The sequence below is a fragment of the Myxocyprinus asiaticus genome, chromosome 35, assembly GCF_019703515.2.
Source record: "Myxocyprinus asiaticus isolate MX2 ecotype Aquarium Trade chromosome 35, UBuf_Myxa_2, whole genome shotgun sequence".
NCBI lineage: Eukaryota > Metazoa > Chordata > Actinopteri > Cypriniformes > Catostomidae > Myxocyprinus > Myxocyprinus asiaticus.
This window is the reverse complement of record NC_059378.1, coordinates 29,165,923-29,238,011: the sequence shown is the minus strand read 5'-3', so window position 1 is coordinate 29,238,011 and position 72,089 is coordinate 29,165,923. Positions and strand designations below refer to the sequence as shown.

At 40.9% G+C, this 72,089-nt stretch overlaps 1 protein-coding gene across 1 annotated transcript; it reads left to right on the top strand.

The window, feature by feature from the left end:
• The first annotated feature begins 56,757 nt into the window (after positions 1-56,757).
• LOC127425987 (phosphatase and actin regulator 3-like) lies at positions 56,758-67,437 on the top strand. The gene is made up of 6 exons (XM_051672398.1): positions 56,758-57,182; positions 60,148-60,203; positions 62,686-62,747; positions 63,228-63,368; positions 65,516-65,592; positions 66,039-67,437. The coding sequence occupies exons 1-6, from the start codon at positions 57,100-57,102 to the stop codon at positions 66,052-66,054; spliced, it is 435 nt and encodes a 144-aa protein (XP_051528358.1). The 5' UTR covers positions 56,758-57,099; the 3' UTR covers positions 66,055-67,437.
• The last annotated feature ends 4,652 nt before the right edge of the window (positions 67,438-72,089 follow it).

Genomic DNA, 72,089 nt, shown 5'->3' with positions numbered 1-72,089 from the left:
ATTAAATAAATAAAATACTTAGTCCTCAACAGTGCAACATTATACTCAAAGAAAAGTGTGATACAGCAAATCCGTGTCCATTCGTGAGGCTGCATATGCTGTTTAGTGCCAAGTCTGAGAGCAAACCTTTTCGGTGACGAACTTTAGTAAAATCCCAATAGATCTTATCATAATTCACACACGGAGGGGACACACGAGCAAAACCAAGTGAGAGGAATGTGTTTGTTCTTTGTGTTATTTGTGAAATTCTGACGTCCCTCACACCTGTATGCGAATGTTACTCTGGCTGTAATCATTTATCAGTGTAATGCGTGATTTATTCAGTTGTGTAGTAGGCTATTCAGCTCTGAATATGTTTATTAGTTTTAATTCTGCTAGAAGCTGGCGCGACCTGTGTTGACGGTGTTTGTGTAATGGCATAGTCCTATATATTAGCTAATATTCAAAATATTTCTTTGAAATTTCAGACGGTGCATATTTATTTATATGAGCCTGTTATTATCCAGTTTGTTTCCTAATTTCAAACATCATTCAAATAGAACATACATATTACACAGGAGGAAAGGCTCCTCATTACTATGGTTAGGTCAATGTAGCTAGTCTAATAGTAATAATAATAATAAATTATAGTATTTATGAAGTACTAGCCAAAACACATTTTGAAACTTTAACTACAACTGCCACTGTTGAAATAAAAATGAGGTCTAATAGATTTTACCTATAGATTATTTCATATGAAACTATAACATTTTGTCGAAATATAACAGTTACTTTTACTCAGGTAAAATCGTGAAACAATTATGTAAAGGTGATGAGGTGTAATTTTTTTGTTTTTTAGCACATAGCACAGTGTTGCTCTTTCTTCCTCAGTGCTGTTTGGCATGTCTGGGCTGCCTACTGTTTGAAAGGTTTGACTTGACATCCTCCGTAACGCTTTAAACTAGAAAAGTCTCACTATAATTGAAATGGGTCTCATCAGTTTTGAGGTCTGCGCAGTGTGCACCACAATATCAAGGGAAGCCCGGTTGTTGAGCATGTGCGCCAGAGAGCAGAGCAGATCATGAGCGCGAGCTGGTTCCATTACACTCACGCAAAAGCTTTAATGGGACCACAAAAAATATTGCAGTACGGATGAGAAGCCTTCAGCTGAATGTGAGATTTTCATTAAATTTGCCTCGGTAGTCCTTAATGGGCTATCACTTGGACAGTCGCCCTAAAAATCTTCAGTGGGAGAACCATGGCATTGTTCTTTCCCTGCTGTCCGACACAGTCTAAATAGATATGTGACCCACTTTTGGGTCGCGACCCACCAGTTGAGAAACACTGCACTAGACCAATCAGTCATGTTCTTGATTAAATTGCTGATCTATGTGTTCATCTATTGACTAACAAAATCCCAAGACTGATAGTGGCAGATGTAGAGATAAACTTACCATATTATGTGAAATATTATTTGAGTGATTGAATAGGTCATTAAGAATGACTGTTTATCAAAATAGGTGATTGAAAATAATGTCTTATTGTGCATAAAATAATTAATATTCATGAGTTTCACAGCACTGCCACCCAAGGTACAGTTTTCCTAGAGTTTATTTTTATTTAGAACTAACTTTGTTCCCTTTCAAATGGCTTATTCCAGCTGTTAAAAAGTTGATAGGCCTACAGGATTTTATTAGCAGAATAACACTGGATATGTATGCACTCTCCATCCATGGGCACATTTTTTTGCCACATATACCCACCGCCCGACTCAGGCCGGAGAAGCATCTGGCCTGCCTTCCACTCCCCCCCCCATTTCTTGAGAGGAAGTCGGCGACAGCCATCTGTGCCCCCGGTCTGTGGACCACCTTGAACTTAAATGGCTGAAGAGCCAGATACCAACAGGTGATTCGCGCATTGGTATCTTTCATGCGGTGGAGCCATTGGAGTGGGGTGTGATCCGAGCAGAGGGTGAAGGCCCGCCCCAACAGATAGTACCAGAGAGTGAGGACTGCCCACTTGATGGCGAGCACTCCTTTTCCACGGTGCTGTACATAGTCTCCCTCAGTGAGAGCTTGCGGCTAATGTACAGCACCGGGTGCTCCTCCCCCTCCACCACCTGCAAGAGTACGGCCCCCAGCCCTCTGTCTGAAGCGTCCATCTGTATCACAAAAGGGAGAGAGAAATCGGGTGAATGTAAAAGCGGCCCCTTGCAAAGTGCAGCTTTAACCTGCATGAACGCCTGTTGACACTGCTCTGTCCACTGGACCAGGTCTGGAGCTCCCTTTTTAGTGAGATCAGTCAGCGGGCTGGTGACATCCGAATAATTAGGTACAAACCTCCTATAATAGCCAGCTAGCCCCAGGAACTGTCTCACCCCCTTTTTGGTCTTGTGCCTCAGGCAGGTCGCAATCACCACAGTCTTGTCAATTTGGGGATGCACCTGCCCGTGGCCCAAGTGGAACCCCAGATACCATACCTCCGCCCGCCCAATCGCGCACTTCTTCGGGTTTGCTGTGAGTCCCGCTTGTCTCAGCAATCTCAGAACCGCCCTCAGATGCTACATGTGCCGCTGCCAATCCAGTAACAAATACATGGAAAGGCTCTGGCTTTTTACCTCTAAATTTCTCTAAGCACCACTGTCTTACTTGATAGAAAATATATTTTTGTTTGGAGTTCAGAGACCTAAGTAGATTGAGAGCATCTGATCTACACAGGACATTCAAACTAGATTCAAATCGATTGCTTCTTTCATTTTGAATGGATAGATCAGGAATTATATCAACATGCTCATCAAGTTCTTTTGATGAATCTCTAATTTCTTGTTGGCATTCCAAGCACTCTGACTCCTGCTCAGGACACATCTCAAATGTTTGCCAGTTTGCTCTGGCTACATTTTGCGAGGGCCTTACATCCCCCTGACAAGGGGACCCCTCGTTATTATTCTTTTCAAGGTTTTTGGTACTTTTGGGGTACATAACATGCGTGAAAACTTTTTTGTACACACATCAGAGTAGTTGGCCATTAGGGCTTGGCAGAGTTGCGGGGGGGGGGGGGGGGGTGCATGCAGGGGAGGCTCTGTAGCACCACCCAGAAGATAGGCAGCACATCCCTTTTAAGCTACAGTCACCAAACTTTGTACACATATAGATCTCATCAAGCCGAACAACTTTCTTGTTGACAGTCATAAGCTCTGCCCAACATGAAGTTGGGTATTTTGTATTGTTTGAAAAATGCATGCTCTGGAATTTGAAATACTCCTCCTAGGGATTTCATGTTATAGGTACCAAATGTGGGAAACATCATGCCAAGACATTGACGATGCTAAACTGCAAAAGGATTTTTGATATATCGAATGGTGTTGCCATGGCGACAAGATAAAATAATTTCAAAAAATTGGAAAAAGGAAATGTCTCATATCTTCTACATAGCGTGCATGGTGTGATTTACATCAAAATTGAGCCAAATTGGTTGAGTTTGTCCATGAGGGCTGATCACATTTATGTGGCTATTGTGGGTCAAGGTCGTAGTGCCACTAACTGGCGGAAGGAAGTGTGTCACTTTTAACAGACTTTGAAATATACCTCTTAAGCTTAACTGAATTGCTTCTAAAAAAAAAAAAAAAAAATGAGAATAATGCCAAGACAGCACAGATTTAAAATTCTGAAGGGATTCTTGATATCTTAAATTCTGTTGCAATGGTAACACATTAAATGTCATCATTCCTTTTTGTATATATTCACATGTTTTGAGATACTTTGCAAGCTTGAATTTTCAAGTTTATTGCAATGAAAATGTACTGCACAAACTTTTTATTTTTTATATAAATAAAATATAATAAAAACATCAACTGAAATGTAAAAATACTAGAAAATCAAAGCCATAAGTCTAACCCAGTTCTGAATGGCAATAACCAGAAATGTCCAATAGAGGGCAGCCAAGCTCCATTGTTGAATGATTCCAATATTCTCAATCCTTAGGATTTTGTGGATCCCTAGAAGGGATCCGTCTTTCATCAACTTCTCGCACATGCGCAGTCTGTTATGTATAGTCTACATATGTGTAACTACATTCTTCAGTTAAATATGTTTATCAAAAGAATGACAGATAAAGTTAAAGATCCGTTTAAGATGGCTAGCAAAATAATGACATCATGCTCATAAACTGCTTTTAATTTTAAACAACATAAATATTACAGTATTAAGAAGATAGCAACATATATGCTGCAGTGATGTACTTGAGGAATCGAGAATGAGCGGCAAGCGCTCCTCATTGCTACAAGTTCATGAATTTACACTCTTGTCCAATCAAATCCCATAGAAAAATGCAAATAAATATGTCCCCATTCAAGATATACATCCACTGAGGTGTGGATGCAATCTTTTTTAATTAAAATATATCATTTTATATGGACGGATTAGAACATTTAAGCTCTTATGCAATGAGCAGATTAATTACCACTAGACCACACAGTCAGACTTCTTTTACCAGCACTGATTGATGTACTTCTCCACTGACTTACAATATCTCATGACCGACAATAGCACACATAGAGATGAGGTTATCAAATTTATTATGTTAAATATTTATTTTAGAGTTTGAATTGATCATCAAGAATGAATTTTATCAAAGCAGACCATTTAAAATAATCTTTTACTAGCGCTCATCGTTGCTGTGCGACTTCAAACGCTGTGTTTCATGAGCATGACGTTGTTATTTTGCTAGCCATCTTAAACTGATCTTTAACTTTATATGTCATTCTTTTGATAAACACAGTTAACTGAAGAACACATATACAGATACTTAGACATACATAACAGACTGCGCATATGCAAGAAGTTGAAGAAAGAGGGATCCCTTCTAGCCACGGCCGATTTTGCGATCTTGCCAATTCAACCAATCTCTTAAATTGCGGTAGCTTGCCATTTTTATAATTCCCACAAATTTCCGCAAATAAAAAAAATAAAATAAAAAAACACAAATATGAGGGATTCCCATCGCTTACCTTTATGTTTGACAGCGGCCAAACAAATGCTTGAAAAGCCTGAAGCAGTCACAACATATACAAATGCACAGCTGCCGTTTGTATCATCACCATAGAAACAGTGTAGGGTCTCCTCCACCTTGTGCGTTCACTATCAAAATCCTTCTAAACTTTCACGGGACCGCAGACAGCACACATACATCACAGCTCGCATTTAATCTTCACCCTGCGTGCTGAGAATGAGACACAAAAACCTGCGTTCATCCAAAAAATCCCTAACATTCACTTAAAATCTCCATTAGATGTGTAATAAAATGTGATAAGAATTTGAAGTGTTATTAATACAGTAGGCTACGAATCTGAAAATGGCAATAAATGCTGAACACTTGCATGCTGAAAGTGTTCATAAATGTTTTTCTTGATATATAAATTTCAATTATATACAGTAGATATATGCAGTATACAGAATATGACAATATGACAAAAATTACAATTTTCATATATGTAACATGCTATTTTAAACACTTGTGGAATTTAAATGTGTACATAAATGCTCAAATATATGAACTATATTTGTATTTGTTCATATATGGGCCATATATGTACACATTTAAATTCATACAGTGGCGATTTCTCAGGGCCAGCAAAGCCTTCTCTGCTGGCGTAACATGCCAAATAAATAAATATTTTTTCAACTTTTCATTCTCATTGACATTTTTGCATATGTATTTTCAATTGCTATCCACTCCTAATGAATCTACAAACGAATAGCAAAAAACAATCCAATCAGAATTTATTCCTTGATGCTTACAAGCAAAGTGTGACAACTGTTTCACAAATCGCATGCCCGAAGCCATGCTCCTTAGCCGAAGCAGCATATGAGTCTGAGCTCCACCCTGTCAGGCCTTCAGAATTCCACAGAATCCCTCAAAACTGCAGTGAATAGGCATCTGAAGTCAGATTGTCAGATTCATCAGCCAATCAGATTGATGTATTTGTTCTTGTGGGAGTGGTCTTAAGGACCTGGCCTTCTAGCTGGCCTTGAGTGACGCATTAAGTGACGTACGTAATTCCAAAGCGAAGAGCACGAGATCTTGCTGACAAGTCGGCTGTCATCACTGCTGGTATTACCGTTGAGAAAGAGATCCTTATGGATTTACAAACCTGAGATGTTCTTCATGATCGTGCGACTGATTAATTAAAGGAGGACTGATTTCACTTCAAGCAAATTGGTAAGTGCTTTTTGCATTGTGATAGCAACATCAGGAGTTTTCTACGTGTAAATTAGGCTTGAGCATTCAGTGTCAGATCAAGTTTTGAAAAGTAACCGTGTACCCTGACGAAACAAAATTTATTATTAGAGAGCTTTTTCTTGGTATTAGACCTCCTTGGTTCTGGCTTTCGTGCGTGGATGTGTTTTTATACTTTCAATTGTTATTATTAGTTGACTGCCACGTAATTTATGATGGGCATATGGCATCTTATTCATTGTAAAACTGTGTTTTCTTAATGGCATGAATTTCACTGAAGGCCTAGACTTAAAATGCATGGGCCATGGCTATATATGGCCATATACCAGATTTAAATATCAGACAATGTAATAATGGCAACAGGCCTAATTATTGAATCCTCATTTTTGTTTTTAGCTCAATACACACATCTTTCACCTAAATGTATGCTATTTTTTGTGTGCATTTTTTTTTTTTTTTTTTTTTTTTTTGGTTGCTAACCCCACCCCAGCGGCTCCCCGCCTCGGTCCTTCTACGTACGGTTATGAGGCCAGCACTGGGGGCGATTTGGGGACCCCATTGGGATCGTCTCCACCGGGTATCCCCCCGCGTACCTCCTGCTCCCTAGCATGCTCGTCTGCCCCAATCTGGCTTTCAGATGAGTTCGCCGGCTTGTTTCACTGCGAGTCTGGCTTCTTGTTCGGAGCCCGCGAAGATGATGAGCTCTTGAGAGCAGCATCAGAGAGCGGGCTTGTCCAGTCGGACGCAGAAGCCTCAGCTGGGCTTCCCCCTTCGGAGACGATTGCCCAGTCACAGGCCGATGCCAAAATGACGGACATGCTTTCCTGGGCGGCCGCGAGCGTCGGGTTAGAGTGGAACCCTCCGTTCTCCCCTGAACCCTCACGGCTTGATGATTGGTTCCTGGGCTCTCGGAGGAGCATGAGGAGCTGACGAAGTCATGGGAGGCACCTTTTACTGCCCGGCCCCGATTCCGCAGTTCCCCCGCTCTCACTACCCTCGATGGTGGGGTGGCCAGGGGCTATACAGCGATTCCCCCGGTGGACAAGGCGCTCGCGGTGCACCTATGCCCACAGAGCGCCGCCACTTGGCATGGACGCCCTAAGCTCCCGTCCAAGCTCTGTAGGCTCACGTCGTCCCTGATGGCTAAAGCCTACAGCACTGCTGGACAAGCCACCTCTGCCCTGCACGCCATGGCTCTCCTGCAGGTCCACCAAGCCAAGGCGTTGAAAGAACTGCACGAGGGTAGTTCCGCCCCAGATTTGATTCAGGAACTGTGCTTGGCGACCGACCTCGCTCTCCGAGGGACGAAGTGGTCCAGGAGCGCCACCTTTGGCTCAACCTGGTCAAGATGGGCGAGGCCGACAAGACACGGTTCCTTGCTGCCCCCATTTCCCAGGCGGGCCTATTCGGTGACACCATCAAGGACTTTGCCCAGCAGTTCTCGGCGGTGAAGCAGCAGACGGAGGCAATCCGGCACATCCTGCCTCAAGATCCCGCACCCCATCTGCTTGTCACCAAGGGCGTCCCCCTGCGGTGACTGCACCGGCTCCACCGCAGCCCGCCCCTTCGGCCCGGCCCCGGCGTGGAGCCCACCGCAGGATGCAGACGCCACCCGTCTCACAGCCGGCGCCTAAGAACCCATGGAGGTCCTCAAAGCGCCCCTGAGACGGGTGACTCAGGGACGAAGGAACCCACTCACTTGGAGCTGGTAAAAAGACCACTCCATCCCCCGGTGGAGGGCCGGGCGGAAAATCTTTTGTTGCCTTTTTGTTTGATTTCACCGCATGCCCAAGTGGCTGCAATACCCAACAGTTCAGCAAAAGAGCGGCTTCCTTCCTCCCTGGGTCACATACCCGGTGTGTATGGTCACCACTACTACCGTCCACGGGTTTTTTCTTGCAGGATTGGCACTCCAGCGGTGGCCTTTCCGCCCCTGAGCGCCCAGCTGTGGCACACAGCCGCACCGATGTGGCAGTCTCCATGGGTTATGAGGACAGGCCTCTTTCTCCCCCATCCCAGGCTGTTCCGGGGGTGGTTACAAGGAGCCAGGTAAGCGTTCGATGTCCCTAGACTCAGCACGGCCACAACATGGTGTGGCACCTCGAGCTCCGCCCCGCCGCGAGGCCCTACCTGCTGGTACGTCCAACGACGTTGTCCCCTTGGTCCCCCTTGCGCGGAACTTGGACGCATGGCTCGTGCTTTCCAATCCATCGCGATGGCTGATCCGAGCCATCCGATTCAGCTACATGATTCAGTTCGCCAGGCGCCCGCCCGCTTAGCGAACAGACGCCACTTAAAGGCATACAGGCGCCCGCCCAAGGACCTTCTTTCTCAGGGACGGGGGACCCTCTGGCACCCGCAACCAGACCTCTGGAATTTCTATGTCTGGCCCCTGGACGGGACTGCGGTGGTAGACACGGTCACTCAGGCTAGGGCCCCTTCTACGAGGTGCCTGTATGCCTTTAAGTGGCGTCTGTTCGCTAAGTGGTGTTCTTCCTGACACAAAGACCCCCAGAGATGTGCGGTCGGATCAGTGCTCTCCTTCCTGCAGGAGAGGTTGGAAGGGAGGCTTTCCCCTTCCACCTTGAAGGTGTACATTGCCGACATAGCAGCACACCACGACACAGTCAACGGTAAGTCCTTAGGGAAGAACGACCTGATCATCAGGTTCCTAAGAGGCGCCAGGAGGCTGAATCCCTCCAGACCATGCCTCGTTCCCTCACAGGCCCCCTTTGAGCTTTTGCAGTCAGCCAAGCTTAAGGCACTGTCCTTGAAGACTGCCCTCCTGACTGTGCTCACTTCCATCAAGAGGGTAGGTGAACTGCAAGCATTCTCTGTCAGCGAAACGTGCCTGGAGTTTGGTCAGGGTTACTCTCATGTGATCCTGAGACCCCTACCGGACTATGTGCCCAAGGTTCCCACCACCCCTTTTAGGGACCAGGTGGTGAACCTGCAAGCGCTGCCCCAGGAGGAGGCAGACCTAGCCCTGTCGTTGCTGTGTCCAGTGTGCGCTTTACACATCTATTTGGATTGCATGCAGAGCTTTAGAATCTCTGAGCAGCTCTTTGTCTGCTTTGGTGCACAGCGGAAAGGAAGCGCTGTCTCCAAGCAGAGGATCGCCCACTGGCTCATTGATACCATAACTATGGCATATCTTGCCCAGGACATGCCGCCCCTGGTAGGGCTACGAGCCCATTCAAACCAGGGGTATAGCGGCTTCCTGGGCCCTGGCCAGGGATGCCTCTCTAACAGACATTTGCAGAGCAGCGGGCTGGGCAACACCCAACACATTTACAAGGTTCTACAACCTCCGGGTGGAACTGGTTTCGTCCCAGGTAGTGGCACGCAACACAAGCGGATAAGCCCGGGATAACCTCCTAGTGTCACTACATCGACACAACGTCTCGTTCCCTCCATCAGGGAACGGAGGTTACACAAGTAACCATGACGTTTTCACTGCAAAACATCCCCAACAAATGCAGCAAATTGCATTGCAAAATTTGAGAAAAGCAGCAGAAAATTCAGCCATTTTGTAATCCCAGCTAGCCAAATTACGTGGCCATTTCCTAACTACACCGTAATTTGATGACCAAACTTTAGTTGTGGCAATGTAACTGATTATGTTGTGACAACTGGAAAATGAGTCCATCATGATGACGTTGTGGCAAGGTCATGGATCAGTAGTGTCACGGGGGGCACAAAGGACCCAAAAGCAGAGATGACAGTTCAATGGTTTTATTAACAAAGTTCTTGATGTCAAGATAAGGCACACCTGGCACCAGCTACAGAAGGCTGAAATCCAGCGAGCCGCAATGGGCTAGTGAAGGGTGTGTTCGTATGGTAAGTGTGTGCTTTGTGGAAGTCAGGAACAATCCGAAGAGAGTCCGTTGAAGCTGGCGTGGTGCTAAGCAAAGCCAAGATGATATAGTCCTGAGACGCGGGCAGAGACCGAGGAATCCTCCTCCACATGAACTGGGCACAGAACTGGCGAGGGCGACGGAAAACAGGAAGGTAACTGCACCTCTATAGAGGGGCAACCAACAGACACACGAGCATGCTCCAACTACACGAGAGCACAGTTAACATGACCGTGAACAATAAATGGGCAAATAAATAGGTGACACACAAGGAATAAGTAGATCTCTCCCTGCATGCCGGCTCCACCTGTGAGACACGAGAGAGAGAGAAAAACAAACAACAGTTTGAGCCGGCACAAATGCTGGTACCGTGACAAATAGTTGTTTGTTGGTAACCAGTTGGTAATTTATGCTTTGAATAATTATTCTATGGGCAACATGTAGTATTCTAACCTAATTTATGTCCTCATTTGCCCAACATTAATTTAGAGGCTATTTAAACAGTTGTGCCTATGAATAACGAATGCAGACTCAAAGTTAATGTACTTCATTTATTTTGACAGTGAACAGAGAAAAAAATGCAACAACAGAATTGCAACGAAATTACAAGCCTAAATGACTTCTGTGCTTATATTAAAATCTATTTAGACTATCTTAACACCTAATGCCATGAATTACATTTGTTAATTTAATTTAAAGCCATTTTATGGATAAATAAAAATGGTAAATAACTCCATTACAATATAATCTTTAGATCTACATATTTTTTCAATAAATAATTACATTAAATTATAGCAAAAATGTCAAATTAATCAAAATTACAATTAAAAATTTATAGATTGATACATAGATAGATTCTCTGAATTCTCTGAACCTTTAAATACTCCTCCTAGGTGATTCATGAGACTGTCATCACATTTAGACCACATTATGCCAAGACACTGAAGATGCTAAATTGCGAACAGATTTTTAAATATCGAACGATGTTGCCATGGCGATTCACAAAATGAATGGCAAAAATACGGACACAGGAAGTGTCTCATATCTTCTGCGTGCATTGTGTGATTTAGATCAAAATTGAGTTGTATGTTTTTTCTTTGGGGCTAATCACATGGATGTGGCTATTGTTGGTCATGGTCATAGTGCCACCAACTGGCAGCAGGAAGTGTGGCACTTACAACAGACTTTGAAAAAGTTCTCTTACATTTACCCAAATTGCTTAAATTGTTTAGACACTGCTGATGGAAAATTTTGAAGGGATGCTTGATAGCTTTCAAAGTGTTTTCATGGCAACGGATTAAATTACATGAAGTTGTAGTCAAACTGGAATGGTGGCATATATCTATTACACATTGTATGTTTAGGGTCCAAATTTACAGTAATGTTGAGTTGTTGCTGTGTCCATCATGTATTGTTTTCCGAAAGCCACCGAGTGGAAATGGACCCATGGTGCTTGGGTCCATCATTGCTGCTTGCAGCTATATTTAGGGCCCAAGCACTAAAAGTGTGAGGCCCTATTGTTCTTCTAAATTGTTTTATTATTATTAGGGCTAAGAGGCCTGCACCAAAGGTACTAAAGCCCTATTGTTTTTGGAATGTTTTTTCACAATTATTATTAGGGCCGGAGCACCGGAGGTGCAAAAGCCCTATTGTTTTTGGAATGTTTTTCACAATTATTATTATTATTTGTATTTGTATTTTTAGTGCAAGATGCTAAATTGCGAACTAATTTTTTATATATCAAACGGTGTTGCCATGGTGAGGCAATAAATTTATGGTGAAAAATGAGAAACAGGAAGTGCTCATATCTTCGGCATGCATTGTATGATTTAGACATTTGTGACTATTTTGTTACTATTTGTGACTATTTGTCTGCATCTTTGAATTCAAAACACAGGTTTTGGATTATTGTCTGTGAGTGCAGATTGCCGAATTCAACTTCAGATTTTTTATTTTACAGGTTTTCACATCGGGGTTGTGAGGGTAAATTTCAACTTACAAGTACAAATATTTATTGTACAAGTTCTCAACTTTAAATCTACAAGCTCTCGAGTTTTGCAACAGATTAACCTTCATAATTGAAGAACCTTTTGTTATGTCTTTTACGTTAGGGTCATCTCAAGAAACCGTGCCTGAATTTTGTTTTATTATTTCAATTGAAAAAGTTGCTATTTTCCCATTTCAGTCCCAAAGTATAAGCAAAAGAAATTGGAGGACCACAAAACATAATGCATTTTTGTTTTATTAAAATAATAGTTATATTGAGGCATATTAAAACAAGGATTCCTTTGCAGTCAAAACCAAAAATGTTACCACTAGACTATCAAGTTACTCTTTGGAAGTACCTTCTCCACTAACTTAAAAAATCCAAGGAGCAACAGTGGCAAATGGGGGATGAAGTTATCAAATTAAAGCTGCACTATGGATGATTTTTTTGGTTAAAATGAAAAAAAATTTTGAGCATGTATATAAAATATCAGTGTTCGAAACCCTGTCCTTGCCATACCCCGATTCTCTATGGTAAGCCTATAATAATGATTTTTATTTTGAGCTGTTTTCTGATTTTCCGATGCATCACAATTTTCATTTGAACGATTTTTTATATCGACTCTTAAATCCCAAGATCAATCTTATACTCTATGAGCAACCCTCCACTTCAGTGAGAGGAAATCTCTCGCATTAGCAACCAAATTTCTCGCTATGTGTGTCCAAAGACGAGATCCACGCAACCCATTTTTCATTTAATAATGTCTTTTTTAATACCATTTCTGTTCTCTACATTCAGTGGTTGATCAAAAACAACAAAAGATAAATATTTAATTCTAATCATGCATGTCGCAGATGAGATAAAGCCATTCGAGTCCTTTCTCATTAACTTGCGTTCATCTACATACTATGTTCTTTACAGAAATGCTGGTTTTGTTAAAGAGAAGTACTGGTTTTAGCACATGTCTAACAAGTCAATGTAAATACCCAGATGAATCAATGTCATCTTCACTTTTTCCACATTTTGTTATATTACAGCCTTATTCCAAAATTGATTAAATTCATTATTTTCCTCAATTCTACAAACAATACCCCATACTGACAACGTGAAGAAGTTTGTTTGAAATCTTAAAAATTTATAAAAAATGAAAAGAAAAAAAAAATCACATGTACATAAGTATTCACAGCCTTTGCTCAATACTTTGTTGAAGCACCTTTGGCACCAATTACAGCCTCTAGTCTTTTTGAGTATGATGCTACAAGCTTGGCACACCTATTTTTGGGCAGTTTCTCCCATTCTTCTTTGCAGGACCTCTCAAGCTCCATCAGGTTGGATGGGGAGCGTCGGTGCACAGCCATTTTCAGATCTCTCCAGAGATGTTCAATCGGGTTCAAGTCTGGGCTCTGGCTGGGCCACTCAAGGACATTCACAGAGTTGTCCCGTAGCCACTCCTTTGTTATCTTGGCTGTGTGCTTAGGGTCGTTGTCCTGTTGGAAGATGAACCTTCGCCCCAGTCTGAGGTCCAGAGCGCTCTGGAGCAGGTTTTCATCAAGGATGTCTCTGTACATTGCTGCATTCATCTTTCCCTCGATCCTGGCTAGTCTCCCAGTTCCTGCCGCTGAAAAACATCCTCACAGCATGATGCTGCCACCACCATGTTTCACTGTAGGGATGGTATTGGCCAGGTGATGAGCGGTGCCTGGTTTCCTCCAGACATGACGCTTGCCGTTCAGGCCAAAGAGTTCAAACTTTGTTTCATCAGACCAGAGAATTTTGTTTCTCATGGTCTGAGAGTCCTTTAGGTGCCTTTTGGCAAACTCCAGGTGGGCTGTCATGTGCCTTTTACTGAGGAGTGGCTTCCGTCTGGCCACTCTACCATACAGGCCTGATTGGTGGAGTGCTGCAGAGATGGTTGTTCTTCTGGAAGGTTCTCCTCTCTCCACAGAGAAACGCTGGAGCTCTGTCAGAGTGACCATCGGGTTCTTGTTCACCTCCCTGACTAAGGCCCTTCTCCCCGATCGCTCAGTTTGGCCAGGCGGCCAGCTCTAGGAAGAGTCCTGGTGGTTCCAAACTTCTTCCATTTACAGATGATGGAGGCCACTGTGCTCATTGGAACCTTCAATGCTGCAGAAATTTTTCTGCACCCTTCCCCAGATCTGTGCCTCGATACAATCCTGTCTCGGAGGTCTACAGGCAATTCCTTGGACTTCATGGCTTGGTTTGTGCTCTGACATGCAATGTTAACTGTGGGACCTTATATACAGGTGCGTGTGCCTTTCCAAATCATGTCCAATCAACTGAATTTACCACAGGTGGACTCCAGTCAAGTTGTAGAAACATCTCAAGGATGATCAGTGGAAACAGGATGCACCTGAGCTCAATTTTGAGTGTCATGGCAAAGGATGTGAATACTTATGTAGATGATTTTTTTCGTTTTTTATTTTTAATAAATTTGCAAAGATTTCAAACAAACTTCTTTCACGTTGTCATTATGGGGTATTGTTTGTAGAATTTTGAGGAAAATAATGAATTTAATCAATTTTGGAATAAGGCTGTAACATAAAATGTGGAAAAAGTGAAGTGCTGTGAATACTTTCCGGATGCACTATATATATAACCCTTGACATTTCACTTTCAAAACATATGCAGACCCTGTAACATTCAAAATATTTCTGGGTTGAATGTTATGGCTGAAGATCTGTGCAACAATAGCTAATGATAGCCTTAACTAACAAATATCATCACACACCACATTTTCCACAGTCAACAGCAACATTTTATGTATAATAGTGATCAAAAATGTACTTTAATGACTATGAAGTATTTAATGACCTGTTGCTGGCTGTTGATTCAGGTAGTCATGCAATATTAGTTCTCCTAGATCTCAGTGCTGTGTTCGACACCATAGATCACAACATCCTTTTGAGGAGCTTAAGACAGTGGGCAGGGATTCAGGGGACTGCTCTTAAACGGTTCTCCTCTTATCTTAAAGATAGGACATTTTCTGTTGAACTAGAGGACTTCTCATCATTCCTGGCTCCCATTACCTGTGGGGTTCCCCAAGGCTCAATCTTGGGCCCAGTCTTATTCTTTATACATGCTTCCTTTGGCCCAAATCTGTCAAAAGCATATTTCCTATCACTGTTATGCTGACGATACCCAGTTTTATCTTCCTTTAAAGCCTGGGGACAACTCTGCATTAGATTCCCTTATCTGCTGTATAAATGATAGAAAAAAGTGAATGGCAATTAATTTTCGTCACCTAAATGAATCAAAAACTGAAGTGATGGAGTTTGGTCCACCTGGCTCTACCAAACACATGATTATTGATTTAGGCTCCTTTGCTTTTAAATTACATGACCAAGTTAAGAATCTTGGAGTAATTTTGACCCTGATTTAAAGCTTGATAAGCACATCAATTCTGTGGTAAGAGGTGGTTTCTTTCAATTAAGGAACATTGCGAAATTGAAACCCTGTTTATCTTTTAAGGACATGGAAGTTGTTATACATGCTTTTATTTCTTCAAGATTAGATTACTGCAATTCATTGTTCTGTGGCATTTCTCATACTTCACTGTAACGTCTGCAGTTAGTCCAGAATGCTGCTGCCAGATTGCTGACTGGGACGAAAAAACACAACAACATATCTCCGGTGTTAGCATCTCTTCATTGGCTTCCAGTTAAATTTAGGATTCAGTTTAAGATTGTATTATTTACTTTAAAAGGATTACATGGCATGGCTCCTCCCTATTTTATGGATCTCCTTCAGCATCACACGCCTTCTAGACTACTAAGGTCTTCGCAGAGTTTACTTTTAACGATCCCCAAGTCCCGTCTTAAGTCAAAGGGAGATCGGGCCTTTTCAGTGGCGACTCCACAGCTTTGGAATAGCCTTCCACTACATATCAGGTCCTGTACAGCAGTTGATGTTTTTAAATCTTATTTGAAGACTCACCTTTTTTCACTTGCTTTTAACTGTTCTTAATGTGGGTTGCTTATTTTATTATGTGTTATTGTATTTTCTACATTCTGTATGTATATGATCCATTTATGCTATAATGTGAAGCACTTTGGTCAATATGTGTTGTTTTTAAATGTGCTATAGAAATAAAACTGATTGATTGATTTTTTGATTGATTGATTTTTCCCATAAAAAAAAGTTACTCAATGGTTAAATGTAACAGAGTAAATGTAGCGCATTACTACCCACCTCTGATAGTCACTCACTAATACACCTTGGTTGCTTTCTGTGTATTCTTCATGAGTTAAAGGCAGCTCTTACATTCATACAGACGGGATCATCACAGACGTTTTGTAATATTATGACCAAATCAGAGCAGAAAACAACACAAATATTTGTAACTTCTCGATGAAATATGTTTACAGTGATGTACCAGTTGGCGTGTGTACTCTCTGGTCACACATCAGACTTTCCAGTGTACGGAGATCAATCGTGGATAAAATATATTTTAATGTACGCAAAAATCAAATTTACCAATATTTGTGCTGACCTCAGACCTGTATACACCTTTCCTGGGACTTGGCATGGATCAAAAGCACTTTTTGAGATTTTTCTTGATATAGTTTTACAAGTGCTTTTCCATTTGCCATTTAGGTAATCAGGAAACAAAAATGACGTAACTGTAATCCGTTACAGTTACACAAAAACCCATAATAATCAGATTAAAATTACATTGAAAAAAATGGTTACTGATGGGTGTGAAAAAAATGATTACTGTCAGGATTACAAGTTTTAATTTCTGACAAAAGAAAAAGTTAATTTTCCTGACATAAAGTGATACAGACAGCTGTTTGTTTAGAGTGAGAGATAGTTTAGATGCGTGTTCTCTTCAGGTTCTCTCTCATGACTCATTTGAGTCAGGATCACCTCCTACTGTCGCATGCGCAAATAACACCTGTCTCACATCAGCACTCTGCTCTCGAGGTAAACAGCTGCTTCATCACGATGGCCATGGAAGAACATGCATTATTTTCTTGGAAATCTTGTTATTATTTGCTCTTTAAAAGAGAAAAGCGAAACAACATTAAAGTTCAGTGGAATTTATGCCTTCCAGCTGTGAAGATCAGAATCAGAATCAGAATGAGCTTTATTGCCAAGTATGCTTACACATACAAGGAATTTGTCATGGTGATAGAAGCTTCCAGTGCAAGAATGCAACGTATATACATACATACAAACATATACATTTAAACATATATACATATAGTGACATAAAAAAAGATATAACAGATTAAAAAAGAGAAATATACAATAGCCAGGGTTGGGGAGTAATGGAATACATGTAACGGGATTATGTATTTAAAATACAAAATATAAGTAAGTGTATTCCACTACAGTTACAATTTAAATAATTGGTAATTAGAATACAGTTACATTCAAAAAGTATTTTAATTACTGAAGAGATTACTTTGCATTTTATTGTCATTTGTTTCATTTAATATTTATTCCTTTCAGATGGAAAACATTTATACATATAAATGATGCGATCCAAAGTGCATTTGAACAGCGGTGAAACACTTTCTTATGATGTGTTACATTCATACAAGCAGACAGAGAAGTTTGAAGTAAGTTTGGAGCAGAAGAAATAGAAATAAACCTTGTGTAAATTGTCAGCTTTACACTAAGCTAAAATGCTATTTCTAGCCATTTTACATGCACATGTTACCAGACACGATCATATTTTTTTATCAAGAAAATTCACATTAGGGGCCAGGGTAGCTCAGCAAGTAAAGACGCTGACTACCACTCCTGGAGTCACAAGTTCAGAGTGACTCCAGCCAGGTCTCCTAAGCAACCAAATTGGCCCGGTTGCAAGGGAGGGTAGAGTCACATGGGGTAACCACCTCGTGGTCGCTATAATGTGGTTCTCACTCTCGGTGGGGTGCATGGTGAGTTGTGCGTGGATGCTGCAGAGAATAGCGTGAAGCCTCCACGCGCGCTATGTCTCCGCGGTAATGCGCTCAACAAGCCACATGATAAGATGTACGGATTGACGGTCTCAGACACAGAGGCAACTGAGATTCGTCCTCCGCCACCCAGAGTCATTACGCCACCATGAGGACTTAGAGTGCATTGGGAATTGGGCATTTCAAATTGGGGAGAAAAGGGAGAAAATAAATAAATTTAAAAAAATGTGTTAAAATGAGTTAGCCTTAGTGCTCAAAGAAATTCGTGGCCCTCATCATTTGGCAGGAACAGGAATAGCTGCCAATACTGACACTATTTGCGCATCATTGCTGGTATGACATAGAAATCCCCTGGTTTGCATGGTTGCATATGCAAACTGTACTATATTAGCCAGGACGTCCTGTATGTTGTTCCGTTCCGTATTGAAGCTGAGAAAATGACCCCTCCCCCAGGGAAACGGTACTTAAACCTTAATCATTTAAGAAAAAACAAGTTTTGAATACAACAACAATACAAAAATCAGCTGAAAAAATACCCCTGGAAAACCTGCTATGACTTTCTTTCCTTTTTCACCTCTCATGATTTTGCATCTCGGATCATTAATAACAAATCCAAATTGTACACATAAATACAAAATTAATTGAAAATGTGTTTTAATTCTTGGGAAAGAAAGTTCAATGAATAATTTAATAATAATGTTCAACACTTATAGTAACTAGGAATAAGTAATTGAAAAGACTAAAAGTTTAAATCTGTTTTGATCTATTATTTAAAACTAGAAATAGTTTTATTTTTGGAATCAAAACTTTTTTTCCTCTTTAAAATCCTCCTTAAACAGAAACCTAAACATAGAAATCAGCCATAAACTGTTAGCTGGTGATGTTTGACTTTGGATCATGAGCAAACAGAGGAATGACACTCTCCAGTATTTAATTATGACAATAATAACAATTATGATGATGATGATGATGATGATAACGTGTGATCTACCTATTGAATACAGTCTGAAGTTAATGAATAGTGCAAATGACAATTCCCTATACACGCAATATATGGTAAAATTACACTTTGCAGTCAGGTTTAGTTTAATATTAACCAAGACAATTCAGTGCATCTGTTCTGATTAAATTTGCTTTATGAGAAATGTTCTTTTTCTGTAGAAGACAGAGAACTCACCTGATTTTTAAAAAAATACTTAGTTGTTCTACATTAACAGCTCATAATCTGTTTTCTTTGTAGGGTGCAGTGTCCACGTTTCTTTTCCTTAGATATAATAATAGCAATAACAGTACTCATAACATTACTCAAACATGTTATGTTTGCGTTCAAGGCATAATTGAAAGTTTTAGAGATCATATTGATTTTATCTTGACTTTATTTACATATGTGCCCTTGTGGTAATCCAAAAGTAATGAAAAGTAATGTGATTACTTTCATATTGTTGTAATTTGATTACATTACTGATTAAATTTATTGTTAAGTAATCAGTAATCTGTAACAGATTACATTAAAAAAGTAACCCTCCCAACCCTGCATGTTGTTCTGAAAGCAAAAAGAAACAAATGAAACACGGAATGTAGGCTGTCATCTGCACAGCCTGACTGAAGCAAAGTGGGCTCATTTACTCGCGTGATTAACCGAAAGTGAAGCACAGCTGGCTCGTGATGCATGAATCTTGCATGCACTGCATGAGTCTGCTGGGTATACTGCAGTCTCGTCACATTTTAACTTTTTGTTTAGCATCCCATTCAGCTCATGAAAACACACTGCGTGATCATGAGGAAGGATTCCATCAAGATGTAGACTGGAATGCAGGTACAGAATTGTATATAAATAAAATAATCTACTCCTCTCTTGCCGTTGCTGGCATGTCAGTGATTACCCCTCCGCGTGCCAATGCTCACACGCGTGCCATAGGTTGCCGACCCCTGCTCTAAGGTGTTGCAGGAAAAAACATCAGAAACTGGTGTCAAATGAAAGCATGTCCAAAGCTCCCATAACTAGTGCAGTCAGATCTAAATCCAGAGCGGACTGGCTATGTAACTAGAGCTCTGCTACAGGCGCTGGGTAAACACAGGTTTCGGCTCCTCGAGTTGCGATAACAGCAGGGGGCATGTGTTTGATACACATTGTCTCTTTTGTCCAGTGCTGGGAAATCATCCTTTAGCAAGAGGAACTGGTCAACAGAAATCTGATGCCTTGGTTTTCAGCCGTAGCCTCATTTGCTGTGTTTAGGAAAGCCTATGACCAATTTGTTTCAGGTACCCAGAGGAAAGTTTTTATTTCTTAGAGGTTGCTCTTTCATAACTTGAGAGACTTAATAGAGTTGTCAGATATGTTTCATTTAAAGGTGACGTGTGTAATTTGTTTGGGGATGTTAAAATAATTCCTCCTATCCCATATGCAGAGTAATATTGTAAGCCATTCGAAGGTGAGCCATTCACAGTAAGCCATTTGTCTGTGGATCCTTCAAAGAGGATAAACACTGTGGCTCTGTGGCACATATTGCTCTGTTTGTTTGAGAACTCTGACTAGCCAGGCACAGCTAGACCAGTGATGTGAATTTGGGGCGGGACTATCTGTTTGTTTGACCAATGGCTGATGGAGGTAGTGTTTTGGGAAACCAGTTTAAAAACCTCTTGGTTACTGATGTAACCTCTGTTCCCTGATGGAGGAAACGAGATGTTGTGTCAATGTAGAGACACTAGGGGTTCACTCTTGCGAGCCCCACTCACCTTTGCTTTATTCAGAAAAAGCCAATGAAAATTGGCGAGTGGAATTTGCATGCCACTCTCCGCCCTGGACATATGGGTATAAAAGGAGATGGCGTGCACCACTCATTCAGAGTTGTGCTGAGGAGCCGAGAGAGAGTCATGTCAGCGGTCGGTTCAGCGCCATGGCAGGAGGGACACAACGTCTCGTTCCCTCCATCAGGGAACAGAGGTTACATCAATAACCAAGTCATTCCCTGTCTGTCACTCACTTGACGTTGTGTCGATGTAGTGACACTAGGGGTTCCTATACGAAACGGCGCTGGCGCTGAACCGTGTTGCGAGGTACAGAGGAGTGAACACGGGCAGGCTGCTGCGTGCATTGCAGTGAGCGCTTGACCATGTTGTGACCTTCCAACAAGTTAGGTAAGGCATCTCATAGGTCCCAAAAAGGGTGGGAGGAGGACTTACCCGAGGAAGCTACAGGCGGTGGCCTTTCCTGATTTTTGTATTAAGCAATTTCCTGCCGAGCACCTACTAGAATAGCACTGGGGAAGTGCTCTTCCCTCTCCAGGCGGGAGAGCACTATGGAGACCACATCCTACCGGAGGGAGGTTAACATGTGGAGAATACCTCACATGGACTTACCAACGGGGAAGTTCACATATGGAATGATGCCACTGGGAAAGACCCTATCTACGGAGAGGGTACACAGCAACAGTGGCCGAGGCAGAGCAGAGCTCTGATGAGGGGAAACACAGGGTTCACTTGAGGGGAAACCGAGCAGTGGAAACGCATCATACGGGATTACCGAGGGGGGAATCACCACATATGGAGCACTGAGCCCAAGTACACAGGCTCACCTGAAAAGGGGCATACCACGAGTACTGGGCCTGGCAGCATTACTCCTCCGCCGAGTTCACCGAATAGTGCTCAAGGAATTAAAGAGGCGTCCAGTGTTCACCAGTTACGGGGAACTGTTGTGGACAAGATAGCGCATATTATCACCTCAAAAGGGGAAAGGCACAATGCAAGCAATGCACCGGCTGCCCAGCCTACCTGTTGTTACCCTGTAACACTTGGGTCGAAACCGGTTCTATGTGCAGGTTGTAGAACCTCGCAAAGGTATTGGGTGTAGCCCAACCCACTGCTCTGCATATGTCTGCTAGAGAGGCGCCCCTCGCCAGTGCCCAGGAGGACGCAACACCTCTGGTGGAGTGCTCCCGGACTCCCAAAGGGCACAGCAGATCTTGTGATTGGTAAGCCAGAGAAATGGCATCCACAATCCAATGGGACAACCTCTGTTTGGAGACAGCTTTCTCCTTCTGCTGTCCTCCAAAGCAGACAAAGAGCTGCTCCGAGCATCTAAAGCTCTGCGTTCGGTCCAGATAGATGTGCAGGGCACGAACTGGACACAGCAACGACAAGGCCGGGTCTTCCTCCTCTGAAGGGAGCACTTGCAGTTTCACCACCTGGTACCGGAAGATAGTGGTGGGAACTTTTGGCACGTAACCGGGCCGGGGTCTCAAGATCAAGTGAGAGTGTGCCGGCCTGAACTTCAGGCATTCGCTGGTGACAGAGAGCGCCTGTAGGTCCCCCACCCTCTTGATAGAAGTGAGCGCCACCAGGAGGACCGGCGACAAAGTGCTGAACTTGGTCTGCTCCAGAGGCTCAAAGGGGGATCTCTGTAAGGCAGAGTGATCACAAGAGGGAATCAGGCGCGGTCTAGAGGAATTCAATCTCCTCATGCCTTTGAGGAACCTGGTGATCAGGTTGTGCTGTCAAGAGGGTCTCTCATCCAGTGTATTGTGATATGCTGCTATAGCAGCCATGTACACCTTCAGGGTAGAGGGAGACAGCCATCTCTCCAGTTCCTCCTGTAGAAAGGACAACACAGACCTGACTGCGCATCTCCATGGATCTTCCCCACAGGTGAAGAACACCAATTCATGAAGAGACGCCACTTCAGAGCGTACAGCCACCTCAGAGCGTACAGCCACCTCATGGAGGGCCTGAGTGATCATGTCTACCACCGCTGGTGGAAGGCCTGCTAGGTCCTCCACGTCCCATCCAGGAGCCAGACGTGGAGATTCCAGAGGTCTGGCCACAGGTGCCAGAGCGTGCCCTGCCTCAGGGGAATGTGCCAGGGAGGGGCTACTGCCAGGAGCATCAGGTCTGAAAATCAGGTCCGGATGGGCAAGTTTGGCACAACCATCAGGACTTGTTGCCCATCCTCCCTGACTTTGCACAACATCTATGTAATGAGGCTCATTGGGGGAAACGAGTACTTGCGCAGCCCCCGAGGCCAGCTGTGCGCCAATGCATCCTTGCAAAGGGGAGCCTCGGACAGGGAATACCAAAGGGGGCAGTGAGAGGACTCTTGGGAGGCGAACAGGTCCTCCTGCGCCTCTCCAAATCTCTCCCAAATCAGCTGGACTGCACGGGGGTGGAGTCTCCACTCTCTGCGGAGCGTTACCTGCTGTGAGAGCATGTCCGCTGCATGGTTGAGGACACCCGGGAGGTGAGTGGCTCGCAGAGACTTATGCTGACTCCAAAGGGAGGAGGCGGCGGGCGAGTTGTGACATGCGATGTGAGCATACCCTGGTGGTTTATGTACACCACAGTCGCTGTGTTTTCCGTCTGGACCAACACGTGCTTGCCCTGAATCAACGGCCGAAGCCTCCGCAGTGCCAGCGATACTGCCAGCAACTCTAGGCAGTTGATGTGCCATTGCAGAGCTTTAGATTCCAATACTGCCTGCCCATTGCACACAGCGCCCCAGCCCAAATTCGAGGCATATGTCGTGACCACGACGCACCTCGATACCTGCTCTAAGGGAACCTCTGTCCTTAGAAATGGCAGGTCTGACCAAGGACTGAAAGTTTGATGGCACTGTGACATGATAGTCATGCGCTGGGTGCCGTGGTGCCATGCCCACCTCAGGACTCGAGTCTGTAGCCAGTGCTGGTGCGGTCTCATATGCATCAACCAGAGGGGAAGTACCACCGCCAAGGATGCCATATGCCCCAGGAGCCTCTGAAATTGTTTCACCGGGGCCGCTACCTTCTGCCTGAAGGTTTTCAGGCAGGCCAGCACCGATTGTGCACGCTCGTTCGTAAGGCGTGCCATAAGGGTGACCGAGTCCAACTCCATACCGAGAAAAGAGATACTCTGCGCCGGGGAGAGCTTGCTCATTTCCCAGTTGATCTAAAGCCCCAGTCAGTCGAGGTGCTGAAGCACAAGGTCCCTGTGCGCACACAATAGATCTCGCGAGTGAGCTAGTCTCAGCCAGTTTGATCCTTCCTCGATGCCCTTCTTCCTTAGCGGGGCCAGGGCTGCCTTTGCATCTTTGATAAAGACGCGAGTAGACAGGATCAGACCGAAAGGGAGGACCTTGTACGGTTTGTACTTTGTCCCTCGAAGGCAAACCGAAGAAAGGGTCTGTGTCGAGGAAGGATCGATACGTGAAAGTATGCGTCCTTCAGGTCGATGGCCAGGAACCAATCCTGATGTCGTACAGATGTCAGGATGCGCTTCTGCGTCAACATCTTGAACGGAAGCCTGTGTAAGGCTCTGTTCAAGGCATGCAGATCCAGGATTGGGCACAACCCCCCCCCCCTTGGGCACGATAAAATAAGGGCTGTAAAAGCCCTTGTGCGACTCGGCTAAGGGGACGGGTTCTATCACTCCCTTCGCCAGAAGGGTGGCGACCTCCGCCTGAAGGACCGAGGCATCCTCGTCTCACACTGCGATGGAGAGGACGCCACGGAAACTGGGCAGCCATCTGGTAAACTGGATCACATAGCCAAGCCGGATCATCCTGGTAAGACATCGCAACAGGCTGCAAAGCGCTAACCAGGGTTCCAGCCTTTGCGCTAACGGCACCAGGGGGACGATTTGATTTATCATGCCCGGGGTGGGTGGTTTGTGGCAAGGCAGAGCAGACACCCCACCGGGAGGATCATCCAGGAGAAGCGTGCTGCTCCGCGAGCCCGCAATGGTGACCGTTGGCTGGGGCGGGCGAGCGGCCCCAAGAACCTCCATCCTTACCAGTTTTCTGGCTTTCTTTTGATTGAAAACAAGGGAACACGAGATACTCGTGTCCCGCTTGTTAACCGGAAAGACTTTCAGTGCCTGGCAATCATGGGTGCGAGGGCCAGAGGGGCTGAGCACTGGAGAATGACCCAGGGAATGAGGAAACTGCTCTTTTATTGACAATTTGGGTGCCGGAGCCCAGAAGGCATCCGGCGATGTTAGGATACCCACCTCGTGCTGACCCAGGGGCGGGAGTTGGGAATGAGAGTTGCTTCATCCCTGGGTCGCCCATCTCAGGACCGCCTCGAAGCCTGTCCGTGGTTCTTGATGGCCGGCTGGCGGGCAGGCGGTGCCACCTTCCTGCGGGAGGATCTTCTTCTCAAAGACCGGTGTACGGGCTCCGATGATGGGGGAGCTGGGGCCGGCACCACAGGAGGATGGTCCTGGTGAGAGGCAGATGGGGCGTGGGATTCGGAGGCCTATAGGTGGCCGAGTTGTGCCATGGCAGGATGTGTTTGATGGCCTCCGTCTGATCGTCTGGCCCAGGGTGCACACTGTGACTTTCATCGCCCATAGTGCGAGGTCGGACATGGTACGCAGTTCCTGCATAAGCCCTGGGTCGGTCCTACCCTCATGCAGATCTTTGAGCACCTTGGCCTTGTGGACCTGCAGGACAGCCATGGTGTGCAGGGTGGAAGCGGCCTGACCCGTGGCATTGTAAGCCTTCGCCACGAGTGATGAAGGAAACGTACATGCCTTGGAAGGGAGCCTTGGTCGGTTCCTCCAGGTGGCTGCACCCTGTGGGCATAAATGCACTGCAACAGCGCGCTCTACCTGGGGAAGCTTGACATATCCCTTAACCGCTCCGCTGTCGAGGGTAGTTAGGGTGGACGAGCTGGCGAAGCATGTACAGGCAGAGAAAGGTGCCTTCCACGACTTTGTGAGCTCCTCATGCACTTCTGGAAAGAAGCCCAGAAACCAATCATCTAGCCACGAGCGCTCAGGGCAGGGCGGAGGGTTCCACTCAAGCCTGAAGTGTGCGGCTGCCCGGGCAAGCACGGCTGCCAATTCAGCGTTCACCTCATCCTGAGCTCTACCGCCTGAGAGTGGGAGCTCAGAAGATTCGTCCACTTCTGAAAGCAGAAGCACACCCTCCGATGCTGCAACCGATAACTCATCCTCGTCGTGAGCTCTGAACGAGATATTAAATCCGCCCTGAGGCGTCCGCGGGGATTGAGCCGACGGGAACACTCCCATATCCACATCCAGATCACCCGCGGCGCTCACCGACGCAGCTGCCTGAGTTTCAACCCAGGACGGTCTGGGTTGGGAAGCAGCCGGGTGGCTCTCTGCTTCACAAAGAAGGAAGAGAGCCGCGACCACAACATTCTCATGGGCATGTTCACACAGTGAGAAAATGACCCCTCCACGAAAGCTGCCTCAGTTTGCTTGCGACTCAAGCACTCGAGACAGATCTCATGGCCATCCGGTGGGGAGAGATAATGGCTGCACCCAGTAGCACAAAGGTGAAAGGACATCTTTAAAAAGACTAGCAATCGTTTGTGCCAGCTCTTTTAGAAAAAAATATACTCTTTTGGAATATACTCTTTTAACACCTGTGGACTCAGCTGCTGAAGCACCCAGAGGAAGCACAACACTCGATCGTGCAAGGGCGACCGCTGATATGCGGCATAAATTCCAGCAGCAGAAGATAAGGTGACGGGACGAACACACATACACATGCGCTTAGCTCCGAAGAACAAGTCTGAATGAGTGGTGCATGCCATCTTTTATACCCGTATGTCCGAGGTGGAGAGTGGCATGCAAATTCCACTCGCCAATTTTCATTGGCCTTTTCTGAATAAAGCAAAGGTGATTGGGGCTCTCAAGAGTGAACCCCAGTGTCACTACATCGACACAATGTCAAGTGAGTGACAGACAGGGAACCATTATTTTGCCATTATTTTGATTCCATTTGGTCACGCAAGTGGTGCAGAAATTTTACACTTTTTTACCTTTTAGTATGAACTTTCTTTGCTCAAATTTCTCAGATGTCTCAGAGGCCTCCATTTGCTCTCCATTTAAAGGGATATTTCACCCAAAAATGACAATTCTCTCATCATATTTAGAAGAGTATCTCAACTCTGTAGGTCCTCACAATGCAAGTGAATGGGAATCACCATTTTGAAGCTCCAAAAACATATAAAGTCAGCAGAAAAGTCTTCCATAAGACTCCAGTGGTTAAATCCATATATTCATAAGTGATATGATAAGTGTGGGTGAGAAACAGATCAATATTTAAGTTCTTTTTATAATGTAAATCTACACTTTCATTTTCTTCTAATTTTGTTTTTGGCAATTCACATGGAGGATTTATAGTAAAAAAAGACATACATATTGATCTGTTTCTCACCCACACCTATTATATCGCTTCTGAAGATATGGATTTAACCACTGGAATCTTATGGATTACTTTTATGCTGACTTTATGTGCTTTTGGTGCTTAAAAACTTTGGTATCCATTCACTTGCATTTTGAGGACCTACAGAGTTGAGATACTCTTCTGAAAATCTTTATGTGTGTTCAGCAGAAGAAAGTCACACATCTGAGATGGCATGAGGGTGAAACAATTCTGAGGGAATTTTTAATTTTTGGGTGAACTATCCCTTTAAAATATTTGCTCTCCAGGAGAATTAATTGAGATATTTAAGAAATGTTACTTTTTTGAGGGGGTATACAGTGTAACAGTACAAAATGACCTACATTGTAAGGCTGGTGGAAAGTATCAACATTTCTCACCTCTGATGGAAGCACTTTAGCCCCATTATACTCAAAACAGAGCTGATTAAACAACACATTTGATTAATAGTCATAAAAATTGCACTGCATATATCTAAATTGAGCCTTTCGGTTCTGTTTGTAACACTCCAGGAAGCTCTCCGCACTCAGTGAACTACAGGTTATTTAGATGGCTGCAGAGTACCCTGAATTTTAGTTAGTTCCTCAGAGTTGGACCATAACACCTTTTGCACCTTTTAAAGTTGATGTCATTTTCCCAGTATTAAAATACATTCTCCTATCCCAGCTTAGTATTCAGAGTCAAATACAAGTAAGCCATTTCTATTGGCTTATACCCTGAAAAGTGTTGCTGTTTGTTTGAGCATCCCTACCAGCCTGAAACACCAATATTGGCTCTACCAAAGGCTTGAGTTATCTGTTTGTTCAAACAAAGGCAGATGAGGGAAGTGTGTAATTACTTATTATCCTGCCTATGTAGGCAACTCTCTAAATTTTGGAACAGAACCAGGGTTTATGATTGTGTAATCTTGGAGTGCTCTGTTATGTTTGTTGTATTGTGGTAATATTATGAAACAGATTTAGCTGGAGCCATGGTTTGGAAATAAACTTTAGTCTGATCATTTTAAGTTGGTCATAATGATGTTCTCCTACCGATGTTCTATCTATTGTATAACTTATCTTTTTATGTGTTCTTGTGTAATGATTTTTTCTGCATATCAGCATTTTAACTGTGCCAGACTGCACCAAGTGCAGAGCAGTCGGTTGGCCAGGAGAAGGGGGATCCCTCTCAGGTGCTATTTTTAGTCTGCTGCATTGTCAGTCGTGCTGCAGCAGTAGTCCTGATCAATTCACTACGTCACTGTTGCTACCTCCAAGATGGAAGAGCTGGCATCCTGTCCCCTCACCATGCTGCCTCTTTCCTCTCCAGTCCTGTCATAGTGACCCACTGCTCCTAAGCTACCTTGGTTTGCCGCAACGCGTTGATGTCGTGCCTGTTACTGATCCTTGAGCCACTTCTGGGATGACCTTACTATCAATAGCCCCTCTCAAACATTGATGCCCCGCCCCCCTCCAGACTCGGGCTGTACTGTAGCCAAATATAGGTCAGCAAGCTAATGAATTATGCATGGCCATTCTCACACAACTCAGCATTCCCCCTCACCTTACCTCCAAGCCCATCCTCCGCAAATGCTCAGTGTACTCAGTGTGATGGAGGGAAATGGCAGGGAGATGAGGACAGCTGGCTGTTTAGCATTCGTTTTATGGCAATTCTTTGGTCCTAATATAACAAGGCGCCTACTCGCAGATGCTTCTTAAAAACCTCATTCATAGGTATGAAGCCAGATTCACAGATTTTCATTAGATGTAGGGCTCCAGCTTTGATTGTCAGTGCTCCATGTGGTAGATTTAATATCTATTTAAAATTAGCAAAGGATTTTGAAATGACCTGTGATTTAAACAAACTAAAAATGGTCTTCATGTGGTAAATTAACTTGTATCAGTGAATCAACCTGAATACATTAGATTAAACCAATACAAATTATTGTATTGGTTAGATCTGGTAAAATATAGCTCCTTTAGATAACAATTTCAGGTTACCACTTTCCCTCCGACTGGTAAATCTGCTTTTAAATATTTTTGTATAATGAATACTGAACACAATTGACTGTAATAACAGATTTCCTACATACCTGTGCTAGGTTCATGTGTCTCGTATCACTCCACAGTATCTTTCTTCTCACATAATAAAATAATTTAAAATCAAATCAATATTTCATGTCTGTTACTGTATTTATGTTTTTGTAAATATTTGTGTCAGGGTCCTGATCACCCTGTCTGTGTATATTTTGTGATAAAGACTGGCTGACTGTACATTGTGAAAAAATGTCCATAATGTTAATGGTAAAAGAAAGTACAGTAAAAAAAACCCCCAAAAAAACCCGTTAACGGGTAGTTAACGTTTACATATACGGTAAAAATTATCATATTTTTAACAAGACAATACGTGTAATTTTACGGTATAATATTGTAAAAAAAAAAAAAAAAAAAAAAAAATTTAATGTAAAAACTAGAATTTTACCATCTAATTAACAGTCAAAATTTATATTATGTTTAACAAGAAAATACATGCTCTTTTTACAGTAAGCTATTGTTAAAATTAAGTTGAAAAACAATAACAGGGCATTCCCAGATGTAGGGCTTTACTGGTTGTTTAGATCAGTGTTACTATCAGAAATAATTAATAATTATTTCTTTAGTTATTAATTAATATTTAAATTAATTAATTTAATCTAACTCATTAAAACCTCATATGGGGCTCCAGTAAATGTAGTGCGCTACGTTTAGCAGTGGGTTTAGTTATTAGCAATAATTAATAATTATCAAAGATAATTATTAATTATTAAAATCAATAGAATATTGATGAGGATCAATGTTAGCTTTTTTAATTCTTTAAATCAACAATTATCAAAGATAATCATTAATTGTTAACATCGATGAAACATTAATTAAAATTAACACTAGCTTATTGATCATTCAGATTCAACAATCATCAAAGATAATTATCAATTATCAAAAATCAATAGAATATTAAGAAGGATTAACACTGATAGGGCACCACCCTGGAATCAGGGACTAATAACCAGATAGTAAAACAGTCTCAATATTAGATTGTTTTCTTAGGAAAATCGACATCCGAAGAATATCGATTTTCGGGAAAAAAAACAATGAATGAAGGCTTGAATCTGAGCACTGACATCCCGTCAGCATGACACAGGCGTATGCAAAACAAACCAAAACACTTCTCTTTGTAATATAAACAAAATTTATTTATGCAGTAATATCAATTAATAATTAATACAATGCAGTCAATAAACCTCCGACTTACAACTACAAACTAAACAGTGATATGATTAGATATGGAAATAAAAATAATCCTATAACACATAAGGTGTGTGTGTGTGTGTGTGTGTGTGGTTAGTACGAGAGAGAGAGAGAGAGAATTAAGTGACGGCCCTAAAGCCGATTTCGCGATCGTGGGAGAGAAAGCAGCTGTTAGTTTATCACTCAGAGACGCGGTGGACGGCTCGTAAAAGTCCCGCGTTCTTTGACTCTTTAATGGATAACTCAGTTTGCCGGTTTCACCCGCGATGGCGAAAATGCACAACAGTCCAATTTGGTTGGACCACAACACAGCAAAACAAATTTGTGATAATTAATACCCTGAGTATTAATAATGAGTGGACATGGCGGTCCGTAAACTGTACAAGCAAAAAAAAAAAACCTTGAAACACAAGAATAACACACTATAATATTCTATCTCTGCCCAGACGTAAACCTCTTATTTGAATCGCATGAGGACACAGGTAAAATGTTTGTCCCTCCGTCCTTTAATTCCGACCCGGTTCCTTGAGGCTCGGGTGATGACGGGAGGCCGTTTCCTCGCTCTGTTGGCGGGCTGGCGGAGAACTCAGAAATGTCGACTTGATCGAAGATGGAAGAGAAATCTTTAATCTCTTCACTTCTGCAGGCAAACGGATGAAGATGCGGATTGCTCGGCGGTCTCCTTCGGATCGGTTAGAGTGTTCGGTTGAACACAGAGTAATCTCAACTCGTCCAGCGAGATGGAGATTGTATGGCCACAGTTTCAAGTCGGACGTTACTTCCTTGTGCCACGAGGTTGCACCTGAGAGCAGCGATGAGCTGCGTCTACACACTGCAAACAAAGTTGCTGGAAGCAAATCCCGGAAGCATTTCAGAGTTATTTCTACTCCTGATGATGTCATGGTTTGAGGGACGTTCTGTTGTGTGCCTCATCCAATAGGAGTTGAGAGTTCGATCCTTTAGTGAGCAAGGCTTCATGGGATTTGTAGTCTGTTATGGACTCCCTTTGTTTGATTTTGGCGCGATTTTTATCAGTATAATTTACGACTTGGAATGTGGGGGCCTGAGTTAGGTTTTTACAACTGTGTTAGGCCTGCCTTTGTCTTCTATCTGAATACATGAGGCCCAACACAGAAGTCCCTGTGTGACTCATCACATTTCATTATATTTTATGGGAATAATTATGTCTCTTCTTATTTTATAATATCAGTTATGTACATTGGGGTTTTCTGTGTTATATTTTATGTAGTTTAGTAAATGTTTATTGCATTATTTTAGTGTCACTATGGTGATTAACAATAAATTTTAAAGTGAACAGCAGACATTTATAGTTCCAGAAGGTTAGTATATTAAGTTTATATCATTTTATAATATAAATGCTAGTGAACCATAAAATATAAAGGCATAAAAATGACATCCCGTAAAGCCTGAAACATGTTTTTTTAATTTTTTTTATGAATGATAGGATAGCCTTTATTTTCTTTAATCAATTTCTTTAAAAAAATAATTTGGTTGTAAAAAGATTTACTAATATATTTGTAAAATTAGGGTGTCTTTATAGTTTCTGGAATGTGTTCTCATTTAATATTAAATCTGTTGAGTATATTATTTTAAACCTCGATTTTGCATTATAAAATTAATTATTAAAATGAAAATTCATTATTGAAATTAAAATTAATAATTTTATATTAATTACCATAAGCATTTATAAAACATTGTTTTCTTTTTTTATATAAATTTATAGTTTAATAACAAAAATGACAGAATCACTATTAAATCAGGGACGTAGCAACAAATTGTTTTCAAATCGTTTTTATGCCTTTGGAGGAGACAATTTCATGTTTTTTTTATATATTTGTCTCACTGTGTGATTATAGTTCTGTGTCTTTAGGGTGTTGGGTTTTTATTTACTGTGTCCAAATGCTTCAAACTATGCTATAATTTGATATTTCTATCATTGTGTTAGAAAGTATTCAGGCTGTACATTTCAGTATTCCTTACTTAATCCTAATGTTTCAATTGAATGAACTAAAATAATAGATATAAGATATACTGTACATACATATACTACATGTACCACAACCAGACACTCATTTTAAAACATAGTGCAGTAGTAAATTTTAAGATAATATAGTCTACAGATTTGTAATGTAATGCTGACAAAATGTGTCTACTTTAGTTAACTGTGTTTTATATTCTATGAAGCATTTTGAGAATGCTGGGGAATCCCTAAAAACTGCTATGAGTGACATGTCTTCTAAAGAAAAAAAGAAATTACTATAAATTGACACCTATCATGTGGTTGCTTTGATGTAGCATACAATGTACTATTGCAGGGGAAAATACATCCTGAAATAATTTGTTTATTGTAATTGCCAGAAAACCCAAAGAATCCAATGTTAAAACCCAGTCAGCTGCTATTTTAAGAAGCTTCAGTTTATAGCCTGCATCACCACAGCACAACTCACGACTCGCACTCTTGTTCAAAGCATGCTGGTCTCATTACCGTTTCCAGTACATTCAGTGGCAGCTGAGTTGCTAGGCAACAGTGGCCAGTCAATAATAGGGAGCTGTGTTTTTATTGCTAGTGCCACTCTAGGGGAGTCTCTCTTTTTCATCTGCTGAAATATTAATCAATGCTCCTCAGGAGCCCTCTTTAAAGTGCAACCCATAAAGCGAGCCACTCAAACAGCCGTACTGTTACATAGTGTCCAGAACACTGTGCCTGATGTGCCCGACTTGCCTTTATTTGTCGAATAAAGTCGAGCAGTGCCCAACCGATTGAGCAACTCATCAATGCAAGGCATTGGGTATGCGTCAAATTTAGACATCACGTTGACTTTTCTATAATCCACACAGAACCATACAGACCCATCGTTCTTAGGAACTAGAACAACCGGGCTGGACCAGTCACTGTGGGATTCCTCTACTACCCCCAAATCGAGTATTGCATCCAATTCTTCCCGGACAATTTTATTTTTGTGCTCGGGCAATCGGTAGGGACGGCTATGTACCACCACCCCCGGCTCGGTCTCGATGAGGTGCTGTATGAGGTTCGTACGTCCCGGTAGAGGGGAAAACACGTCTGCAAACTCCTTTTGCAACTTGGCAACCTCTGCGAGATGATATGGTGAGAGGTGGTCCCTGCAAGTGACCGGGATGAAATTATTGTGTTTTGTATTCACCTCTGGCCCGAGCTCTGCCCTTTCTGGGACTACTGTAGCCAATGTCACAGGGACCGCCTCCCTCCATAATTTCAGGAGGTTGAGGTGATATATTTGATGAACTCTATCGGTTCGCTTTACCTCATAATCGAGATCCCCCACTCGCCGTGTGACCTCAAAGGGTCCTTGCCACTTGGTGAGTAATTTGGAGCTCGATGTGGGAAGTAATACGAGTACCTTATCTCCCGGGGCAAATTCCTGCAGCCAAGTTCCCCTGTCATACAGTCGGCTCTGGTGTTCTTGAGCTTGGAGCAAATTCTCCTGTGTTAGTTTCCCCAAAGTGTGGATTTTTTTGCTAAAATCAAGAACATATTGAATTTCATTCCTGCTGGTTGAAGGTCCCTCCTCCCAAGCTTCACACATAACATCAAGAGAGCCTCCGCAACATTGCGTGCTGAGATGTTGCGCTGAGGCGCTGCTTCTGGATATCGCATTGCATAGTCCACTAGGACCAATACAAAGCAATGTCCGCATGCTGACCACTCTAATGGCCCGACGAGGTCCATTCAAATTCTCTCAAAGGGGACCTCGGTCAGCGGAAGGGGGCGCAATGGCGCTTTTGGGGTGGCTGGTGGATTCACCAGCTGAATCCACTGGCTGAGGTGGGAACTAACCGAGGCCTCCACTCTATGTTTTGTTCCCCAAAATTTAATCACAAGGGTCACCACAGGGTAGTTGTGAATATCCCCATGCACACACTTCACCCTCACCGTTTTAGCTGTGCCCAAAACCTCACATTGAACCAAACGTTATTGGATAGTGGTTTGATTACAACCCGTGTCCACCAATGCTTGGTGAGTACCCCCCTTGACACTTACTGGTATCCGGTACGCTCCGGCCCGATCGGGGGCAGCCTGCGGAGTGTCAGGGATCCGGACCATCATTCCCAGCTCCATCACAGGGCATTGATCCCAGAAGTGTCCCGGATCCCCGCAACTCCAGCAGACCAGCCCAGGCGCCACACCCGCACCTGCATCGGTGGACACTTCCACCTGAGGGGGAGAGCATCAGGGCACTGTCACTGCTGTGGGCGATGCAACACACTGCGCACAGGGAACTAGCTTCAGTGGTGGGACTCCTTGCCTCCGTGGGGCAATAACAGGCTCTGGGGAGTGAGCAGAGTGAGAAAGAAGAGGGGAGGGGGAAGAGAATGGGGAAAACACAGGGGGAGGGGAGAGAGAGTGGGAGGGCTCTTCCACCCTCTGGTACACCTCCATATGGTCCTCCGCCAATTGAACAGCCTCCTCCAGCAATGCCGGGTGGTGGCACTGGACCCATTCTGCCATTCCTCGCAGTAGCCGATGGACGAGCTGATCCAGTACCACCTGGTCAATTACTCCTGCTATGTTGTGATCCCCCGCCAGAGCTCAAGCAGGGATTGTTGGTGGGACTGGTGTAAGCCAGTCAAGATTTGAGAATCTCTGCCAACTGGGAGGACTCCATGGGGCGTACTTCAAGATCCCGGGTTTCGGCACCAGTGTAACAGCTCACAAACAGAAGGGAAGGAGAACACAGGGATGCAGGTTTTTCCAGGCTCAGGTAAGATTTTTAATCAGTCACTTCAATGCTTTACAACTTCACAAACTCGTCAGCTTCACAGGCATGTAGACTTAAACTCATTAGCTTCACAGGCACTAGTAACTTAAACACATCAGCTTCACAAACATAACAGATTAAACGTAGCAGCTTCAGGAGCACCGTGGCCTTCCTTGTGCCAAACACTCTCTCCCTCTCTGCTGGTGGTGTGGCTGCTTATATGCCGCCCTCCCGATGCTCACTGGAATTAGAGACAGGTGTTACACATAATCTAGCTCAGGTGCAAGCGCCCTTACTGCTTTCTCTCTCTCTCCGGACGGACGCTCGACCATGCCCCCGCTGCCACACAGACCAACACACTAATAATCACACAAAACGATTAAGCACAGGACTAGAGACGAAGGGAGCTGATATAGGTTGAGGTAATTGGGGGGAGCAGGATGATCGTCTGATTGGAGTAATGATCATTGCCAAGGCAATTGGAGCTTGCCAACTCTAAGTGGCACCTGCAAGACACAAGAGGGCGTGAGAGGCTAACACAGATAGTCAGGGGAGGCACAGTCAGGCCAGTCAGTGACAGAAGCACCTTTTGCTTTTAATACAGCAGCCAGTCTTTTTGAATAAGAGTCTATCAACTTAGCACATCTTGATTTGCCAATTTTTCCCACTCTTCCTTGCAAAAAATCTCCAGATCAATTAAATTACGAGGGTATCTCCTGTGCACAGCCCTCTTCAAATCATTCCACAAGTTTTCGACTGGATTTAGGTCAGGTCTCTGACTGGCCATTCCAAAACCATGATCTTCTTCTTCTGAAGCCATTCCTTTGTTGACTTAGATTTGTGTTTGGGGTCATTATCATGCCGAAAGATGAAATTCCTCTTCATCTTCAGCTTCTAATGGAGGCCTGCAGTTTTTGTGCAAAAATTGACTGGTATTTGGCACTATCCATGATTCTTTCTGTCTTGACTAGTGCCCCAATCCCTGCTGAAGAGAAGCAGCCCTATAGCCCCATGATGCTTCCACCACCATGCTTCACCGTGGGTATGGTGTTGTTTGGGTGATGAGCGGTCTTTTTTTTTTGCACCAAACATACCTTTTAAAATTATGGCCAAAAAGTTATATCTTGGTTTCATCAGACCATAAAACATTTTGCCACATGGTTTTGGGTGATTGGAAATATGTTTTGGCAAAACTTGTGAGTAATGGCTTCTGTCTTGCCACCCTACCCATAGCCCAGACAAATGAAGAATATGGGATATTGTTGTCACATGCAGTGAGTGACCAGTACTTGCCAGATATTCTTGCTGCTCCTTTAATGTTGCTGTAGGCCTCTTGGCAGCCTCCATATTAAGTTTTCTTCTTGTTTTTTCATCAATCTGTGATGAGCACCCTGTTCTTTGGAATGCCATTGTGGTGCCCCATTTTCTCCACTTGTTGATGATGGCCTTCACAGTGTTCCATGGCACATCTAATGTTTTGGAAATTCTTTTGTACCCCTCTCCTGATTGGTACCTCTTCACAATGAGATCCCACACATCCTTTGTAACTCTTTGCAGACCATTGCTTCAGCAGTAAGATGAAATTAAGAAGCTGCCAAGAAAATCCTACAGAAACAGCTGATTTTTATTCAGTAATGGTTTGGTTCTGAGTAAGAGTTTAAATATGATTGGTTAATTCCAAACAGAGTCACATGCACCATTTTAAAAGGGTGTGCACACTTATACAATCAGGTAATTTTACATTTTTAATTTATCTCAGGAATTTATCTTTTTTTTTTTTTCCTTAAAAGTTTTTATTTGATTGTTCCTTGAATTTTTTTGGTTTTAATATCACATTAAAGCTAGAAAAAGATCTGACATGTATCTTGGATTCATCTTTTACATCTCAAAAACCTGCAATCTTAACAGGGGTGTGTAGACTTTTTATATCCATTATATATATTATACACTGTAAAATCTAATTAGTTAACCTTACTTTTTTTAAGGCAGTTGGTTTGCATGCTTTTTCTAAGTAAAAATACCTATTTGGCTCAAGTAAGGTGAACTTAATTATTCAAGTACAGGTAACTAGTAAGTAAACTCAACACATCTGTGATTAAAGTATTGATGTTTTTATTTAATTATTTAAATTGAGTTATAGCACGTCTCATACAGTATAAAGCCGCCTTTTCACTGTCTCCGACATTCACATATGACTGTCGTATTTCTCACCCTAGTGGCTGTTTTGAGGAACTATCAATTTGCTCGCAATGGATTTTATTCATTAAGGGAGAAGCAACCAATGGTTTACCTCAGAATGACATTACTGTGTGTGATTTTGTTATGCAGATGGATGAATTCAATGAAATTCATGATTAATATTCTCTCAGTATTTATAATTAATAGTGTTTTTTATTTTAATACTGTTTTTATAGTCATTATTGTGATAATTTACAGCAACAACAACAATAATTCAGCAAATATAAAGCATAAATTCGTAGATGTGATTTATTTGCAACGTTAACAATAATTTCTGACTACAGAAGTAGCAGGCGTTAAGAATAAAGTTTTGGACAAATCCATTGATATTTCTCACTTCACGCTGATAGATTTGCATGAATACATCACATCCGGCTGGGCGGTCACATATGGTCTAGTTGCACAAGTTTAAATATTTCAACACAGCTGAAGCTCAGACCGGATCTGAAAATGTCACATCCGGAGATGGCCGGAACTCCAAGCAGCCCTCACATGACTCTCCATTGCAAATAAATGACTTTAGGTCCAGGGGCATCTCTAGGATTTGAAAACATCAGGGGCTGAGGTCAAAACATCAGGGGCTAGTATACAACCATAAGCTATGAATGCATAGAAATATAAACTATATACATTATATATTTTATTTTTTATTATTATTATTTTTTTTTTTACATAGGAGGGGAGTTTCTAGCCATCTAGCCTTTCATGATGCACCTATGAAGTAAAAATAGTGTTCCCTTGTTTTGTAGGGGGGTCCGGGGACATGGTCCCCCGTGAGAATTGAAAAAAAAAGAACAGCATCAAAACATGTGATTTTAATGAGTTTGGGAGCAGTATTTCTACATTTTCTTGTGTAGCTTGAATGTAAATATGGGACACAGTGCATCTCTAGGCTTGAAGTATTTACATGACCTCACTAACTGAAGTTTCTCACAATGGCCTTTTTAAAAAAAAAGCAGCTTGCTGTGACAGTACTATGCTAAAGTGGTACTACCATGATATTTTGATTTAAGTGATAATCTAAGGTATTTGAAGTATTTTAGTACTCTGACATATTTTCCATCATCTGAGCATCTGTAACATTTTGAATTTGACCGATTTTCTATTTTCTTTAAGGTGCTATATGAAATCAAGGTACATTTAAATAACACCTTATTTCTTTTAGATTAATTATGAGACTAGAATAATTTTCTGACTGCACCCATGAGTAGACCACTTTACTGAGTTGGGACAGTGCTAGTAAAAAATAAATGTCATACTCCATAATGTTTTGCTTTCATTAAGTAATTTTTAGGAATATTTGAAGTAAAACAAGACCATTTATTAAACATAATTCATAAAGAACATATATTACACAGAAGGAATACTTTGTCCATAATTTTTCCATACATCTTGGAGGTCCAGACTTTAAATCCCTTTTACATTCCCTTATATTCACAGTGCAATGCCATAAGCATAGGCACTGGCTCCATATTACTGTGGTTAGGTTCCTCTTTAGCCTTTACCTCGTCAGTGCTGTTTAGCCGTTTGAGATGTTTGATTTCCTCCATAGTGTTTAAAACTTGACAATTCTGAGTAGAATTCAAATGGGTCGCAATAGTTTTGTGGTAAGCACCAAGATATCGAGGGAAGCCCAGACGACGTGCGCACTCCAGAGATACAGTAGGATAGAGCATAGCGCATCAAGCCGGGTTTCTGTTTGGAGGAGAGTGCTACTGCGGTGCGTCTCAATTATAAATGCCTCTGGCAGTCGAGAGCTGAGCGCGCAAGATGTGCTGCAGTGCCAGGCGAAAGTATAACTGCAGCTTCACATGAGTGGTTGTGTGATATGTGTAACACTCGCACGAAAACTAGGCTTGAATCACATGTGTTTCAGTTGAGGAAGCATATTTAGTGCATAGAAAGATCCAAACGGCAAATGAATATCATTCAGTTTGCTGGAAAACCACTGCAAAAACCAACACTTACTTAACTTTCGCTTCAGTTCCACTCAAACACCTGCAATTCCGAACAACAAAAATTCGAGGCTGGACCAAAATCATTCTGGGTTCAAGTCCCGAATGTTTTGACCTAGTGAAGCACCTGTTCTGGTCTATCATCTGTCGTTTGTTGGATGCAGTGAAAAGGCGGCTTAAGAGAAATTATGACTGGACTCTAGGTTAGCTATATGCACATTGGATTCCCTTTAGTACTTCCTAGTGCACATAAATCTGCACTTTTGTAAAGTACATTTGAGTAGAGAAGAATGAGTTAAATTTAACAGGCTCCAAGTTCACCAAAGGTAACACTAATCATATTGTCATAAATCCCAACAATCAACCAGCTACAACAAAACAATAATACAACAGTAGTCATAGAAATTAAAACGATATTTTTTTTATTATATAATTTTTTATGATTATTATATTTATACATAAATTCCCTTGTCTTTTATATATATATATATATATATATATATATATATATATATATATATATATATATATATATATTTTTTTTTTTTTTGTGATTAACATTTTTTTATTGATTCAACTATTAAACAATGAAAAACAAAAACACATACAAACAGAATCAACATTTAACCCTCACAATCAAATTAATGACCACCCCATCTCCTAAAATACAGAGTCTGGGGCAAAATAAAATTTGAAAGCCCAATACCTCACACATAAAACTCTGAATCCTCAACCAAAATTCTTGGATCTTAACACATCCCCAAATGACATGGGTTGTGTCTCCATCTTGTGATTGACATCGCCAGCAGGTGGGTGTGTCTTTAAGACCAAGCCTATGCAATCTAGAGGGGTCCCAATAGACTCTATGTAAAATCTTGAATTGCATAAGGTGAACCCTTGCATCTCTATATGCAGACTTGATGTTATTTTGAATCCTAGCCCACACTCCCTCCTCCAATACCAAGTTTAGATCTTTCTCCCATAATCTCTTAAGAGAAGTTGAATTTCCATCCCCCAGACTCTGAAGTAGCAGGGAGTAATACACTGATGCCTCGTGACCTTTTCCAAAACCAGTAATCACTACTCCCAGAGTATCTGCCGCTTTAGGGGGGTGTAAACTACTCCCAAAAACAGTACAGAGCAGGTGGCACAGCTGTAAATACTTATAGAACTGAGATCTGGGAATCCCAAAAAGTTTAACCAAATTTTGAAAGGATCTCAACACTCCACTCTCATGTAGGTCACCGAGTGTAGTAACCCCCCTCACAATCAACTCTGACCAGCAAAATGGGGACTTGTTGATACATAATTTGGGGTTCAGCCATATGCTTGAGGCAACATTTAAGTAAATGTCCAAATTAAACACTCTGGACACTTTTGTCCACACCAAGTGCAAATGCAAGACAACAGGGTGTAACTTAACTTCTCCGGTTAGTTTGATAGAAAGGCTTTGCAATGGCGAAATAGGGGCAAGAACTTTCTGTTCAATACAAAACCAGGGAGGGGCTCTCTCAGGTGGAAGAGACCAATGAGCCAAATGTCCTTGACCGAATGCATAATAATAAAACAAAATCTTGGGTAGGCCTACCCCACCTTTGTCAATCAGCCTATGTAACTTATTGAAATGTAATTTGGGACACTTACCATTCCAAATGAAGGACTTTGCTATGCTATCAAATTGCTTGAAATAAGAGAGGGGGACATCTACAGGGAGAGACTGCAGTAAGTAATTTAATTTTGGAATACAATTCATTTTAATAACATTAACCTTCCCAATCATAGATAAATGTAAAGAAGCCCACCTGCCTACATCGCTCGAAAACCGTTTTATTAAGGGGTCAATATTAACTCAAATTTGCTGGAAATAAAATACCCAAATACTTAATGCCCTGTTTGAGCCACTGGAAAGCACCCGGCTGGAAAGCCGTTTCTGGGCAGTATGCTGTCAGAGCCAAAGCTTCGGATTTAGACCAATTGACTCTATATCCTGAAAACTTAGAAAAGGAATTAATAGTTCTGTGGAGGCAAGGCATCGATCTACTGGGGTCAGAGACAAATAATAAAATATCATCTGCGTAAAGCAAGAGTTTATGCGCCATACCTCCCGCCACCAGCCCTGGAAAATCATCCTCCTTTCTTATCGAGGTTGCTAATGGTTCCAGGGCAAGACAGAACAATAATGGGGAAAGAGGGCAACCCTGCCAGTTGCTCCTATCCAGAGTAAAATAATCTGAAATTAGTCCATTTGTTTGTACCGCCGCTGCTGGGTGTCTATAAAGTAATTAAATCCATCCAAAAAACGTACTCCCGAACCAGTATATTTCCAAAACCTTAAAAAGATAATCCCATTCTACCATATCAAATGCCTTTTCGGCGTCAAGTGAGATGGCAGCGACTGGAGATTGTTCATTCGCTACTGACCACATGATATTGATTAGACGCCTAATGTTATCAGAAGAGCCGCAGCCCCGAATAAACCCCACCTGATCTATATGTATAAGAGATGTCATAACTTTACTTAATCGATTAGCCAGAATTTTGGACAACATTTTTACATCTAACTGGATCAGGGAAATTGGACGGTAACTTTTACAGTCACTTGGATCATTGTCCTTTTTAAGAATCAGACTGATCCGGGCTTGTGTCATGATTGGCAGAAGCTTTCCATTCTTTAATGATTCAGTATAAACTTCTAGCAAAAGTGGAGCCAGTTCTGTAGCATAAGATTTGAAAAACTCAGCAGCAAAGCCATCAGGCGCCGGAGACTTGCCTGTAGGTAAGGCCTTAATAACCTCGCCAAGCTCCTCCAAGGTTATCTCAGAATCAAGAGAATTTTTTTGCTCAGTCATCAGTTTAGGGAGATCTAATGGTTCCACAAAGTTTCTAATATCTTCATCAGTAGACGAAGACGTGGAACTATAGAGATCAAAGTAGAATTCTTTAAAAGCATTATTAATATCAATGGCCGAGGTAAATATTTCACCACCAGCAGATTTCACTGAGGGAATGGTAGAAAAAGACCCTCTCTGCTTTATATATCTAGCCAAAAGTTTTCCTGCTTTGTCCCCCGACTCAAAGTATGACTGTCTTGCCCTGAATAACCAAAACTCCACTTTCCACAACAAAATAGAATTATATCTGTATTTCAATCGAGTCAATTCTCTGAGGCCATCGGATGACAAATGGCGCTTCAGCTCTGCTTCGGCATTTTTAATATTTCCTTCCAACTCCACGAGTTCTCGTGCTTTGGATTTTTTGATGAATGAGGCATACTGTATGATCTGGCCCCTAAGAACTGCCTTAAGTGCCTCCCAAGCCACGGCCACAGTGGATACTGAGGACCAATTGGTCTCCATATAAACATTGATTTCAGTCTTTAACATTTGTTGGAATTCAGGATTTTGCAAAAGGGACACATTAAGGCGCCAACTATATGATTTCTTTTTCTCTGTATGTGGCACCACCTCTAAACTCACCAGGGCATGATCTGAGACTAAGATATTTCCAATTGAGCAATCCACAACAGATGAAATGAAGGACTTGGATATCAGAAAAAAATCTATTCTAGAATAAATGTTGTGGACTGATGAAAAAAAAATGTATAGTCTCTACCAGATGGGTTCAAAAGTCTCCAAATATCTGTAAGACCAAGATTTTTACACATCCTGTGAAGTGTCAATGTTGCTCTAGGGGGTTTACACACTTTTGCTTCACTATGATCAAGCACTGAGTCCATCAAAAGATTAAAGTCTCCTCCCAATATTATATCATGAGGGGTGCCAGCAGTTTGCAACATCCCTTCAAGATCTATAAAAAAAGCCCTGATCATCAGCGTTAGGTGCATAAATATTAGCCAAAATCAACCTTTGCCCCTGAATTTCAACTAAAACAATAATGACTCTTCCTAATTTATCTTTAATCTGTTTGAGACATTTGAATTGTAGATGTTTATTTACCAATATAATGACTCCCTTGCTCTTGAGCCAGCACTAAAGAAAACATGCCCACCCCATATCTTCCCAAATTTTTCAGCTTCCTTTGGGGAGAGATGTGTTTCTTGAAGAAACACTATATCATATTTCTTATGTTTAAGAAAAGTAATAACCTTCTTTTGGGGTGCCCCAACCCATTCACATTCCATGTGGAGAGAGATAGTACACTCATATTAACAACTGGCATATTGATATAATAAAAAAATAAATAAACTGTGTGTCAAAAACAAAATTATACAGACCACATTCCACATTAGTGAAACAATCAAACCCCGAACTTCCCCCAAAACAAAACAAACAGAAAAAAGAAAAACATGCGCATTAACCCCACGCACGAAAGCGCCAACCGGCGACAATCCCTTTAAATTCAAAAGGTCCATGAACACCCACGAGCCCCCACGACAACTTTGCCATCGGATTGCTCAATTTTGCCTCACAAATTTGTGAAGCAAAATTACATAATAGAAAATACTTCCCCCAGCCAAAAGGAAGAATGAACACAAAGAACATGTAGATTAATTCACAGAAATGTTTTAAAGGTGTGATCCTCCACAAAACAAATTTCAGCTGATATAAAACCGTTCAGTTTCACGGATAGATAAATGAATGTTCAGTGAGCCAGCTGTTATGAGTTCAGCAGATGACGTAATCATTCCAGTGTCCCGTAAATGGCACAAGCTCCAGCCGCTAGGCGGAGCCAACACAAAAAGAAACAAAACCGACATCCCAGTTCCCCGGAAGGTCGAGTCAATTCACTCGGAGGCCGCATAAAAGTATATACCATGACTTACTCAATCCATCAGCTTTATAAAAGACATCCTTTGTGTGAGCATGTAGATATTTTGCAGTCATCCGTAGTGTCCACTCTCAAACTGGCCAGGAACTTCCATGCAAACGTAATCTTCCGTCAATGCAAAAGCTTCTTTAAGGAAAGTGTTATTCACAAAACAATCACCAGCTGCTAGGCGGAGCCAACGCAAAAAGAAACCAAAATGATGCCCAGCTTCCTCAAAAGCCAGATTAAGTACAGCGTGTCGACCCACTCACATGAGAAACATCCAATGGTTTACTCACCCATTGATTCAATAAAAGATATTGCCTGATTGGGACATGTAAATACTTTGCGACCGTCTTTTGTTTCTATTCTCAGTTTGGCCGAGAACATCAGAGCAAAAGTGATCTTTCGCTGATGCAAAAGTTTCTTGCATTCCTTGAACCGATCGTGTTTCTCTCTTGTCAAACTCGCAAAGTCTGTGAACAAGAAAATATTATGATTCCTCCAAGAAATCTTCCCTTTGCTCCTCACCTGGCGCAACACGAGATCTTTATCTGATGACCTCAGAAATTTGGCCAGAATAGATCGGGGCCTATCTCCCTCAGCAGATCTCCGAGCAGGGACTCCGTGAGCTCGCTCGATTTCCAGCTTGTGGCCTGTTATGTCGAGCAGACTCGGGAAGAGCTCATCTAGGAATTTCACCATAGCTCTATCCTCCTCATGCTCAGGAATTCCAACAATTCTGACGTTATTCCTGCGGCTTGTATTCTCAAGATCTTCAAGCTTTTCAAGAATACGTTCCAGATCAACTTTGGTCGCGGGCAGATTAGCGGTTAATTCCCTCTCCGAAGACTCCAAATAATCGATTCGTTTCTCAGCATCCGACACTCTTGTAACTAACTCAGAGAATTTTATTTCCATCGGCGTAATCGATTGACGTATTACAGCGAGATCCTCCAAGTCAGCAAGAACCTTCGTCATCATCACCGATATGTTGGACAATTGACGCTGGATTCCTTCTCCCCCCGCGCCATCCAAATCGAGTCTCCGGTCTGTAGGCTTGTCGGGCTTTCATCCTGAACACGTAAGTGTCTTTTAATGTCTCCAGAGCCCGATGATTTTGACTTCTTTGCCATATTTTACCTCAAAGAGCAAATGTGTAACTGGGTGTATCGAATTTCACCAGATTATTACATGAAAATAATAACAAATTTAGCAAAGTGCGCAGAGCTCGTTGTTCACATGTCTGCTTCTTGCATGGCGTCACGTGACCTCCAAATTCAAGTAACATTAAACATTTCCCAAAGTCTAAATGGGAGATTGACTAATTGAAAGAACTAGTTCCCCCATAGGTTGCATATTCATTTCAATGGGCATTAAATCTCTTAAACTTTCATCCTCCACAATATTAATCAGCTGGCAGAGTGTGGCTATCCACTTTGTTTCAGCAATCGTGAAGCCGCATTCATGATTCGCATCAGGGTGTCAGCACCAGCGTCAAGCGCCGTTTTGAACTCGACATGAAAGGTGCTAGCAAATAATGTCTCGTTCTGCATTTTTGTGATAGTTAAGACTTGATGTGCTTCTGTGGTAATTAAATTGTGCCTTACTGAGGCTGCATAGTACTTGATTTCTATCACAAGTCCCATCTGGGCATGTTTTGTACAGAGGTCCTTTCCCCATCACTTTAACACTGACTTGGCTGTTGTTTGTGGTGTGTACATTAGTGTAAAGCGTCCGGGCAGTAATATCACAAAGGTTCTGCCCTGGTTTACGCTTTATTAACGGTAAATGTGTTAATCGCGATTAAGAACATTTAACGTGTTCAACTTTTTTAAATTAATCGCATGCCTTAACGCATTAACTTTGACAGTTCTAATTTACAGACATTTAAATAGAGATTTATATCATGTTAAAGCATTTTACATAAACATATTTACATGTACTAACCAATTCCACTCGCACTATTTTCTGAAATTATGTAAGACAGACTTTATAATTAAGGCTTCCAAATTCTTATATCAAAATATAACTGGTTCCCAACTCTATTATATCCAGCATTCAGATAATTTAAATAGATTTCGCCAAATTAAAATTAAAATTTTAGCTGGAGGGGTGAAACGCTAACATTCAGATGCCACAATTTTGAGACAGCACCCAATTCAAACAACACCTTAAACCAACCATCTCCGGTCTCCCCTACCACTGGATTCTGATATTGGGTATAGGACTGGGAACTAGAGTAATGAGTCATGACCTTTACAGTAGTTGGGCTCTGTTTTATTGGGCATACAGTCTCTCTCCTGACTATCCCAGTTTAGAACCAGTTACCCCAGCAGTAGAGCAGTAATATTGACTTTGTGTTCCCGGCCTGTATTCTCTCTGCTAAATTAAGGCAATGACCCAAAACTTGGGATCCATGGTTACTCCACTGCTATTAAATATCATAAGGGATGCACATGACGTTATTGCTGGATATTACATCACTTTTACAACTCCAAAATAGTCCAGATTCTGGAATTACATGCTGTCACCATGCAAAGCTGACAGCCTACAGTTGAAGCACTAAATTTACATTTGAATACACTTGCTAATTAAGTCATCAGAGCCACAATGGTGTACACATAGAATTAAATAGTAGGCCCCATCATGCCAGTGCAGCCTACATACCATTGCATCAGGGTTGTGTACTTCAGATTTATCCTGCAAAATCACATCCATTTTAGATCTTATCTCTTTTTTTAACCCATGAAATCAAATTGACCCAATTAATTTTCTCAATACATGTTTTGGTGATATTGTGAACAAATCATTACCATTATTCCAAATATATTTTTTTAAACTTCATAATCTCTTATAATAATGTACTTGTATCCTCTGAAATGACTTTCCTTTTCAGCAGACATCCCCAAGACTTCAAATTTTTTAACTACCTGTCATAAAGAGACCACTTTTTCACAATGCAATCAATTTCTGATGCATAAATTGTGTAATTTCTTTCAAAATAAATTTTGAAGGGGTGGGACTAACTGTTTGTCTGAACGATGTTTGGAAAGCCTTTTTGAAAACATTTGTTACTTTTTGCAATTACCTTTTGTGCCACGAGAAATATCCCTTTAAGCAGACTATCCCTTTATGTGATTTTTAGAGCTTGAAAGGTCTGGTCACCATTCACTTGCATTGAATGGACCCACAGGAATCCACAATTGGAAAATCAATATTTGAAAATGGCTGATGCAACATAGGCCACAAACAGACCGTTCATCCCATGGCATTGTTCAACCAACAGCAAATCTATTTGTGTTCATTCCCAGTTCTGGCCACATGAGGATACAATCTATTTAAGGAAAGAGCTGAATAGGTCAAAAACAATGTTTGAATCAATTAGTATCTTGATTTGATTAAATTGACCCAACTAGAAGAATGAAGATAATATGCTTTTGCTTTGTATTTATATTGCATTTTAAGTAAGTCAAGCATGCTTTCTTAAAAGTGGGACATTTGTGTCAATAAATCCATCTTCTTGAAATTATTCAAATCTGTTGTGTTTCACAACAGTCATGTGTTGTCTGAAGTACATCTGAAGAGGACAGCAGCGGGTGCCGTCTCACGCAGTATCACATTTTAGAGTGACTACAGATCTGTAGGCGTTTGAAAATTAGACCTCACGTTGTCCTTTCTGTGGGTTACACAGGGATAGACTGAGGCCACTGACTCTTTGTTTCACATGTTGCTCTATTCTAAAGAGCAGACCTGGTGTCAGCCAGGAGATTTGATAAATTATTAAAAGTGAGCCCAGAATATGATTGCTTTTATGTCTGAGCCTTTATTTATTTATTAAACTGCACTTTAGATACAGTATTTTGAGGAGTAACAGTGTTGTGTGTATAGGAAAACACAGGGCTGGGCGATATAGCCCTTGTTATGTACATATATTAATGAATTTGGCCATTGTTTATATTTAGATTTAAAAAAAATTATGTAAGAAGAAAAATACAGAAAAATAAATAGTTGAAAATAATCAAGGCATGTTTTCCACACAGTTTTTCACTAAACATGAAGAAGATATGGAAGAATATTACTTCATAATTTTACACAATACATAGTAATAAAAAGCAATATTTACCTTCATACAAAAAATAAAACATTTTAAAGCATGTAATGCTATGTAGGGACATTGTCTGTGACAATTTTTGAGTGATGATGTAAATGAATAGTAGAATCAGATTTCTGAATCAAGAATCAATCAATTGAAATATAGACAATTTGAACTGATTTATGGAAATGAATCGAACTTATAAAACCTAATGCCTTTTTGCTATTTTCTGCAATTTTCGCTGTTAAAATATCTCTTAGCACACTCGCGATTTGCAAGACAAGGAGGAATTGCAATATTAGTTTAATGACAAACTTTAGCAAACTTAATGGTCAGACAAAAAATAATTGTGATATTCACAATGTTGCTAAATTTTATATTGCCAGCAAAATCATTGTGACAAAATTTTTTTTCTTGAAATTTGATTAATCACCTATAGCCCTAGAATAACATAGACAACAAGTAAGAAAGATAGCATTTCATTTTTTGATATAACCTCAATTTTGTACTCAATAGTTTTAGTTATTTACACAAAATCTTAAGTCTATGGATTTTTAAGATAAATAAGTTCAGTAAGCTTAAATATTTGGGTTATGAGCCCAAAACTTTACATTTCAAGTAATACTTAATTAAGACATCTTGATATTTGCAGTAATGACAACTTTAGGGTTTACAGTGTACTTAATGAAAATGTTTTTGTCATTTTTTTATAGCATAGATACTGTATGTTCTTCATTGCATAAATGGCACAGTGTAATATTCCATGTTCCAGACAAAGAAACGAAGAGTAGCACACAGTCTACAATCAAAATGGCACCTGAAGAAACACCCCAGGAAGGAAGTTACATAAACGCTCAAACTATTCCTTTGCATTGATGCAAACTTGTATAATGATCCTTGGCATCCCTTTCCCTCGGGGTATCCTTGACACACTTGGCTGTCAGTCAAAACTACAATGGCCACCCATGCAGCCAGCGAATGTCTGAAACTTCCCTCATATCGTTGGCCCCTCTGCTGGGTCAGCCGGATGCAAGTAGGGCATTAAAGTGTAGCTCAGTGGACAATGGCAGGCCATGAAATACAGGCTGACTCACGACCCCTCACTGACACTCCCATCAGGGTCTGTTCTTTTAACCAGCTTATCGCTTTGACACATCTGAGGGTCGGTCAATAAATTAAATCCTCATGTTTCATAAGCTGAAGTAGTTAATAATCATCAGGAAAGAGCAAGACCTCATGGGTTTTTGGTTGCCAAATCAGAAGCTTTTTCTGTGAATAAGAAGCATAACGTGGTATTCTGCACTCTATGGAACAAAACACCTTTTGAGATGTTGTATTGTGTTTAAAAATACCTTTCTCAGAATTGCGCCTGCAATGTAAAAAGTGGATATGTGAAGTGTTTCTCTTAAAGGGATATTTCACCCCAAAATTTAAATTCTTTAGTCATATTCTCACCATCATGTCATTCCATATGACTTTTTTTCTTTCATAGAACACAAAAGGAGATGTTATGCAGAATAAAAGGAACTGACAGCCACAGTCCCCAATCACTTTAACTGAATGGAAAAAGATGCAATGAAAGTGAATGATGATTGGGGCATTGTGTTAAAGGGATAGTTCAGCCAAAAATGGAAATTCTCCCATCATTTACTCATCCTCAAGCCATCCCAGATATATATGACTTTCTTTCTTCTGCTGTACACAAACAAAGATTTTTAGAAGAATATTTCAGCTCTGTAGGTCCTAACAATGCAAGTGAATAGGTATCAAATTTTGAAACTCCAAAATGCACATAAAGGCAGCATAGTAAAGGCACATAAAGACAGAAAAGTAATCCATAAGACCCCAGTGGTTAAATCTATATCATCAGAAGCGATATGATAGGTGTAGGTCAGAAACAGATCAATATTTAAGTCCTTTTTTACTATAAATTCTCCTCCCTGCCCAGTAGGTGTCGCTATTCACAAAGAATGCGAATGGCAAAAAACAAAGAAGAATGTGATAGTGAAAGTGAAAGTGGAGATTGATAGTAAAGGACTTAAATATTGATCTGTTTCTTACCCACACTTATAATATCGCTTCTGAAGATATGGATTTATTCACTGGATTCATATTCCTTTAACATCTCCTTTTGTGATTCACAGAAGAAAAATGGTCATATTTGATTCATACGGGGTTAGCGCAAATTTGCGGTGGGACTGCCTGTCTGTCTGACCATGAAAGACGGGGGAGTATTTCAAACTTATTTAAAAGTAGTCATTATAGTGGAAATTCTGTTCAGTGTGGTGCAGAAATTACACACTTTACCTTTAAAATTACTTTTATTGGTGTAACCTAATATAATCAGGTTGATCGAGTCATTAATATTTTTGAATAAAACCAGTTAATTTAGATGTTGCCATATGAGGTACATTTTTAAGTTGTCACTTTATTTTTACAGAGTGAGAAACGCCAATAGAATTGCAGCATCTACAGTATTTCTGAAATATACAACTGTATATTTCAGAAATACTGCAGATGCTGGATTTCAATGGGTTTAGGTTTATTGCTGGTATTTACAGTCTAGAATTTTTTCTTTAGAGTTTTCTTTATTTTGTCATCCTCCCTTATTATATTGTCTGTTAGATTTCTATTGGAAGTACTCATTTTGTTGAACTCCACATTGATGTTCACACTATACTGTAGTTTCAGTGGAAGTTAAGATTCAAGCATTGATGTCCCAAAGGAGCAAACCAAATCTCTGAGCCATATGACCCAGTAAACCTATGGAATTCACTCTTATTTATTTATTTATTTATATTATCCTGTTTCCAAATTTTGTTAATTTACAGTAAAAGCATCAGTGAATATGGTATCACAGCTAAGCTTTGGCCCCAGATGGCTCAGCTTAATTTGGATTGCGATCCCAGGTGTCCCTCCCCTCCGCTGATATTTCCAGGACCAGAGCCAATCAGGCAGAATTTAAAAATATCCTTGTCTTATTTAGAACTGCATTTTTTTTTTTTTTTACAGCAGCTTGTGTAAGTAAAGTCATTGTTGTTTCTGCCTGTTGTTCTTATGAATCATGCATCATGCTCTGTTGTTCTTGACAATTAAAGTGGGTGAACACACAATGTTCATTTCACTGATGTCTGACGGTGTGATGTAGTGATGTGAATCTATAATAAGACGATTACTATTGTACTGGTTTATGAGACAGGTGACTGATTTTTTAGGTGGGTTTGTTCCCATACAGAAATAATGTAAAGTATAAACAGATAGATAGATGGATAAATTGTCAGTCATTTGTGAGTTATGTGAATGCAAATTAGGTTATTTATTTGTGTGTCACACTTTGTGAATCTATTGTTTTTAAGACAATACTGACTATTTGATTCAATTCATTCTATTTTAAATGGACTCACTGTAAACCCTAATGTTGTCATTACTGGAAAGATCAAGTTGTCTTAATTAAACAGTACTTGAAATGTCAAGTTTTGGGCCCATAACTCAGATATCTAAGTTCCTTGAACTTATTTTTCTTAAAAATCCATAGACTTTAAGAGTGTTAATAACTCAAACTATTGAGTAAAGAATTGAGACTATGGGGAATACCCACAATGCTTCACACCTAAATTACTTAATTATGTTTTCTTGGGCAAAGGGAACATATGGGGACATTTAAATAGTAGTTACTAAGAATTCGTAGAGGTTTTAGCTCTTTTATAGTATTATGTATGTTGTTTTGTTGCAAATAGTTGTTTCTTGTGATGTCACCATTAGGGTGATCTGTGTCCCCTTTGGTCAAGTTTGACTGTTAATACTATTTCAGGTCTCCTTGTGCATGTGCAACTGAAGTACAGGTGTCTATGCATTTCTGTGGAGGAATAAGTTTATTTCATGATTGACCTAGAATCAGTTATAATTATCATAATTTAAGCTGTGTTATTTTATTACCTAAATTTAAGTCCATTCAATTAAAAATATTAAGTTGAAACAACAACATTTAAATAGCAAATCTGAGTTAAGTTTACTTACATCTAATTACCTTAACTAAAAATGTATTTAAATGAACACAAAGTTAAGTGAACTTAATCACACAAATTTTGGAGATGCAATTATTCAGTTCAATTGAGGTAATGATTTTACTCAATCAGTTGAGTAGAGTCAACTTATTAGGGTTTTTAGTATGGTTTTTGGACTGGAAGGTGCAGTGCAGTTGGTGTACTGTGCAACACTGTAACCTAAAATATACAGTGAGTGTGTACATTTGCCAAACAAAGGCTTTTGTTGTTTGTTGGTAGTAGTGGTCGACCAATATATCGCCGAGGCCGATAAATCGGCTGATATTCTTACTTTTTTAATTTTCGGCATCTGCCGATACATTTTCCCTTTGATTGATTTTTTTTCTTGAGGCTGCTGAAAATCACCTGCTTGCATGTGAAGTGTCTGAGACATGTAAACGACCAGTCATGGTTTGTTTTGTTATTACGTGCCTGTGGCAGCGGGGGCATGGTCAAGCATCTCTCCGGAGAGAGAGAAAGCGGTAAGGGCGCTTACACCTGAGTTAAATTATGTCTAACACCTGTCTCTAATTTCAGTGAGCACGGGTAGAGCGGCATAAATAGAGCCACACAGCAGATAGACGAGAGAGAGAGCCTGGGCACCAGAGAACCAATTGTGAAGCCATGAGTTTATTATTTCAAGAGTATATTTTTGTGAAGTAGTTTGTATATTTTTGAGAGTTAATCATTGAACAGTGCAAGAGCCCTGAACGTGTGTATTTTCTGTAGTAAGGAGAATAAAACGCTTACCTGAACCAGGAAATCTGCTTCTCGCCTCCTCCTTCCACTGAGAAGTCTTACACTGGTGCCGAAACCCGGGAAAAAGTTCGAAGATGGACAGAAGTCGCCCCGTAGAGTCCTCCCAGTTGGCTGAGATCCTCCAAACCCTCGCTGGCTTGCATCGGAGCTTCATGTGCGCTCAAGCAGAAGACCGACAGGCGATCTGGAGCCTCCTTAGCCAGGAGGCATCCCCAGCCGCGACCCCGGACACCCACACGGCGTTACCCCCACCTGCATTACAGAAGATGGGGGAGGCGGACGACCCAGAGGCGTTCCTGGATCTCTTCGAGCGCACCGCCGAGATCTGGGGCTGGCCGCTCGGCGGTGCCTGTCAAAGATGGTTGCTAGCGGGGGACCGCGGCATCAACAGGATCATCGACCAGGTGGTACTGGAGCAATTAGTACATCAACTGCCAAAAAGGACGGCGGAGTGGGTCCAGTGCCACCGCCTGGCGTCGCTGGAGGAAGCCATCCGGCTTGTTGAGGACCACATGGCGGCGATCCCGAGGGCGGAAGAGCCCTCCCTCTCTCTCTCTCTTCCCCCTGTCTCATTCCCCTCCCCTATCTCCTCTTGTTCTGCTCTCTCTCCAGGTCCCGTTCCTGCCCCACGCAGATGAGGAGGACTTCAGCCACTGAGACCAGTTCCCTGGGTGTGGGAGCCGACACCTACCCCTATCCTGATGTCCCACCGCTCTCCCCCTCAGGGGGGGCGCCCATCGACACAAGTGCGGGCGTAGCGCCTGGGCCAGCCGGCTGGAGGTGCGGGGACCCGGACCACTTCCAGGATCAGTGCCCTCTGATGGAGCTGGGGAAGGTGGTGCTGGTCTCTGACCTCCCCCAGGCTGCCCCCGACCGAGCAGGAGCGTACCGGATACCGGTAAGTGTCAAGGGGGGTACTCACCAAGCGTTGGTGGACACCAGGTGTAATCAAACCACTATCCACCAACGCTTGGTTCAACCCGAGGCATTGGACACAACTAAAATGGTGAGGGTGAAATGTGTGCATGGGGATATTCACAAGTATCCAGTGGTGACCCTGCCGATTAAATTCCGGGGGAAAAAGCATAGAGTGGAGGCCGCGGTTAGTTCCCGCCTCACCCATCCGCTGATTTTGGGGACTGATTGGCCTGAATTTAGAGTTTTTTTTAAAGGGAATTTGCACGGATGGGTCCTGTATGAAGTTAGGGAGATGTGCAATGTGCGATGCTCTGGCAGGGGAGGCGGAGCCGGGGCCGTCCTCGACAGCTCCACGTCATAATGACGAGTGAGGGGGAGAGGCAGCAGCCCCTCCCCTTCTCAGGGAATTCCCTGAAGGGGATTTCCCTTTGGAGCAGTCGCGAGACGAAACCCTCAAACACGCCTTCGACCAAGTGAGAGTCATCGATGGTCAACGACTCCAGCCTGACATCACCCTTTCATACCCCTATTTTGCAATTATAAATGAGCGGTTGTATAGAGTGACACAGGACACTCAGACCAAAGAGGATACAACCCAACTTTTGATTCCAAGGAGCCGTCGGGAAATGGTATTCCAGGCGGCTCATAATAATCCCATGGCAGGTCACTTAGGAGAAAGGAAGACACTGAACCGTCTAATAGCCCATTTCTATTGGCCAGGCATTGGTGCCGATGTCTGCAGGTGGTGTGCGGCATGCCGGGAATGCCAGCTGGTTAACCCACCGGCCACCCCAAAAGCGCCATTGCGCCCTCTCCCTCTGATCGAGGTCCCCTTTGAGAGAATTGGAATGGACCTCGTCGGGCCATTAGAATGGTCAGCACGCGGACATCGCTTTGTATTGGTCCTAGTGGACTATGCAACGCGATATCCGGAAGCAGTGCCTCTTTGCAACATCTCAGCACGCAGTGTTGCGGAGGCACTCTTCAAAATAATCTCCCGGGTGGGGATTCCGAAAGAAATCCTCACTGATCAGGGCACAACGTTTATGTCACGGACACTACGCGAGCTGTACGAATTGTTGAGTATTAAATCGATTCGCACCAGCGTGTACCATCCTCAAACGGATGGCCTGGTGGAACGATTTAATAAAACCCTCAAAAACATGATTCATAAGTTCGTGCACGATGATGCTAGTAATTGGGATAAATGGCTCAACCCCCTGTTATTTGTAGTATGAGAGGTCCCGCAAGCCTCCACTGGCTTCTCCCCATTCAAGCTGCTGTATGGGCGACACCCACGCGGTGTGCTTGATGCATTGCGAGAGGCCTGGGAGGAGGGACCTTCAAACAGCAAAAATGAAATTCAGTACGTTCTTGATCTTAGAGCAAAACTCCACAATTTAAGGCAGCTAACACAGGAGAATTTGCTCCAAGCTCAAGAACGACAGCGCCGACTGTATGACAGGGGAACTCAGCTGAGGGAATTTGCACCAGGAGATAAAGTGCTTGTATTGCTTCCCACATCGAGCTCTAAATTACTCGCCAAGTGGCAAGGACCCTTTGAGGTCACACGACGAGTGGGAGATCTCGATTATGAGGTCAAACGAACCGATAGAGGGGGCACACATCAAATATACCACCTCAATCTCCTGAAATTGTGGAGGGAGGCGGTTCCCGTGACGTTGGCTACGGTAGTTCCCGAGAAGGCGGAGCTCGGACCAGAGGTGAGTTCAAAACATAAACAGTTCACCCCGGTCATTTGCGGAGACCACCTCTCACCGAGTCAACTCACGGAGGTTGCTAGGTTGCAACAGGAGTTTGTGGATGTGTTCTCCCCTCTACTGGGACGTACAAACCTCATCCATCACCACGTCGAGACCGAGCCGGGGGTTGTGGTACATAGCTGCCCCTATCGATTACCCGAACACAAGAAGAAAATCGTTCAGGAAGAATTGGATGCAATGCTCGATATGGGGGTAATAGAAGAATCCCACAGCGTTTGGGCCAGCCCTGTTGTTCTAGTGCCTAAGAGTGACGGGTCTGTATGATTCTGTGTGGATTATAGGAAAGTCAACGCGGTGTCTAAATTTGATGTGTATCCAATGCCTTGCGTTGATGAGTTGCTCAATCGGTTGGGCACTGCTCATTTTTATTCGACATTGGATTTGACGAAGGGTTATTGGCAGATCCCCTTGACACCAGTTTCCCATGAGAAAACTGCCTTCTCCACACCGTTTGGATTACACCAATTTGTGACACTTCCGTTCGGTTTGTTTGGGGCCCCGGCTACGTTTCAGTGTCTCATGGACCGAATTCTCAGACCGCATTCAGCTTACGCCGCTGCCTATTTAGATGACATCATCATTTACAGCAATGATTGGCAGCGGCACATGCAACATCTGAGGGCGGTTCTGAGATCGCTGCGCCGAGCGGGACTCACAACGAACCCGAAGAAGTGCGCGATTGGACGGGTGGAGGTACGGTATCTGGGGTTCCACTTGGGCCACGGGCAGGTGCGTCCCCAAATTGACAAGACAGCGGCGATTGCGACCTGCCCGAGACCCAAGACCAAAAAGGAGGTGAGACAGTTCCTGGGGCTGGCTGGCTATTATAGAAGGTTCGTACCTAATTATTCGGATGTCACCAGCCCGCTGACAGATCTCACTAAAAAGGGAGCTCCAGACCCGGTCCAATGGACGGAGCAGTGTCAGCGGGCGTTCACACAAGTTAAAGCCGCACTTTGCGGGGGGCCGCTTTTACATTCACCTGACTTCTCTCTCAATTTTGTTTTACAGACAGATGCTTCAGACAGGGGGCTGGGGGCTGTGCTCTCGCAGGTTGTGGAGGGGGAGGAGCGACCGGTGCTGTACATTAGCCGTAAGCTCTCGTTGAGGGAAACTAAGTACAGCACCGTGGAAAAGGAGTGTCTCGCCATCAAGTGGGCGGTCCTCACTCTCCGATACTACCTGTTGGGGCGGGCCTTCACCCTCTGTTCCGATCACCACCGCATGAAAGATACCAATGCCCGGATCACCCGTTGGTATCTGGCTCTTCAGCCGTTTAAGTTCAAGGTGGTCCACAGACCGGGGGCACAGATGGCTATCGCTGATTTCCTTTCCAGGAATGGAGGGGGAGTGGTAGGCAGGCCGGATGCCGCCCCGGCCTGAGCCGGGCGGTGGGGATATGTGGCAGCGGAGGCGTGGTCAAGCATCTCTCCGGGGAGAGAGAAAGCGGTAAGGGCGCTTACACCTGAGTTAAATTATGTCTAACACCTGTCTCTAATTTCAGTGAGCACGGGGAGAGCGGCATAAATAGAGCCACACAGCAGATAGACGAGAGAGAGAGCCTGGGCACCAGAGAACCAATTGTGAAGCCATGAGTTTATTATTTCAAGAGTATATTTTTGTGAAGTAGTTTGTATATTTTTGAGAGTTAATCATTGAACAGTGCAAGAGCCCTGAACATGTGTATTTGCTGTAGTAAGGAGAATAAAGCGCTTACCTGAACCAGGAAATCTGCTTCACGCCTCCTCCTTCCACTGAGAAGTCTTACAGTGCCATCGTGTTACTACAATAATAGACCAGTGTGCAACACAGTGTCATTTAAACATCTGCATATCAGAGCATCGGCAGACAGATTTGAGCTCATAATGTTAAAGTGCTCGCCTGTTTCATTCTCCCTCTCTCTCCTCAATAGTTCCCTGTAACTTTAACTGTCTTGTCTAATGAGAAAAATGTAAATATAAATAAAACTAATATCATATACCGTCTGCAAATATGCGCATATCTCATTTAAACAGATGTAATAAACCAGCCTCACACAACTTCAGCAGATCCAGCATCCTGTGGAATGCTAATTTATTTACCTCTAAAGTACGTATTCTATCAGCCTCTCCTCAACAGTTCCCTGTAACTTTTCTAATGATAAAAGGCAAATATCAATAAAACTTCTATTATATACCATCTGCAAATATGCAGATATCTTGTTTAAAAAGATGTCATTCACAAACCTCACGAAAATCCGGCGTTTTCTTCCCGTCGACCGCTCATCTAATATCTTCCTCTGAAGCGCGTATTCTGTCAGCCAGAATCAAAAACTTCAGGATCAGGATCAAAAGTTCCTCTCAATTACAAATCATGACAGTCCGTCTGTAACAATCCAAGTAGGCGATCCAGGCCGTTTAAACTGTCAGGAGATTAAGGCTCGAAGTGGATCCGCATGAGCACGTGAGCGCAACTTCAAGGCTGCATCCGAAACCAGGAAAATGCTGCCGGAGGCTGTATACGGAGGTACGATGAAAATAAGGTGCTTTTCAAACTGTTCAGAGATCAGTTTCCTTAAGAGTTCCATTCATTCAAAACAGCTGTCAGTTAAGCCATTAACTGATTAGGCAGCAGGGTAGCAAGTCAGCTGCCTACATTCCAGATGCAGCCCAAAAGTAAAAGCGCTTCACGTGTGCTATAAGTTAATGTCTTCTTCACTATGCACTGAATGTACAATTGGTTTGATTCAGTATTTTTTGAGTAAATGCGATTGCTAACATGGACATGCCATCCATGGTTGCTAAACTACTGTGTGTACTGTTATTTCCTTCTTCCTAATATATTAACAATTTCTTTATGTGCAAATAAATTACTAAAATGTGATGACTAAACAGAAATCAGCAGAAACTGCTATATACCATTAATATACAATATTATTTTCTAGTTTTGTGTGAAATTTTGTAAATATAATGCTAAATAAGAGTTTATTTATTTTATTTTTTTAGCAATTTAATGTTTGTTATTTACTATATTAAATTGTGTGATATATCAGCATTGTATCGGCCTATCGGCAACCCTGCTCTCTGGATATCGGCATTGGCCACTAAAAAACCCATATCGGTCGATCCTTTTCCATGTTAATTTCCAAAAAACATTCTACTGCATGAATGTCTTTTCCAGCAACGAATGTTCCCAGATAGCACATGTAGATCTCCAAGATGTCTGTATTAGATCTTTTCAACTGTAAAGTATCACAATCTAATTAACATCTGCTAAACATGTTAAAAAGATCAGATTAACAAACATTCTAAATCATAAATGTCTCAAAGACATCTGCTGAATGTCTTACTGACATTCGAGACATACTTATTTACAAACGTCTTATAGACGTATTGCAGATGAGCAAACAACATAAAAAATAAGTCTTCCAGGTGTAAACACACATCAAATAGACTTCTAGGTGACTTACGTGTGCTATCAGGGTTGGTTATACTATTAGTTTAGTGAAGTTGTCCTTGGAATTCAGAAATTCTTCAATTTAACACCATGTAAACAACCCTGATAACAAATGGCATAAAAAGCTTTTTATTGCTTAAAGTTGCATATTTCCATAATTTCACATGCATGTTTGGATATGCCACCCCTACCCCACATACACATTCTATTTTAAGATGAGCATTGCTTAGTGTTTTTTATTGTTATTTAAAAAAAACGAAAACAAAAAAAAACATTCACAGCTATTGCGTAGTCTGTTCAACAAAAAGCTTCCCTTTGTTACATCAGTTGATTATTTAATATCGAAAAAAATCATACAGTCGTGTATAATACCTTCTCTAAAGATCCTGTTAAATCTTTCGTTTTTATATTAAAGCATCTCTTAGAGGTGTGGTTGTGGATGGAGAATATATTTTCCCTGACTGCAGCAGGATTCCTCTAGCGCGCGCACTGAGTGTGCGTGCGTGGGAATCACTTCCGCACGCGCCGCCCCCTTTATAAATGATGCGTGAAGGATCTCTCTAGTATCACACCACTCTGAAACTTCCGAGAATTCATACCAGCATCAAATGCTCATGTCTTTTTAATGTTTTTGACTATTTTCTATCACTTTCTATTATTTTCTTCGTCGATGAGGCAGTCGTATAATAATCGCGCTCCGATGAACAAATGCCGCGTGCTTCATTCTGTTAAATCAGGGAATTTCAAGCACAGATAATAATTAATAGCCTTTATTTCCCCAATGTGGAAGTGCTTTAGATTTGATGGTTCTCGGCGATGTTTAGACGCCAGATGGATTGCAGGATTTGCCTGTAACATGCGCGGATCGCGGAGATTCCCTCTCACACTGACGCGAACACGCTGCTGATAATAGACTGTCACAGAGACTTGGAGATTGCGTGAAAATGGTCCAGAATGTGATATTGGTGTTTTTTCGCAGGAGACTGAGTCAGAGAGCAGCAGTCGATGAATTGGAGAGCCGAAACATCCTCAAGCGTGAGTATCTGTCAGATGAGAGATACAGACTGAAGAGCATTTCGGATGCTGGAGAGATCTGCATCCAAACAAACCACAAAATAATTATTGGGAAATTTGGCATTGTGATCTTGCAGACAGTTATTCTGTCTAAATAACTAGTAGTAATAATAAACTACATGTGCTTGATTCATTATGGATAACTTTAACTTTCAATATTTTAGGTTAAATATAATGGAAAGTGTATCTTGAGATACTTGGTCACCCATAACTAATCACCCTTTCTTAAGAACAAGTCAGGGAATGAATACTACAAAATGTAATTGGCTGAAAATTTGACATTGCATGCTTAAATTTGCTGAGACCATTTCTCTATATTTATTAATTGTATCTACAGTGTATTTATTCATTAGATAATTTTGTCTATTAAGGTCACACTTTATTTGTAATTTAATTTGTGGAGCTGCCTGCAAATGGACATAAACTTTATTCAAAATCAAGATTTTCAGTTAAAATGCTTATATACAGTATGTACAATAGAATGTACATAATGACACCATTCAATCCTTTTTTAGCTTTCATGTGGTTCACTGAAATTGACATGCAGTGTGACATTAATTTTTAAAAGTAGAAATATTCCATGTTCACAGTAATTAATATGAGGTCATAACACCTCATATTAGTCTACTAATGATAGAGTCTTGTATCATTATTGTACCATGTACAATAATGATACAAGATTTAGAAACATGCTGTTTACATAATAGATAATACTTAACTTCCCAAATACTGATATTATTAATTAATTATATTTACATACAATGTGTGTTATATAGTCTAAGTAAGTCCTAATCAATTTAACTTTAGGCTTATTTTTTTTTTTTTTTTTCAAAGAATAACCTGTAAACCAAAAAATAACCACAAGCACAGAAAAACAGGAAAAATCAGAGAGAGGCATGACTGTAATTTAAGTGCATTACAGTGCAATCTGTCCAGAGCAGGTTGACACAATAATATCACTCATTACAGATTCTCAGGGCGAGACAAGGTGGGATAAATTTAATTACACAGGTAGACACATTCAATTACTTGTAATTATATAATTTGTATTATGATTACCTTAAAAGAACAAAACAGTATCTATTGCATGCTTTAGGCTTATTTATATATTAAAAATTAAATGGAATTCATGTATACATTTTTTAAAATCCCTCAAAATTAAAAATAACAAGTGTATTTACACTCAAAAAAATACCTCTTTGCCTGAAATTGATTCAATCATGGACAGTGGGTCCACTTAACTTAAAATTACTAATGTAATCTCAACACAAACAATTTATACTATGTTTAGCACAGCAATTGCTCAACGAAGCGAGCAGTCAATTTCATGTGCAGCGTTTATCTGTCCTCATTGTTAGCTCCACTCTTCATCGTAATGGTAACCCCAAAAAGTCCAACATAACAGAAACTCTTCTAAATCTCAACAGAACAAAACATTTAACACAAACAAGAATCACCTTAGGCTACGTCCACACTAATACGTTTTAGTTTAACTTATCTTCTCATCTCATCAAAACTCATCTTTTTCTCGTCCACACTGAGACAGCGCTTTTGACAGTGAAAAATTAGCTTTTCGAAAACGCTCTCCCAAGTGGATAAATTTGAAAACGGCATCTTGAAAACTTTGCATTGTAGTGTGGACAGGGGAAACGGAAATATCTGAAAACGATGACGTATTTGTTGTTATATGATGCATTCATGTGATCTATTCAACCCCAAAACAGTCAAGATGGCAGCCCATGTTGTAGTGACATTGTTGTACCTGATATTCACTTTGATAGCGTTGTTAAAGATAAATGTTACTTTGTACAACCTTCACATTGCATTCTTTCAAAGGCAACGGGAAGTTTACTTGAAATTGCTGTCCGGTGACAGAACATGAGGACAACTGTATTTCAGAACAAATATGGAACAGCGATGCGCAGTATGGGGATTTAAGAGTTTTCACATGTTTCAGTGTGGATGAGAAATTTTTGAAAAATGCTTGAAAACGCCAGTGTGGACGAGAGTGTTTAAAAAACGAAAACACAGTTTTCAAATGGATCAGGATTAATGTGGATGTAGCCTTAATATTCATCTTCCACAAAAACACATAAAATAACACTTAATTTTAACATTTACTCTCCTTATCGAGTCCCATGTAAAGCATGATGGGAAATGGAAATCCTCATTAATCATTAATGATTAATTAATTAGTTTCATTAATGCTACATTAACACCATAAAAAGTATACACGTAGTCACAACTCAAATGGATTAAGTAAACTTCCTTTTTAAAATTTAAATGGATAGAACGCAGTGAAATCAAGTTGTTACAGAATGGTCGAGAATTGTGTTGCTTTAGTTCATTTTAATTAAATATATTGAACAAGCTGCAAAAATCCTTTTATTTTTTTATTTTTTTTGTTATGATTATTTGATCTCATATGTCTTTGGATTTGTAGAGAGGAATGACCAGACAGAGCAAGAGGAGAGGAGGGAAATCAAGCAGAGGTTGAATAGAAAGGTATGTGCATGCAGCCTGTGGTTTACAAACATTTAATCCAATCTATCAGACATATAGTATCTGAGATAAAATCCTACAAAAATAAAAGCTCACTGACAGCACTTTACAGTAAGTACACACATTTTTTTTTCATGTGTCTGCTTAAGAAAGCAGTATTCTCATACAGTCTATTTTTTGCTGAGCAGAGACCAGTAATACCAGTTTTCATTTACTCCTGCTGCAGGACGTCGTAAGCCCATAAATTCACAAATGAGCCTATAAAAAGAATACGACTATATCATTTTCAAAACAGATAATATAAAAGTGTAACAGCATTATTATAGTATGTGCGATCACAGGTTTGTTTATCGCAATTTTTTACAATGACTTAAAACGTGGCTCTTCCAATCAGAATTTAGATTCAGAACATGATGCAGCCAGCAAAATGAATTGAAATAAACTGTTTGGCTAAACCTCTCTCCCTGTTCCTTTTATTTCCAGCTTAACCAGCGGCCAACAGTTGATGAGTTGCGAGACAGAAAGATCCTGATCCATTTCAGTGACTATGTGGAAGTGGCCAAAGCTCAGGACTATGACAGGAGAGCTGACAAGCCCTGGACGAGACTATCTGCTGCAGATAAGGTGGGTAGGTTCAAAATGCACAAGTGCTCTTTACAGGGAACTAAACTCTTTGTTTGTGTGAAAAGACTAGCCTGCTCTACTCTAAAACATTTTAATACATTTGATATTACAAATATAAAGTACTGTGTTTTACTGATCTTACAATATGTTAATACCATTCCGTTTCATATAATTAAATAATACAAGAATAATAAAATGAAAATGTGAAAGTTAAATAAATACTGACCAGGCCCAGATTAAATCTGCTTACTTTTTTGTCATATTCTGCACCTTTTTTTTGGAAGGAAATCTGCAGAATGGGTTTAAAAACAGAACTGAGACTACTACATTCTTATTTAATGAACGAGTACACAAGGGACAGGGTATGTGTATAATCAGCCTGATATCATTAATATACATAGCTAGTTGTAAATTAATATTTGTTACATTTAAACATACATTTTGTACGTTTGGATAGACGCTAAAACGTACAATATGGACATTTTAAAAGCGTCTAAAACAACCAGTAATGTAAAATATTTACGAATCCATTATACATATTAATTGAATCCACAAAACGATTAGAAATATATTTGTATAAATTATTTATTTATATTATTATACATTTACACTAAATAAATTATACATCTGTATTTTTTTATAGATATTTTAAATCCCTTAACCCTAACCCTAAACATAACCACTATTCAACATGATAAAAAACATAACAGGCAGATTAATGTAAAAAAAAAAAAAACATTTTATTTTTTTTGTTACAATATACAAATTTATATATTAGAGCCGCTAATCCCATCTCTACCCCTAAACCTAACTATAAAGATTTCTTAACCATATTAACAATGTAATATTTAATCACAGTAATTTATTCAGAAAAATGGCAAAATTCTATGCAAAAGTAGTCCAAAGGAAGATGTGCTGCATTTGAAGTGTTCCCTGACGGAATTCAATAGCTTTGTGTGAGGTAGAGAGTGAAATTTAAGTTATTATCGCTGAAAATCTTCTCCTAATCCACTCTGTCTGGCATTGTCATATCTCATTCAAAAAATAGATCACGAAACATGGCAAGTAGCAATTGGTCACGAGACATGTGAATGTCAGTGAGCATTTGACAACACTGCCATAAAACCTGTGTTGTAATGCTTTTTGAGGCAGCAATTTTTTAATTATCATCAGTGCTTGAGTTGACAGTTATGGGTGTTAGGGGCACTACGGTGAATGAAGACAGAGAAATGGTTGAATAAAAAGCTTGAAATTGGGTCTATTCCTTACAAAGAGCTATTTGAAGACTTGGATTATAGCGAACATATAAAATGTATTATTTTTATGATTGTTTTAAAGTGCTTTTGTTTTTTTGTTTTTTTGTTTTTTTGTTTTTCAAGCAGCAGCAGCATATTCTGAAAACTCATTTTGTGTCCCATAGCAAACAAAATAAAAATGAAATGTTTAATAAATGAATAGACAATTACAGAATTTTTATTCATTTTAATATTTTAAAGTTGAGTCTTGGTTAAAGTAATGTAATCTTTTGAAGCGAGTTGAGTATTGCAGCAGAAATCACACAGAAAAGATTGAAACCATTGTGATGACAATTAACTAATCTCATTGATTATAAATGTAATAAAATTAACTGATTAAATCCACAAATTCAATATTGAGTTCAATCCTTATACATAAGCATTTGTAAATTTTCGAAAGGTGTTAATACATAAAATTATTATGTTTTAGATGCTGTCAATATGTCAGTATTGTAAGTTTCAGTGTGTATGCAAACGTAAGCAAATGTACGTTTCCTAGAACCACATTCTATGTAAGAAAACATTCAAATTCTTAAGGGATCACATTGGTATAACTTATGTGTATTATGAAGGCCATTCAAATTCTGTGGAAATCTGTTCTGTTCTGAGTTCTGTGGGCACAGATTACGTATGGACCTGTTCATGACCAACTCTTATTAAAACAAAAAAACAAAAAAATCAGTATGATCATATTCAAGTGTTCAATATTCATGAGCATAAAATGTATATAGCTGAAAAAAAACCTCCTGCTGTATTTGATGTAATGTAAATTTGTACTGCGTTTTCCTCCATGTAATTGTATGCACCAGCATGTCTGCTCATCAGGGACTCGTTGTTGTTTATGTCTTGCAGGCAGCGATACGCAAAGAGCTAAATGAGTTCAAGAGCAATGAGATGGAGGTTCACACGTCAAGCAAGCACCTGACAAGGTCAGTTTGTTAACATTTTTTGGTTTGTTTCTGCACAATGCATTGCGTTTATGTCACCATTCACTACAAAATAATTATTGCACATATGATAGATTACTTGCCGCAACATATTTTTGCATATCCTCTTGCATAATTGAAAAAGGTTCAGGACCATAGATCAATACGGGAGGTTGTTCTAAATATAACCATATCCCTCCCGTTGTAAATCTACAGAATTTGTACAATCAGCACACATTAGCGCTCGCCGACATGAATAACAAATGCTTGCGCACATTTAGCTTACACTTGTTGTACGTTAAACCTTATGTCTGCAGACAAGTATAGGCACTTATAGCTGAGCAAGGTCCCATTCGCACACTGTTGTTCTATTAATACACATTTGATGAATGATAGTTGGGTTTCTGGTTGCACAACACTTACAGGTGTTTTCTCCCTTTGCACTGCAGGTTCCACCGACCATAGCGAGGTTTCTTCTGTGAAGAATATGCTAACGGTATCTCTGTGAAGTCAAAAACCTCAGGAGGCTTCGTCCTGTGCCCTGGTCCATGGGAACTCCATGGAGGGCCTGATATTTGGGCGCTAGTGACCCTTGGAGGCTATGTCTCTGGAGCTTCAGCCTGAAGCAGCTCCAAACTCCACTCAGTCAAGCTAGATTATTGAACCTTTATTCTTTTTCAAGGGAATCTTGAGGGATAGTGGAAGACTCTTTTACAAAAAAAAAATAAATAAATAAAAAAAAAAAAAAGACACTGACTTTTTTCTAAATGGACTGTTTTTAAATGGTCGCTTTTTGATGCTAATCGGGGAGGGAGGGGTCAAGCATGTGACTCATTTGAACCTTTTTCTACACCAGTGTTGGTGCTGTAGTGACACCCCAACCCGTTTCTGGGCTCCAACTAACACTTGAGTTTCATATCAGCTGTTATAGATGTTACTGTGAGGAAAGGAAATCATGTCTTACATTTGCAAGGACTATTTATTGTCTGTACAGTACAAGCTTTTGATTTTAAAGAAACAACATCTGTCTTTTTTTCTGAATGAATGGATGGATGATAGACTGATAAATTTCATGGGAAAAAGTCTATGGAACTGTACAGGATTTGCTCCTCTTTGGGTATATACAGTGGCCCCAAAGTATTTGGACACTTAAAGGGATAGTTCATTCAAAAAGGAAAATTCTCTTATCATTTACTCACACTCATGCCAACCCAGGCTTTTCTTTTTAAAAGGATATTTCAGCTCTGTAGGTCCATACAATGGAAGTGAATGGTGGCCAGAACTTTGAAGATCCAAAAGGCATATAAAGGTAGCATACAATTAATCCACACCACTCCAGTGGTTAAATCCATGTCTTCAGAAGTGATATGATCGGTGTGGGAAAGAAACAGATCAATAATGAAGTCCTTTTTCACTATAAATCTCCACTTTCACATTCTACTTTTGTTTTTGGCAATTCACATTCTTTGTGCATATCACCACCTACTGGGCAGGGAGGAAAATTTTAGTAAAAAATGACTTAAATATTGATCTGTTTCTCACCCACACCTATCATATCAATTCTGAAGAAATAGATTTAACCACTGGAGTCGTATGGATTACTTTTATGCTGCCTTTATGTGATTTTTGGACCTTCAAAGTTCTGGCCACCATTCACTTGCATTGTATGAATCTATAGAGTTGAGATACTAGAAAGATAGAAGAAGTCTAAGATAGTGTAAGTCTTACACATCTAGGATGGCATGAGGGGGAGTAAATCATGAGATAATTTAAATGTTTGGGTGAACTATTCTTTTAAACCACAATTAAAAATCTATGAATTTGTATGATATAATAAAATTATTTTAAAGAAATATAGCACAAACTCACTTTTCAAGCAAGTTTTTATTTTTTCATTTTTATAAAGAGTAAAGGTATTTGAACACTTTTTGTTTGTCAAATGATAGTGGAACATGTCTCATTGTTGTGAACTTAAGGTAAACTGATTCATACTGCCACTAAAGTTACCTTAAAAGTTAAAACTTGAAGGTTAAAGCAACAAATACAGAAAAGTGAAAAAGCATCATTTATTTGCAGATGCCATTTGCAGGTTGGATGTTTTATTATCTAATGCAATGACAGTAATATGACTTAGAAATGTCTGAAAGTGTCCAAATACTTTAATTGGCCACTTTCAATTGAACCAAACCTACTGATAACATTTATTTTGACAGTTGATGTTTCTTCTGAGCTAGATTAGATTTCTTTCATGTCTTTTAGCAGTAGCAAACTGTAGGGCTTTACTGGTTGTTTAGATCAGTGTTACTATCAGAAATAATTAATAATTATTTCTTTAGTTATTAATTAATATTTAAATTAAATAATAGAATCTAACTAATTTAAACCTCATATGGGGCTCCAGTAAATGTAGTGCGCTACGTTTAGGAGCGGGTTTGGTTATTAGCAATAATTAATAATTATCAAAGAGAATTATTAATTATTAAAATCAATAGAACATTGATTTGAATCAATGTTAGCTTTTTTTTAATCCTTTAAATCAACAATTATCAAAGATAAACATTAATTGATGAAAATCGATAAAACATTGATTAAAATTAACACTAGCTTATTGATCCTTCAAATTTAACAATCATCAAAGATAATTATCAATTATCAAAAATCAATAGAATATTAATAAGGATTAATATCGCCAGGGCACCACCCTGGAATCAGGGACTAATAACCAGATAGTATAACAGTCTCAATATTAGATTGTTCTCTTAGGAAAATCGACATCCGAAGAATATCGATTTTCAAAAAAAAAAAACAATGAAGGCTTGAATCCGAACACTGACATCCCATCAGCATTTGATACAGGTGTATGCAAACAAACCAAAATACTTCTCTTTGAAATATAACAAAGTTTATTTATGCAGTAATATTAAATATTAATCAATACAGTGCAGTCAATAAACTTCCGACATACAACTACAAACTAAACAGTGATATGATTAGATATGGTAACCAAGATAATCCTATAACACATGTGAGGAAGGTGTGTGTGTGTGTGTGTGTGTGTGTGTGTGTGTGTGTATGGAGGGACGCGCACAAAATGGCAGACGTGACTCTCGTGGAGAGTACGTCACGCGAGATTTCCGGCCAGAGAATATGGCCACGAATGTGGGCGGAGAAACCGGTCAGTGGCGTCTGCCCGTTTACCGCGTGTCTCCGCTTGTATGATAACTTAGGGACAAAGCTGAGCTTTATCATGAAGTTATCTACAAGCCAAAAGTGTGTGCGAGAATGTTTGTGAGGGGTCGTGTGTGTGTGTGTGGTTAGTACGAGAGAGAGAGAATTAAGTGACGGCATCAAAGCCAATTTTGTGATCGTGGGAGAGAAAGCAGCTGTTAGTTTATCACTCAGAGATGCGGTGGACGGCTCGTAAACCACCCCGCCGGTCTCACCCGCGATGGTGGAAATACACAACAGTCCAATGTGGTTGGACTACAACACAGCAGATCTCATTTGTGATAACAGTTCATTACAGTAATACCTTGAGTATTATTAGCAGCAATGAGCGGACTCGGTGGTCTGTAAACTGTACAAGTAATAACCTTGATACACAAGAATAACACACTATAATATTCTATCTCTGGCCAGACGTAAACCTCTTACTTGAATCGTATGAGGACGCAGACGAATGTGTGTTCATCCGTCCTTTAACTCCGACTCGGTTCCTCAAGGCTCGGATGATGGCGGGAGGCCGTTTCCTCGCTCTGTCGGCGGGCGGTATGGCTGCTGATTCTCGGCGGGCTGGCGGAGAAATCAGTGACGTCAACTGATTGAAGATTGAAGAGAAATCTTTTCTTTCTTCACTTCTGCAGGCAAACGGATGAAGATGTGTGAAGGTGGAACACAGAGTAATCTCAACTTTTCCAGCGAGATGGAGATTGCATGGCCACAGTTTCAAGTCGGACGTTTCTTCCTTGTGCCACGAGGCTACACCTGAGAGCAGCGATGAGCTGCATCTATGCACGGTGAAGTTGCTGGAAGCAAATCCCGGAAGCATTTCAGAGTTATTTCTACTCCCGATGACATCATGGTTGAGGGCCGTTCTGTTGTGTGCCTCATCCAATAGGAGTTGAGAGTTCGATCCTTTAGTGAGCAAGGCTTCATAGGATTTGTAGTCTGTTTTGAACTCCCTTTGTTTGATTTTAGCACGGTTTTTATCAGTAAGATTTATGACTTTGTATGTGGGCCTCAGTTAGGTTTTACGACTGTGTTAGGCCTGCCTTTGTCTTCTATCTGAATACATGAGGCCCAACAAAACCTTAGCCATTTACAATAGCAACAAGTCTTATAAATTTATATAAGCTATCAGGAGGTTTCACCGTCCTTGAAGAAAACACGAGACCACATTATTTCCATTTACGCACATCTCATCAAGCTCTGAGGAACAAATAGCTGTCTTTAGTTGTACATTAATTTCTCAAGTGCTCAATTTTTATTTTTTTATTTTTTTATTTTTTTTGTGAATAATCAAAGATTAAATGTTTGGCCTTTTGAAATTAAATGTGCATTTTAAGAAGTTCTAGTTTTTTTCTTATCATGACTTGAGAGTACCTGCTGTAGGCGGCTCGACAGAAAGCTGGTCAGTGGTGTCGGGTTAATGAGGATTATATGCATCATCCACCTTTCAACATTAATTTCCCCATAAAGTCAAATCTTTGTGTGTTTTCACAGAAGACGCATTACTGTACATAATCGCTTAAACATTTGATGAAGAACTTTTTAAATCTCAACAATTTTGGTAACTAGTCATTGGCAGATTCTTATTTTTCAATTTTTCAAATTTTTTTTTTTTCCTTTTTAACAAATACTTGCTGTTATATTTTTTCACATAAGGAAGAAAGTGTGTGTAGACCTAAAGGTAAAAAAAATCCCAATATCTCAACTGAGATTTCAATGAACCTCTCAAATGTTTCACTTGAGCAATGAGACTGAATGAAGAAATGGAGTCTCCTGCTTCTCAGATTTTTCTCCTAAAATGACCACCCCTAATCTCACATGTCTCCTCTAGAGTTTCAGTAGAAATCTCAACAATATCTCAAACTGTGCTTAGATTTGCCAAGATACTAAAAGTCAGCAATAACAGACTTAGAGACTTCAATATGAATTCTTAACATTTCTTATCAAATTCTTCCAAGACCAAATTATGATGTTATCCACATTAAATTAATAGTTTTATACTCTTACTGAAAGTCAACAATGGTCTCATTTTATGTCTATTTTCATTTGTATTAAGTAATTTTAGGAAATCCAGTGAAAAATGTAATCGATAAAAAAGCTTGCTGTATCAACACAGTACCTTGACTCTGTTTCCAGGCACACTGACATAAGTCCTGTGTGATTTTACTCATGGAAGTTAAATCCAACCAGCCAATCAGATTAGCACCTACCAGATTGATGTGCAAAATGCATCAGACGGTCAGTGATCAGACTTTGGATATGGGCTGTGGCCGTGGGCATGCCTTGAGACTAATGTTGCTGTGTTGGGCTGCTCAAACAGACTGCAGTTCTGTTTGTTGCCCCTAGTGGTGTTAAAATTACACACTGCACCTTTATATATGTATGTATGTTGTTACATGAATACTTACATGAATACATGAGACTGTCAAGCCTTTTTTGTGACATACATCCATAAACTAACAATTAAATTGAATGGAACATTTACTAACAGACAGTTCTAAGCAGCTGAATGTTTTTTTCTTGATATAGATTTTTTCTTCTTCTCCAATATGTAATATGTAAGAGCGCAACAGTCGAGTTTACGGAAGTGCAAATCCCATTCTATTTCTCCATAGGCCAATTCATTTTCAACTAAATAGACCTACCATGAGATCTGAAGTTGTTAATCAGTGGTATATGACTTTGTTGAAGCCATCAGTCCATGTTATTTCAACTGAATTGTTTTAAAATCATGTTTAATAGCGAAATTCCTGGTAAAGAACTAAACTATCCATGATTCAACTGAGAAAGATTCATCAATTTGAGAAGCAAACAAAGCGCACCAAACAAGCTCTGAAGCGACCACCTACTCCCATGGGATTGTACAGTGCCTGGCCAAAAAAAAAAGTTGCATACTCTAATATTTTGTTGGACCGCCTTTAGCTTTGATTACAGCGCATATTTGTCATGGCATTGTTTCGACAACCTTATGCAATGTCACAACATTTATTTCCGTCCAGAGTTGCATTAATTTTTGGTCAAGATCTTGTATTGATGATGGAAGAGTTGAACCACTCCTGTAAAGTCTTCTCCAGCACATCACAAAAGACTTTCAATGGGGTTAAGGTCAGGACTCTGTTGTGGCCAATTCATGTATGAAAATGATTCCTCATGGTCCCTGAACCACTCTTTCACAATTTGAGCCTGATGAATCTTGGCATTGCCGTACTGGAATATGCCCATTCCATCAGGAAAGAAAAAATCCATTGATGGGATAACCTGGTCATTCAGTA

Excerpts from the sequence above, each read along its gene's own strand:
- LOC127425987 (XM_051672398.1), top strand. The coding sequence starts at position 57,100 with ATGCCGCCCCGGCCTGAGCCGGGCGGTGGGGATATGTGGCAGCGGAGG. Across the intron at positions 62,748-63,227 it reads AGCAGAGGTTGAATAGAAAG|CTTAACCAGCGGCCAACAGT; the intron begins GTATGTGCATGC and ends TTTTATTTCCAG. Across the intron at positions 63,369-65,515 it reads GACTATCTGCTGCAGATAAG|GCAGCGATACGCAAAGAGCT; the intron begins GTGGGTAGGTTC and ends TATGTCTTGCAG.